Source organism: Coffea arabica, chromosome 8e (genome assembly GCF_036785885.1).
Source record: "Coffea arabica cultivar ET-39 chromosome 8e, Coffea Arabica ET-39 HiFi, whole genome shotgun sequence".
Taxonomy (NCBI): domain Eukaryota; kingdom Viridiplantae; phylum Streptophyta; class Magnoliopsida; order Gentianales; family Rubiaceae; genus Coffea; species Coffea arabica.
In genome coordinates, this window is record NC_092324.1 from 23,250,517 (window position 1) to 23,322,605 (window position 72,089).

General features: G+C 39.4%; 6 long non-coding RNA genes across 6 annotated transcripts; all 6 read right to left on the reverse strand.

The window, feature by feature from the left end:
* Positions 1 to 20,712: 20,712 nt before the first annotated feature.
* Positions 20,713 to 23,242, reverse strand: LOC140012877 (uncharacterized). Its single transcript, XR_011819846.1, has 2 exons — positions 23,072 to 23,242; positions 20,713 to 20,914 (listed from the first exon to the last, which is right to left on the reverse strand). It is a non-coding gene; the product is annotated as an uncharacterized lncRNA (long non-coding RNA).
* A 1,712-nt stretch (positions 23,243 to 24,954) lies between these two features.
* LOC140012890 (uncharacterized) lies at positions 24,955 to 27,484 on the reverse strand. The gene is made up of 2 exons (XR_011819862.1): positions 27,314 to 27,484; positions 24,955 to 25,156 (listed from the first exon to the last, which is right to left on the reverse strand). It is a non-coding gene; the product is annotated as an uncharacterized lncRNA (long non-coding RNA).
* A 1,712-nt stretch (positions 27,485 to 29,196) lies between these two features.
* LOC140012889 (uncharacterized) lies at positions 29,197 to 31,726 on the reverse strand. Its single transcript, XR_011819861.1, has 2 exons — positions 31,556 to 31,726; positions 29,197 to 29,398 (listed from the first exon to the last, which is right to left on the reverse strand). It is a non-coding gene; the product is annotated as an uncharacterized lncRNA (long non-coding RNA).
* A 1,712-nt stretch (positions 31,727 to 33,438) lies between these two features.
* Positions 33,439 to 35,968, reverse strand: LOC140012888 (uncharacterized). Its single transcript, XR_011819860.1, has 2 exons — positions 35,798 to 35,968; positions 33,439 to 33,640 (listed from the first exon to the last, which is right to left on the reverse strand). It is a non-coding gene; the product is annotated as an uncharacterized lncRNA (long non-coding RNA).
* Positions 35,969 to 37,680: 1,712 nt separating this feature from the next.
* Positions 37,681 to 40,210, reverse strand: LOC140012887 (uncharacterized). Its single transcript, XR_011819859.1, has 2 exons — positions 40,040 to 40,210; positions 37,681 to 37,882 (listed from the first exon to the last, which is right to left on the reverse strand). It is a non-coding gene; the product is annotated as an uncharacterized lncRNA (long non-coding RNA).
* Positions 40,211 to 41,922: 1,712 nt separating this feature from the next.
* LOC140012882 (uncharacterized) lies at positions 41,923 to 44,469 on the reverse strand. The gene is made up of 2 exons (XR_011819853.1): positions 44,282 to 44,469; positions 41,923 to 42,124 (listed from the first exon to the last, which is right to left on the reverse strand). It is a non-coding gene; the product is annotated as an uncharacterized lncRNA (long non-coding RNA).
* Positions 44,470 to 72,089: the final 27,620 nt, after the last annotated feature.

Here is a 72,089-nt window from a genome sequence, read left to right on the forward strand (position 1 = left end):
GATACATGGTGTGTATATGTGTATATGTCTGTGGTGTAATTGGTGTGCTAGAATTCGATTACTTTTGTCACTTTCCTGTATTTATTCGCTGAATTATATTTTTTGGGAGGGGAAAAAAAAAGAGGGGGAAAAACATATACATATGGAGGGAAGACGTAGTCGCGGACGTGGTAGTGGCCGTGGTACTAAGCGAGCCCAGGAACCAAGGGCAGAAAGGGAAACATCGGCGGAGCCAGTACAAGGACCAAGGGTTGAAGCCAGAGACCAAGTGGCGACGGCCATTCAACAAATGACCAATATTCTAGCACAGTTGGTGGACCAACAAGGTCAAATGCCCGTGCATCAACCCCAAAACCCTGAAATAGGAGAAGATCGGGCCCTTGAGAGGTTTCAAAAGTTTACACCTCCAAAATTCGCTGGAGGGCCTGATCCGGACATCGTTGAACAGTGGTTAGAGGCCATGGTGAATATATTCACAGCTTTGAACTACACTGAACAGAGACAAGTGAACTTTGTAGTGTTTCAATTTGAAGGACCGGCTCGGGCATGGTGGAACGTAATTAGAGCAAAGTGGGAAAGAGAACGGACTGTATGGACGTGGGCGAACTTTGTAAAAGAATTTAACGAGAAGTACCTCCCACCTCTAGACCAAGAAAGGAGGGATGACGAATTTATTGGACTACGCCAGGAGACCTTAAGTGTGGCTGAATACGAAACAAAATTTACCAAACTATCCAAGTTTGCTTCCGAATTAGTAGCCACGGAACCGAGAAGAGTAAGGCGGTTCATACAGGGATTGAACTTGGACATCCAGGAGGCGTTAGCGGCGGCGCAAGTGAATACCTTTACGGAGGCTCTGGAGAAAGCCCAACGAATTGAGAATGCCAAGGCACAGATAAAGGCCTCTCAAAATCGAAAAAGGGTACACCTGGTAGTGTGACTGGGGAATCAAGTGAATCGATAGTCCCTTCCAAAGTGCAGAAAGTGAACTTTTTGCCCCACCCACCATGGACAATAGGAGCGTTAGATGAACGATCTACAAAAGGAAGTCAAGTAGGCTCTTATCAAAAAAGCCAACAAGTGGCTTCTTCCTTGACTTGTGGCTACTGTGGAAAAGCCAATCACACTGAGAGTGATTGTTGGAGGAAAGGGCGGAAGTGTTTGATTTGTGGAAGTGGTGACCATCAGGTTAGCAGCTGCCCGAGGAAACAGTCACGTGAAAGTGGTCCTCAGCGACTAGAGGGCACTACATCAAAACAAGCGAATGAAAGAGGGAACCGAACAAAAGTACCGGCAAGGGTATATGCTTTAGACAACCAAAGAGCTCCTGAGCCATCTGAAGGTAAAATTTCGAGGACAAAATTTCCTTAAGGGGGAGAGAGTGTGAGAGCCCGTAGCTTTCTTAAGTACTAGGTTTTATTTTTCTTTTAATTGCACGCTTTTCCACATTTTATTTATTCGAAAATTGTGAAATAAATTTTATGAGTAAATATAGTCTTTAGATGATTTTTCTAGTGTCGGTTAGTTTCTGAGAAATTAAGAGCATATATTGGACGTAGGACCCGCTAGTGCGAAAAGTTCGGAAAAATTCGGTCAACTAGGTTAAGTTTTGGATACTGGAGTTAATTTACCGGGTGTTAAGAGATAAGTAAAGGATGCTAAGTGGATTGGTATAAGAGAGACAAAAGTTAGGCAAGTCATAAATGAGGTGACAAGTGTCACCATGAGAGAGGTTCTTACCTAAGACCACTATTCACCTTTTCTAATTGACCAAATAAATCACAAAATTAACCAAAAATTCACCATTTTTCTCTCCTCTTTGGCCGGCTCTCTCTCTCAAGAAAGGAAGAAAGAAAGCTCTCCAAGTTGCTTCAATCTTTGCTCCAATCTTCTAAATCAACCATTGGAATTTGTTTTTGCTCCATAGAAAACATTGAGTGTTAGTGAGGTGTTGTGTGGAGTTATTTGGAAAGCTAAGAGGACCAATTGCTCCCTCTCTCTTGTTTCTAAGGTGAGTTGAGAAGAACCACTTTCCTTCCTCTAATGATGCCTAATTTATGATTAGTGGTGGTAGAAGATGAAACTTTATGGATTACATCTTGAGTTTTGGTTGAATTGGTGAAGTTTTCTATTTATTGGTGATTTTTCTGTTTTCATATGAACATGATTGTGTGGCTATCTATGATGATTGGAAATGATGTGTAATGACTCTAGGAGGTGGAAAAAGTGATTAATTGCAACCAATTTCTGGTTTGGAAGAAATTTGAAAAAGTTAGGGTTTGTTGTTCTTCATTCTGCCTGAATTTGTAGCTCCTAGTTAGAGGCCGAATTGGCCTTAGCTTAAAACATTAAAGTTGTAGGGAATGACATTTTAGAGGTTCCTACAAAATATTAGGTCAATCGGAGTAGCGTAGAATGAAACAAGTCGAAATTACCCTTACTGTCCTGGTTTTACCCAAAATTGAGAATTGCTTCTGTAATTGGTTGCTTTGGTTAGGAATGCTTCCGAATTGGATGTTGAGGTCTTCTTATGAAATATATCCCTATTTCTTAGCTTTCATCTGGTTTTGGAATTTCTGGATTTGGACTTGGATAGCCTGATTTATGATGTTTCCGCTAGAATGCGTTATGTGAATCTGTTTTTGTGATTCTGGTGAAGTATCTTGCATTTTTGACCTGGTTACACTCGAAACTAGGTTGAGTGACCTTCTACAATATTGTAGCCCTATCTCTTAGCTTCGAAACGGTGGGTCTTGGACCCTTATCCGATAATCGTAGTGTCTTAGGTGCCATTACCGTAAAATGAGGTCAAAAACTATTTTTTTTTCAGGGCTAAAGCTAAATCTTTTCCGGATTTTTCTGGTTTCCTCTAATGCTTATGTATGCTTATGGAACCCTCTTTCAGTAGTATTTGGCATTGGTTTATGACTTGTAATCGAGTCTTATTGTGCTTATTGGAATATTTTAGGGCTTGACTTTCATTTCCGATCATTTTCCTAGCTAAATTCCGTACTTGAACTAAATTCCGTACTTGAATGATTTTCAGCCTAGTGAACGGCTTTTGGAAATGAGATTATTTTGTGTGAGATGTTGGGACTGATTTGAGGAAATAATGAAGCCATTAATGGTTGGAAAATAGGTAAACACAAGGGATTTGCTGCCGAAATTTTTCTTGAAGGCTAGTTGGATTCCGACTTGTCTTTGGTCCAAGTGCTTTTTGCCGCAAAATTTTATAACCCTTTTTAGTTTAGTTTTACGTTTGGTTTATGAAACCCTAGATATTTCCGACCATCAGTCCAAATGCCCCGTTTCGCTTTAAAGTCATTTTTATGCGTTTTACTCATCATTTATTGGGTTTCTTCGATTTCACCTAATTGGTTGTGCGATATTCTTTCTCGTTGAATCTTAGGTTTTCTCGGTGATTAAGGATACTATCCAGAAGGATATTTTGCATAGTTAGGTGAGTGTTCCTTTTTTGTTATGTTTCTTGATTATATGGCTTGTATATATGACTGATAACATGTTAAACGCTTTCAATGAGTAGCCAAAACGAGTTTTCTAGGCGAGTGTGTACTTTATCGCACTCAGCCTAAATGATTGTGAAATTTTCAATGAATGAACGATTGATATGTTACTTGTGCATGAATGTAAGCCTTTTGGCTGAACTGGCCACTGCCCTTGTTACCGATCGACTCGAGCCAGAAGCGGACTCGGTCGGGCGATATGGTGACCTGGGTGAACGTTTGGTATACTCGAGTATTACCTTGTAGGTTGGTGGAGCCTGGCCAATTTCCAGGAGGGGGTGAATGAAATGAACGAATGAACGAACGAACGAGGGTTTATTTATAGAAATGAAATTTTCAAATGATTGGAGGAATAAGGGGAAATGTCAGGAGAACGAATGAATGATCGAATGAATTGCTCCCTGTTAGCCGTATCCTTTTCATGAATGTTTTATCGCTTTCCATTGTAAATGTTTCGTGAAGTAGTGATATTCCATGTTAGTGTATTGGATTGATTGTTTTATTATGTGTTCAGAACCTCACTGAGCTTTTCGCTCATCCCTTTTATTTTGTTTTCCTTAACAGGGGAAGGCACGCAAGGATGAGAGCTTGGTATAGACTCGTTTTGTCTAGCTCTTTGTTTTGTAATGGTTCTCGCCCTAGTGCTTGGCACGGGCTGGTTGTATGGTGAAGTGAGAACCTTTGTACATTTGATGGTTGTACTTTTGAGATAGCAATGTATAAAATTTTGTTTTAAGTTTTGGATCCTTGTTTTGCTCTTTCTGGTGGTTGTATTTCTGATTTTCTTGAGTGAACGACTGAGTCCCGGCGAGAGCTGGGCAGGCGGTCCGCCGAACCCTTTGGTTCGCCTTAGGGGGAGGTGGGGCTGTCACAGGTGGTATCAAAGCCTGCTTCGCGTGGTCTCTACGCGGAGTGAGCCTGGACTGAGTGGTGAAGAGGTATAAATAGGTATAAAGGATTAAGTGCTCGTTCGAGCCTAAGCTCTGAATTGTGACTGTTATAGGCCTTAAATTTTCTTGTGGTATTTGAGGACCATAAATAGGTACGTCTGGTAGGAATTTCGATTGTAGATGGTTTACTCTTGGGACTGGCCAGCTCGAGAGGGGAATTGTCTTATTTCGGATTCTTGTGCCTGAGTACTCCAGAGTTGAGGCGGTGTTAAGTATGTGGGATTTGCATTTCGGGAACATGAACAAGTTTTGCTTGGCTAGAATAAGACAGGAGGTCAAGGGACAACTAGGTTGGTTGATAAGTGACGTGAGAGACCGGACGAGGTTATTTGACTGCGACCGGGATGATATCGCCTTTACTTTTGATTTGCTCTTATACCGTTATGAGATGACATTGGTTTGAGTAGTTGTGCATATGATTATTTGTTTAATTTGACATGTATTTGTGCATTTGATTGTCTACCATCTTGATACATGGTGTGTATATGTGTATATGTCTGTGGTGTAATTGGTGTGCTAGAATTCGATTACTTTTGTCACTTTCCTGTATTTATTCGCTGAATTATATTTTTTGGGAGGGGAAAAAAAAGAGGGGGAAAAACATATACATATGGAGGGAAGACGTAGTCGCGGACGTGGTAGTGGCCGTGGTACTAAGCGAGCCCAGGAACCAAGGGCAGAAAGGGAAACATCGGCGGAGCCAGTACAAGGACCAAGGGTTGAAGCCAGAGACCAAGTGGCGACGGCCATTCAACAAATGACCAATATTCTAGCACAGTTGGTGGACCAACAAGGTCAAATGCCCGTGCATCAACCCCAAAACCCTGAAATAGGAGAAGATCGGGCCCTTGAGAGGTTTCAAAAGTTTACACCTCCAAAATTCGCTGGAGGGCCTGATCCGGACATCGTTGAACAGTGGTTAGAGGCCATGGTGAATATATTCACAGCTTTGAACTACACTGAACAGAGACAAGTGAACTTTGTAGTGTTTCAATTTGAAGGACCGGCTCGGGCATGGTGGAACGTAATTAGAGCAAAGTGGGAAAGAGAACGGACTGTATGGACGTGGGCGAACTTTGTAAAAGAATTTAACGAGAAGTACCTCCCACCTCTAGACCAAGAAAGGAGGGATGACGAATTTATTGGACTACGCCAGGAGACCTTAAGTGTGGCTGAATACGAAACAAAATTTACCAAACTATCCAAGTTTGCTTCCGAATTAGTAGCCACGGAACCGAGAAGAGTAAGGCGGTTCATACAGGGATTGAACTTGGACATCCAGGAGGCGTTAGCGGCGGCGCAAGTGAATACCTTTACGGAGGCTCTGGAGAAAGCCCAACGAATTGAGAATGCCAAGGCACAGATAAAGGCCTCTCAAAATCGAAAAAGGGTACACCTGGTAGTGTGACTGGGGAATCAAGTGAATCGATAGTCCCTTCCAAAGTGCAGAAAGTGAACTTTTTGCCCCACCCACCATGGACAATAGGAGCGTTAGATGAACGATCTACAAAAGGAAGTCAAGTAGGCTCTTATCAAAAAAGCCAACAAGTGGCTTCTTCCTTGACTTGTGGCTACTGTGGAAAAGCCAATCACACTGAGAGTGATTGTTGGAGGAAAGGGCGGAAGTGTTTGATTTGTGGAAGTGGTGACCATCAGGTTAGCAGCTGCCCGAGGAAACAGTCACGTGAAAGTGGTCCTCAGCGACTAGAGGGCACTACATCAAAACAAGCGAATGAAAGAGGGAACCGAACAAAAGTACCGGCAAGGGTATATGCTTTAGACAACCAAAGAGCTCCTGAGCCATCTGAAGGTAAAATTTCGAGGACAAAATTTCCTTAAGGGGGAGAGAGTGTGAGAGCCCGTAGCTTTCTTAAGTACTAGGTTTTATTTTTCTTTTAATTGCACGCTTTTCCACATTTTATTTATTCGAAAATTGTGAAATAAATTTTATGAGTAAATATAGTCTTTAGATGATTTTTCTAGTGTCGGTCAGTTTCTGAGAAATTAAGAGCATATATTGGACGTAGGACCCGCTAGTGCGAAAAGTTCGGAAAAATTCGGTCAACTAGGTTAAGTTTTGGATACTGGAGTTAATTTACCGGGTGTTAAGAGATAAGTAAAGGATGCTAAGTGGATTGGTATAAGAGAGACAAAAGTTAGGCAAGTCATAAATGAGGTGACAAGTGTCACCATGAGAGAGGTTCTTACCTAAGACCACTATTCACCTTTTCTAATTGACCAAATAAATCACAAAATTAACCAGAAATTCACCATTTTTCTCTCCTCTTTGGCCGGCTCTCTCTCTCAAGAAAGGAAGAAAGAAAGCTCTCCAAGTTGCTTCAATCTTTGCTCCAATCTTCTAAATCAACCATTGGAATTTGTTTTTTCTCCAAAGAAAACATTAAGTGAGTGTTAGTGAGGTGTTGTGTGGAGTTATTTGGAAAGCTAAGAGGACCAATTGCTCCCTCTCTCTTGTTTCTAAGGTGAGTTGAGAAGAACCACTTTCCTTCCTCTAATGATGCCTAATTTATGATTAGTGGTGGTAGAAGATGAAACTTTATGGATTACATCTTGAGTTTTGGTTGAATTGGTGAAGTTTTCTATTTATTGGTGATTTTTCTGTTTTCATATGAACATGATTGTGTGGCTATCTATGATGATTGGAAATGATGTGTAATGACTCTAGGAGGTGGAAAAAGTGATTAATTGCAACCAATTTCTGGTTTGGAAGAAATTTGAAAAAGTTAGGGTTTGTTGTTCTTCATTCTGCCTGAATTTGTAGCTCCTAGTTAGAGGCCGAATTGGCCTTAGCTTAAAACATTAAAGTTGTAGGGAATGACATTTTAGAGGTTCCTACAAAATATTAGGTCAATCGGAGTAGCGTAGAATGAAACAAGTCGAAATTACCCTTACTGTCCTGGTTTTACCCAAAATTGAGAATTGCTTCTGTAATTGGTTGCTTTGGTTAGGAATGCTTCCGAATTGGATGTTGAGGTCTTCTTATGAAATATATCCCTATTTCTTAGCTTTCATCTGGTTTTGGAATTTCTGGATTTGGACTTGGATAGCCTGATTTATGATGTTTCCGCTAGAATGCGTTATGTGAATCTGTTTTTGTGATTCTGGTGAAGTATCTTGCATTTTTGACCTGGTTACACTCGAAACTAGGTTGAGTGACCTTCTACAATATTGTAGCCCTATCTCTTAGCTTCGAAACGGTGGGTCTTGGACCCTTATCCGATAATCGTAGTGTCTTAGGTGCCATTACCGTAAAATGAGGTCAAAAACTATTTTTTTTTCAGGGCTAAAGCTAAATCTTTTCCGGATTTTTCTGGTTTCCTCTAATGCTTATGTATGCTTATGGAACCCTCTTTCAGTAGTATTTGGCATTGGTTTATGACTTGTAATCGAGTCTTATTGTGCTTATTGGAATATTTTAGGGCTTGACTTTCATTTCCGATCATTTTCCTAGCTAAATTCCGTACTTGAACTAAATTCCGTACTTGAATGATTTTCAGCCTAGTGAACGGCTTTTGAAAATGAGATTATTTTGTGTGAGATGTTGGGACTGATTTGAGGAAATAATGAAGCCATTAATGGCTGGAAAATAGGTAAACACAAGGGATTTGCTGCCGAAATTTTTCTTGAAGGCTAGTTGGATCCCGACTTGTCTTTGGTCCAAGTGCTTTTTGCCGCAAAATTTTATAACCCTTTTTAGTTTAGTTTTGCGTTTGGTTTATGAAACCCTAGATATTTCCGACCATCAGTCCAAATGCCCCGTTTCGCTTTAAAGTCATTTTTATGCGTTTTACTCATCATTTATCGGGTTTCTTCGATTTCACCTAATTGGTTGTGGTATATTCTTTCTCGTTGAATCTTAGGTTTTCTCGGTGATTAAGGATACTATCCAGAAGGATATTTTGCATAGTTAGGTGAGTGTTCCTTGTTTGTTATGTTTCTTGATTATATGGCTTGTATATATGACTGATTGTGAGAACCCGTATTTTTCCCATTTTCTAGGTTTTATTATTTTCCGTGGCTTGTTTTCTGCATTTTCGTGATTAGGAAAAATTTCTAGATACTTTTAAGGAGCAGATATAATTTTTAGGTGATTTTTCTAGTATCAAATAGATTTTTAGAAATTAAGAGCATATACTGGACGTGGGACCCACTGGTGCGAAAAGTTCAGAAAAATTCGGCCAACTAGATTAAGTTTTGAATACTGGAATTAATTTACCGGGTGTTAAGAGATAAGTAGAGGGTGCTAAGTGGATTGATATAAGAGAGACAAGGTTGCTGAACATTTATGAAAAGGTGACAAGTGTCACCATTTGAGAGGTTGAACCTTAAGACCACTATTCATGGTCTTACCATTTGACTTAAATAAACCAAAAATGACCCAAAAATCATCAAAATATCCTCCATGGTGGCCGAGCTTCTTGAGCAACAAAAGAAAGAAAGCTCTTCAAGATTTTAGCTTCAATCTTGCTTCAATCATTAAAACCAACCATCCAACCTTGATTTTCCTCCATAAAACACCTTCAAGTAGTGTTTGTGAGTTGTTGTGTGAAGTTATTTGGAAACTTAAGGTGACCAATAGCTCTCTCTCTCTTGTGTTAAAGGTAAGTTGTGAAGAACCACCCTCCTCCCTTAATTGATGCTTAAATCATGCTTAGTGGTTGTATGAGATGCAAATTTATGGGTTATTTCTTGATTTGTGATTGAAATGATGAAGTTTTATTATTTTTGGGGATTTTTCTGTTTTAATATAAGCATGATTGTGTGGCTATCTATGATGATTATAAATGATATATAAGGCATCTAGAAGGTGGAAAAAGTGGAAGATTGCAAGTAATTTCTGTTTTGGAAGAAAATTGAAAAAACCTAGGGTTCATGAAGCTACATTCTGTCCGAATTTTTAGGTCCTAGATAGAGGCCGAATTGGCCTTGGCTTAAAACATGAAAGTTGTAGGGAATGACAGTTTAGAGGTTCCTACAAAATTTCAGGTCAATCGGAGTAGTGTAGAATGAGATAAGTTGAAATTACTATTGCTGTTCTGGTTTTACCCGAAATTGAGAAGTGCGTCTGTAATGGGTTGTTTTGGCTGGAATTGATTCCGAATTGGTTGTTGAGGCCTTTTGATGAAATTTACCCCTGTTTCTTAGCTTTCAGTTGGTTTTGGAATTTCTGGATTTGGACTTGTAGAACCTGAGTTATGATGTTTCCGCTAGAATGCGTTTTGGTGAATCTGTTTTACGTTTTTGATGTAGTATCTTGCATTTTTGACCTGTTTGCACTCAAAACTGGGTTGAGTGACCTTCTGTGATGTTGTAGCCCTGTATTTTAGATTCGAAATGGTGGATCTTTCACCCTAATCCTATAATCGTAGTGAAATTGGTGCCATTACCGCAAAATGAGGACAAAAACTGTTTTTTTTTCAGGGCCAAAGCTAATTGCATTTCCGAATTTTCTGGTTTCCTCTATTGTTTGTGTATGCTTAGGGAACCCTATTTTGGTAGTATGTAGAATTGGTTTATGACTTATAATCGAGTCTTATTGTATTTATTTGAATAGTTTAGGGCTTGACTTTCATATCCGGTCATTTCCTAGCTAAATTTTGTACTTGAATGCCATTAAGCCTAGTGCACGGCTTTTGGGAATGAGATTATTTTTGTACGAGATGTTGGGACTGATTTGAGGAAATAATGAAGCCATGATGGCTGGAAAATAGGTAAAAACAAGGGATATGCTGCCGAAATTTTTCTTGAAGGCTAGTTGGATTTACTTGTGATTTGAACGAAGGGCTTTTGGGTTGTTTGAGCTTAGGTCTTCATGTTACCTTTTCGTTACCAAAAACCATGTTTTGCACCCTTGCTTTAGTAATTATTTGGCAAGGCATACGACTGGTAGTCGAGCCTCACATGTGCATTCTGTATACTCAATTTTGAAAGTGGAACCTTCAATTGTTTTCCTTGGATTATTTTAGGGTTTCTTGGTGATTAAAGCTCTCTTTTGGGAGGTATCTGCACTGACCCTGGTGAGTGTACTACTCACTTGTGTGTTATGATATGGCTTTGATATGTGAACTTGAGATGTTGAATGTTAATTGATTGGAGTGAGAGTGTACTTTATCACTCTCACTTATTGTTTCGCATGTTATTGAAAAGTTATTGGAATGTTATATGAAATGTTATATGAAATGAAATACATGACTTAGTGTCGTTTGGACGAGTCTCCAACGACTACAAATGTTATCAATGAGCTCAACCCCATTGGTAGTTGATTGAATCGAGCCGGCGAGGGCTTGGTCGTGCCAATTAATGAACCTTGGGTAAAGTTATATGGAATCTTGTAGTATGCGAGACTCTCGATTCCGGTATACTCGAGTAATACCAAAGTGCAAGTGTTTGGAGTTCGGGCCCGGTAGGGGGATGTTAGGTGGAAGGAGTGGGAGTAAAGTGGAGTCTACGGTTGGTTACCTTTGAACATTGACGGAGGGTCAATGACGTCCGATCAAGAAATGCAAACGAGGAAAGGGCTCTTGAGAGCCATCTGTATCCTTTTATCACCATATTTGACGTGTGCCTTTGCTTATTTTACTATATTGAATGAAAGCTTGATGCTTATATGCACTTGCTTGCGTAAGTGATAGTATCTCACTGGGCAATTAGCTCACACCAATCCTTTTGTTTTCCTTACAGGAATATGACTCTTTTTGGAATGAATCTTGATAGATGGTTGCCGAATGAACTAGATGTATATCTCTTTTGTATTGTATATGAAGTGAAACCCTAAATGTATCTTTGGGGCCGTTTTCACTTTCAATTTGGCAAACCGTGTATATATTCATTTTTGACAACTTTTATATGTCACTTTGGATTGTATTTGCTAAAGTTCAAGATGTGAATGTTTGTTCGATATTTGGTTGCGTTCTGACGGGTCGGTTACTATTCATGACCGATTCCGGATTTCATTTTTTTTATTTTGGGTTATATTGCCCTTTTACCTTGTTTACGCGCGTTATACGTTCCGGAACGACATAGATTGCTCTAAACTGCACCGTTAGTCCTGGCGAGAGTTGGGCAGGCAGTCCGCTAACCCCTTTGGTTCGCCTTAGGGGAAAGGTGGGGCTGTCACACTGATAACATGTTAAACGCTTTCAATGAGTAGCCAAAACGAGTTTTCTAGGCGAGTGTGTACTTTATCGCACTCAACCTAAATGATTGTGAAATTTTCAATGAATGAACGATTGAAATGTTACTTGTGCATGAATGTAAGCCTTTTGGCTGAACTGGCCACTGCCCTTGTTACTGATCGACTCGAGCCAGAAGCGGACTCGGTCGGGCGATATGGTGACCTGGGTGAACGTTTGGTATACTCGAGTATTACCTTGTAGGTTGGTGGAGTCTGGCCAATTTCCAGGAGGGGGTGAATGAAATGAACGAATGAACGAACGAACGAGGGTTTATTTATAGAAATGAAATTTTCAAATGATTGGAGGAATAAGGGGAAATGTCAGGAGAACGAATGAATGATCGAATGAATTACTCCCTGTGAGCCGTATCCTTTTCATGAATGTTTTATCGCTTTCCATTGTAAATGTTTCGTGAAGTAGTGATATTCCATGTTAGTTTATTGGATTGATTGTTTTATTATGTGTTCGGAACCTCACTGAGCTTTTAGCTCATCTCTTTAATTTTGTTTTCCTTAACAGGGGAAGGCACACAAGGATGAGAGCTTGGTATAGACTCGTTTTGTCTAGCTCTTTGTTTTGTAATGGTTCTCGCCCTAGTGCTTGGCACGGGCTGGTTGTATGGTGAAGTGAGAACCTTTGTACATTTGATGGTTGTACTTTTGAGATAGCAATGTATAAAATTTTGTTTTAAGTTTTGGATCCTTGTTTTGCTCTTTCTGGTGGTTGTATTTCTGATTTTCTTGAGTGAACGTGTTATTCTTGGTTTTGATGATCACAAAAGTTCGTCTATACTGACCAAGATTGATCAGGCCTGATGGAACAAGGAAAGCATATGTTTGATTGACTCCAGTCTACGATGCTTTGGATGTGGCAAAAAAGATTGAAATAATATAAACGAATTTAGTCATTGTTTTGTTCCGATCAAAGATACTGTCTTTTAAGTATGTCTAGTTTGTCATTCTTGGTACTTTGAAATGTTTATCTAACCTCCTTCAAATACAAGTGTTTTTGTCTATCCAAGAATCAGGTTCAAATATGTCATGAAATGCAAGACAACCAAAATGAGAAGCAAAAACAGGACAATCAGGTCGGACGGCCGAAAGGAAACTGTCGGACGTCCGGAAGGATCGGACGCACACCTCGGACGCATATCAACCAGATCGGACGTCCGAAAAATTCCAAGATAACTTGCTAGCTCTCGGCCTACGATCGGACGCTGTGCTGTCGGACCACAAAAATCTCATCGGACGTCCGAACTTCAACTTGGCGGTTTTCGGACGTTTGGTTCGGACGATGATTTGATCGTCGGACGTCCGAAAGCCCCAACGGCTAGCTGACCCTTCATCTGCCTTCTATCCATTGGAAGCTTTAATGAAGCCCATTTTTGTTCCCCTTTAAAGGAAAACTGTTCTGAACGAAGGAAGAACTTTTGCACACTTTGTTTACAAGATCTCAAGAGATATTTTAGCTAGAAAATAGTCTCCAAAGCAAGATTTGTTTTAAAGTGGTGTGAATTTCTGGTGAGCATTTCTTTTGTGACTGAAAGGATCTTTAGTGTAGCTTTGTTGAGGGTTTTCTGAGTGATTGTAAAACTTCTTAGCTTGACTAAGTGAGGCTTAGGGCAAGGAGGAAGTGCTCCCTCCATTGTACATCTAGTTGATCTTCTTCCATCTAAGAGAAGTTGCTCTTCCTAGTGTGTGGTCTTCAAGTTTGAGGATAGCTTGGTAGACACTTGGTTTGATTCCCTAATTTACTTTTCTGTTTAATAAAATTCTCATTGTTTGTCTATACTTGTGTTTCTGATCAATATTGCTCTTGTCTTCTAATCTACTTGGTTGATCATTACTAGAAAAGAAGGTAAATTTTTATTAAAGAAAAAGTGCATAAATTTGGTTAAGATTTTAATCAACCCAATTCACCCCCCCTCTTGGTTGTCTTTGGGACTTACAATTGGTATCAGAGCTTGGTCTCCTTGAGATTAAGCTCTAACGGCTTGGAGTAAAGATGACAACCAGTCATGCTATGTTTGTTGAGGGGCAATCTGTTACTAGGCCTCCCATGTTCAGTGGCTCCAACTATGTTAGCTGGAAAGAACGGATGATTATCTTTTTGTAATCTATTGATATTGAACTGTGGTTTATTGTGAGTGAAGGACCGCATGAAGCTAACTTTCTTGATGCAGATACAGGGCTGCTTCGGCCAAAAATGAGAGCTGAAATGAATGCTCAAGATAGGACTAACCTCACATTGAATGCCAAGGCCATGAATGTTCTTTATAGTGCCTTAGATTCAAATGAATCAATTAGAGTGAAAGGCTGTAAATCAGCCAAAGAAATGTGGGATAAGTTAAGAGAAATCCATGAGGGTGGTGACAATGTGAGAGAACAGAGAAAGGCCATCTTGGTCACAAAGTATGAATCATTTAAGATTGAACCTCTTGAGGATATTGACAAAATGTTTTGCAGGTTCACTGACTTGATCAAAGATCTCGAGGTGTTGGGCAAAGAGTACACCTTGGGAGAGAAGAACAGAAAAATTCTCAATGCATTGGGCAAAGAATGGGAAAATAAAGTGACTGCAATAGAGGAGGCTAAGGATTTAAGTTCTGTGCCTATTGAATCTATCATTAACTCACTAACCTCTTATGAGTTAAAACTGAAATCTAAAGTGCAGGAGGAAGAGGATGCTAGAGCAAAAAGAAATATTGCTCTAAAGACTACTCAAAGTGAAGATGATCCAGCTCACTTGGATGATGAAGATTCGGATGGTGATGATAATGATCTTGCTCTCATCACAAGAGGTTTCAAAAGAATCTTGAATAAAAAGAAGTTCAGAAAGGGAGGACCTAGCAATCAATTCCAAAATTATTCATCAAATGCAAGGAACAAAGGAAAACAAGAATTCAACAAGAAGCAAGTGGACAAATGCTATGAATGTGGACAGCCTGGACACTATGCAAACGAATGCCCCATGAAGAAAATGAAAGATGGAAAAACTGATCGAAAGCCAAGATTCAACAACTTCCAGATTACTTGGAGTGAATGCAACTCTGAAGGGGAAGTTGAAGAAGAGGAAGAATCAGCTCAAATGGCCTTCATGGCTATTGGAGATAATGAGGAAAAAGGATCAAACAAGTCCAAATGGTTTATTGATAGCGGCTGCTCAAGGCATATGACCGGTGATCCCTCCTTGTTCATAAAGCTAAAATCAAAATCAAGTGGAAAGGTGACATTCGGTGATGATGTGAAAGCTAAGACAATTGGTATAGGAGATGTTGGTAAGGATGGTGAAACTTTTGTCCATAATGTGCTCTTAGTTGATAACTTAAGTTATAACTTGCTTAGTGTTAGTCAATTATGTGATAAAGACTTGAATGTGTTATTCAAAAAACATGAATGCATTGTGCTTGATTCCAAATATAATATTGTGTTCAAAGGTAAGAGGTTCAACGACATATATATTGTGGTTCTTGATAAAGTTGATTCATCTAGCTTGAAATGTCTTAAAGCCTCAAATGAAGATCCTTGGTTGTGGCATAGAAGACTTTGTCATTTTAACATGGATTTACTAAAGGAAATTTCGAAAAAGGAGTTGGTTAGAGGCTTGCCAAAAATCAGTTTTGATAAGGACAAAATATGTGATGCATGTCAATTTGGGAAGCAAACAAAAAATTCCTTTAAACCTAAGATGTGTGTATCTACTTCTAAACCTTTGGAACTCTTGCATCTTGATTTATTTGGTCCCACTCAAATTACTAGCTTGGGTGGTAAAAGATATTGTTTTGTAATTGTTGATGATTATTCTAGATACACTTGGGTGCTATTTCTTGCTCATAAAGATGATGCCTTCAAGAATTTTACTTCATTGTTTGCTAAAGTGCAAAATCTGCTTGGCTTAAAAATTGTTAGCATTAGAAGTGATAATGGAACGGAATTCAAATATTGTGGTTTTCCAGATTTCTGTGATCATAATGGCATTACACATGAGTTTTCAATTGCAAGAACTCCACAACAAAATGGTGTTGTAGAAAGGAAAAACAGGACACTACAAGAGGCTGCTAGAACTATGTTAAGTGAATGTAGTTTGCCTAAATACCTTTGGGCTGAAGCGGTAAACACTGCATGTTATGTGATGAATAGAATACTTTTGAGACCTATTTTAAAGAAAACTCCTTATGAGCTGATTTTTGATAAGAAACCTACGGTTGGTTATTTCAAAGTATTTGGTTGTAAATGCTTTATTTTGAATCTAAAGGAACATCTTGGTAAGTTTGATAAAAAATCTGATGAAGGAATATTTTTGGGGTATTGTGAGAATAAAAGAGGATATAGAGTTTTTAATAGAAGGACTCTTGTGATTGAAGAAGCTATACATATAACATTTGATGAAACAAATGATGATAATTCCAAAAGTTCGTGTGAGGATGATGATGTAGGTGTTCGAGAAGGAATGGAAAAGCTATCAATTGGAAATGAAGGAAGCTCTAAACCAGCAGCAACTGAAATGGAAAATGAAGTTCATAATGATCAAGAAGAAGAAGATGAAGACAAAAATGATGATCCACTCAAAGATCTTCCCAAGGCTTGGAAATTCAGCCAAAATCATCCAAAAGAGCTTATAATTGGTGATCCATCCGAGAAGGTAAACACTCGTTCCTCATCTAGAAAATTGATTGACAATTTTGCTTTAGTTTCTCTCTTTGAACCCAAAAATATCAATGATGCTTTAAAGGATGAAAACTGGATTTTCGCAATGCAAGAAGAACTAAATCAATTTGAGAGAAATGAAGTTTGGACACTTGTTAATAGACCTCAAAATCAACCTATCATTGGTACAAAGTGGATTTTTAGAAATAAGTTGGATGATAAAGGTGTTGTTGTAAGAAATAAAGCCAGATTAGTTGCCAAAGGATATGCACAAGAAGAAGGAATTGATTTTGATGAAACATTTGCTCCCGTAGCAATATTAGAATCTATTAGAATGCTTCTTGCTTTTGCATGCTTTAAAGGCTTCAAATTGTTTCAAATGGATGTTAAAAGTGCCTTTTTTAAATGGTTTTATTGATCAAGAAGTATATGTGGATCAACCCCCCGGTTTTGAAAATACAAAATTTCCAAGTCATGTGTTTAAACTATCTAAAGCTTTATATGGTCTAAAACAGGCTCCAAGAGCTTGGTATGAAAGACTAAGTGGTTTTTTGATTGAAAATGGTTTCAAAAGGGGTGTTGTGGACACCACACTTTTTACTAAGCAAGTGTTGAATGACCTTCTTATTGTGCAAATATATGTTGATGATATTATTTTTGGTGCTACTAATGAGTATCTATGCAAGGAGTTTTCCACCACTATGCAAAATGAATTTGAAATGAGTATGATGGGAGAATTAAATTTCTTCCTTGGACTTCAAATACATCAAGCGCTTGAGGGAATTTTTATAAATCAAGCAAAATATACCAAGGAATTGCTGAAAAGGTTTGGCATGGAGGACTCAAAGCAAGTTGGAACTCCAATGTGCACTTCTACAAAGCTTGACAAAGATGAAGAAGGTAATCATGTGGATGAAAAGCATTATAGAGGTATGATCGGAAGCCTACTCTATTTAACCGCAAGTAGACCTGATATTATGTTTGCTGTTTGCTTGTGTGCTAGATTTCAATCTTGTCCAAAAGAATCACATTTGAATGCTGTAAAAAGGATTTTTAGGTATTTGAAAGGTACATTAGACTATGGTCTTTGGTATGCTAGATCTAATGAGTTTGCACTATATGGTTATTCGGATGCTGATTTTGGAGGTTGTCGTGTGGATAGAAAGAGTACTAGTGGAACTTGTCATTTTCTTGGAAATTGTTTAGTCTCTTGGTTTAGCAAAAAGCAAAATGCAATATCTTTGTCTACAACCGAAGCGGAATATATTGCCGCTAGTGCATGTTGTGCTCAACTTTTATGGATGAAGCACACTTTGAATGATTTTGGATTGTTGTATGACTGCATGCCTGTATTCTGTGATAATACTAGTGCTATAAATTTGACCAAAAATCCTATTCATCATTCTAGGACAAAGCACATAGATATAAAGCATCACTTCATTCGTGATCTTGTTCAAAAAGGTGAAATATGTGTAAATTATGTTTGTTCTAAAGATCAATTTGCTGATATTTTTACCAAAGCTCTGCCATTAGATCAGTTCATTCATCTAAGATCAAAATTAGGAATAATCGAAAAATCATCCTAAAATTTCTCAAAGTCTTCGAACGTCCGAAAGAAGATGAACGGACGTCCGATGATGTTCTTCAGCCATTTTCCAGAATTGCGCCTGTTCGGACGCAACTGTCGGACGCACAACTTCGTTCGGCCGTCCGACAGTGCAACGGCTCATTTTTTAAAACAACTTTCTTCCTCATTTGCTTCAGACTCTTCCCATTTTATTTCCTCTCGGACGAAAACCCTCTTGTCTCTCACTCTCAAATTCATATCGTTCTGAAGCCCCCATTCCAAAATTGACTCAACCAAAACAGTTCCTGATCAATTGCGAGTCATTATTCCTGATCATTTCACAGAATCATCTATCACTTCGCACATTCCCAAATTTTCTTCAAAACCCTATCTTTTCATAACCGCTCTGTCAAATCTTCTACAAGGCTTTTTTGTTCCAAAATTTTTGTGCGATTCACTTTCCTACTACTGTGTGTATCATTTGCATCTATCATTCCATACATTTCGCACAATGGTGAATCTAAGGGGAGGAAAAGTTACTGCCGGACGCAAGCATCCACTCAGGGATGAGGATGAGAGTCTTCCCACTGTCAAACGGACATCCAAACGCTTCAAAAGAGGAGCTATCAAGGGTCAAATGTCACGGCCTACACCACAACCCTCCTCTCAGCCTGAATCTGGACAGGGGACATCTTCTCAACCGCCTCCAAAATCAGCCCCTCCTCCTACATTCTTTGATGATGCTGCGAAAGACAAATACTCCTGGATATCCCAGAAGGGTGTCATCCCTCAAAGAACTGTAAACCCCTCTGAATTTTGCTCCATAGGTTTAGAATCCATTCTGAGTCTATTTGCTTTCCAGAAATGGTCACATCTTATTTCTATGCCAAATGTCTACTATCCTGATATGTTGCATCAATTTTTTGCCAATCTTAGGAAATGTTCTGACCAAACTGAAATATTTTCCAGGGTTAATGGGGTAGACTTAATCTTTGACTCTGAAATTGTGAACTCCATTTTAAATACTACCATTGAACGTTTATGCAAAGATAAGATTGCTAATTTCTTTTCCTATGAAGAGCTCCCGACTGCGGCAAATCATTTTGATGGGACAAAAATGTTAACCTATTTCAAAAGAAGTTTTTCCTCACCTGCTGATGCTAAATTGAATGATCTGGCCCCTGTGAATTTAATTGCTTTTTCTATCATTTCAAACCTGCTTGTGCCTACTGATGGCCATAGAACTGATGCAAACAAAATGGAGTTGTACCTCTTTTATTGTTTTCAAGAAAAAATTCGTATTGATTTTGGTTTTGTCATGTGCAAGTTTTTACTTCGCTATGCCACTGATTCTCGCAGAAAATTATCTTATGGAAAGTTTCTTCAAAAGATTTTTGAGTTTTACAAAGTCCCTATTCTAGGTGTTTGTCCTAAAGAAGCATCTTCTTATGCCTTTACAAAAGGGTATTTTGAAAGGAAAAATCTTGTTTTTAAAGATAATCTGTGGGCTTATAAGGGTGTATCATCTAGTGAACTTAGGTCTAAGGCTGCACATGATCCTTCATCTATTCCACTCACTCCCATTCATCCTAGGAAATCTGCCTCTAAGGCATCTTCCTCTTCCAGTGATGAAGTAATTGAGCTCCTTCGTGAACTCAAACAGCATGTTCTTCTTCTAGAACATGGTCTAATGCTCACTATGTCCTCTGAGCAACAAACTGCCTTCCTAGACAAAAAGAACCTCCTGTTTCCCCCCCTGTTGTTGAGGAAGTTTCCCATGACAAAGAGTCACACCCCACTGATCCAAGTTCATCAATTCCGGATCCTGGTTCTTCAACCCCTGTGACTCCTCATGGCACCTCTACATCAGATAAAGGCAAGGCACCAGTTGAAGAGGCTGCTGAAAATGATGAAGAAACTGAAGAGGAGGATCTTGATCAATATCAGCTCTCTCGGAGGACACCTGGATCCACTTAGTTCATCATTTAGGACATTTGCATTTTGTTTGTCTCTTTTATGTTTTTGTGGTATTCAACAATGAATATGTAATGTAATGGATATTTTAAGTTTCTTTTTGGATGTCTAAGTACTGTTTTGATGGATGTCTGAATATGTTGATGAATGATTGTCTATTCTGCTTATGTGAATGTAATGAATTTGTGGATTGTCTATTCTGATTGATGGTCTAAGTTTTAATGTGTTGATGTGATTGGTTGCCCGTTTGTGATGACAAAAAGGGGGAGATGATTGGATTGAGTGATGATTGATGATTGGTGATGTTGGCATGATTGATGATTGGTGATGTTAGGATATGTTGGATTGATTGTTTAAATTTGGATTGGCTGATATGCTTAATTGTTTAACTCGGATGGGCAGCCTTGTGAGGGGGAGTTTTTCAAAATTTTCAAATTTTGTGATTCACTAAGACAGGGGGAGTTCTTGTCTATTTTGAAAGGGGGAGTTTTCATTGCAATCATAAAATTTCATTTCAAACTTTTGTTTTGTCATCATCAAAAAGGGGGAGAATGTTATTCTTGGTTTTGATGATCACAAAAGTTCGTTTATACTGACCAAGATTGATCAGGCCTGATGGAACAAGGAAAGCATATGTTTGATTGACTCCAGTCTACGATGCTTTGGATGTGGCAAACAAGATTGAAATAATATAAACGAATTTAGTCATTGTTTTGTTCCGATCAAAGATACTGTGTGACGACCCCACCTTTCCCTAAGGCGTACCAAAGGGTTCGGCAGACCGCCTGCCCAGCTCTCGCCAGGACTCACTCACTATCTCAATCGAGTCACGTACACACATCCATGAACCATAAATAACATTCCCAATTCAAGCTTATAATTTACATTAATAGAAATCGAAGTACAAAGTCTCAATACACCAAACTAGTTCAGAACGTATACAATCCAAGTACAACATGTTTCATTCGAGGAATAGCGCGAGTACAAGACCAAAAAGTCAAAAGTCAAACAAAAGGCTACGCTAGTCTTTTACAAGTCTCACGCATCACTCGTACCCCTGAAAGGAAAACAAATGGAGTGGAATGAGCTAAGAGCCCAGTGAGGTTCCAAATAGCAAATTGACCATTATTTATAAGTACGAGTTTTCGATATAGCAAAGTAATGAGCATAAAGTGTTCATAAAGTGTTCATAAATATGAACAGTAGCACGTCAAGTAGCAATCTTAAAATGAGCGCATGTAGAAAATTTTTCAAAAGAAACAATAATCCAATAAACAATAATCATTCCAAAGTATAAGGATACGGATGACTCTCAGGAGTCAAATTCCCATTGCATTACCAGAAGCTTGATCCCGTAGTAGTTGACACTCCGTCAACTTTCAAGTAAGTAACCAATCCAGTAGAACACCACTTAAACGACTCTCCGTCCACCGTTCAACCCCCAACTGGGCCCAAAATCCTCAAGAACACGGGTGGTAATACTCGAGTATACCGATTAGTCGAGGAGATATCACTCCACTCTACGATACAAGAGACCTAGGGTTCGTTACCCAATCGACCAAGCCCTTGCCGGCTCGACTAGAGTAACTCGCCACAGGATTTCTGGAATTCCAGGAAGTGCGCGCATCATAAACAAGTATATCAAGTCAATTGCAACAATAAACAAGTATATCACGTAAGGGCAAGTGCGATAAAGTACACTCTTGCCCTTACAATTCACGTATATAACATGTAATCAGATTGGTCACGTATCAAGTTCAAGTATCAAGTTCAATTCGGTATTTGAAAGCACTAACCCAAAAGATATAGTGCTACTGGTCACTTTCAGGTTATACTCCGAGTTCGGAGTCCAAATCTGCGATAAAACTCAATTTGAGAACTTTGAAACATGACTAGAGTTCGAAACTTAGACGTTTCGTTCAATAAGAATCAAGAAATTGAAATTCACTTGGAGAATACTCGTGAGATACTCGCTCACTTTTTAAATGATAAAACTTTGTAACATTTATACTTGAAATGGTCATGCGAGTCGAAAGTACAAGGGAAAACGTACTTTGAGCAATCATTATTTCATTTCCCAAGGGTACAAGTTCGGCCAAATCCTTACTTATATACCTCGAACAAGAAGACTCAAGTACCCTAGATGGTTCAAGTACTATTCATATCAACTCGACCCAAGTCGCAAGTGTATTTATATAGTCCTCGAGCGTAAATTTGGGCAGCATGCCCTTTGTGTTTACCTAATTTTCCAGCCATTTAGGATTCATTATTTTTCTTCAACAACAGCCCAACAACATACATATCAGCAATTTATGTCAAGAGCCGTTCCATAGGCTCACAATATCATAACAACAAGAACCGCATCAAGTACAAGTGCAGAAATTCAATGTGGCACAAGACAGATTTGACGTATACAAGCGGAAATAACTTGTCCGAGGCTACGCTTATTGGATTAAGGCGAAACCTATGCCGTTTCGAAGCTAAGACACAAAGCTACAACATTCATGAAGGTCACTTAGTCCATTTCCTAATGTAACTTAGTCAAAATCTCAGACTACTAAACCAGAAACCAATTCATCGGCTGTTTAAACGCATTATGCTGTAGCGGACCTAACTCAGTGTACACAAGTCCGAATCAGGTTTTCTTTGAGGCATTTTAAAGCTACTTCAGAACACTAAAACTTTTATGTTTTGGCCCAGAGCTAAATCAGAATGGATCCTGATCAAAAATCGTGATAAACTGGACTGAACTGAAGAAACGGACTGCTGGGAAATTCTTAAAACAGCAAGGGTATTTTGGACTTTTCACGACCTCCGTTGCTCCGATTGAGCTGAAATTTTACAGGCACCTATAAAATGCCATTCTATACAACTTTCCTTCTTTGACCAAAGGCCAATTCGGCCTCTAACATATAGGTACAATTTCGGACAGAATGCTTGGGAAATTTTCCAGAAATCTGGAATTTTTAGCTCTAAGTGTAATTTCCTCAAATTTCTGGTTCTAATCACCACTAAACAACCTTATATAACCTTAATTGCAACATTTACACATCATACATCACATTGAGCAGAAAATCAGAACCCCTAGTTCATCAAATAAATTGGGGAAAACCTCTAAATCATGCTAATCATCCATGATTCCACCACTATAATCAAACTACTAACTTAATTTAACAAAATCAAAAGCAAAACTTAGAGAGATGAGTTCTCTTACCTTGGTTAGAAGTCTCTAAAAGCAGCCCCAAGCTTTCCTTTTCCAAACTTTCACCACCAAACACTAACTAACCACTCAAAGACAAGATTAATCGGTTTCTTTTGTTTGATTTCTCACTTTGTTGGTGGATTGAAGAAGAAATGGAGAAGAGTTTTGTTTTTCCTCTCTTGTTCTTACTCTCTCTCTCTCTCGACTCTTAGCAGCAGAAAATGAAGAGAAATGAAGCTGATTTTTGTCTTATAAGGAGTAAGAAGGTTAGAGTTAATTAAGACCACAATTTGGCTAACACTTGGACAATTCTTAGCCACTAATTTTTCTCTTTCTTCCCCTTGCTTATAAGCCACAAATTTCGGTCCCCTTAGCTGTAATATAAGAAGATATTTTGGCTCAAATATCAATAAGCTTGTGGTGCAAGAAAGTGGTGGTCCAGTGGTGCGTTCAAACGGTAGTGCGCGGGACCCGCCGGTTCGCGCCGTTTTTCTTAAAAACTCACGTACTAGGGTTTTTACTTCCCATTCACTAACCTTATTTTACTGCTACTACTCACATATTATTTTTCACTTAAAAGTCACTTTTAATCTCCAAATTTAATCCTTACTCTGTACCGAAAATTCATCCGGCGAAAAATCGCGAAAACCCTAATTTTACTCCAAACTTGAAACCAAAGCGTAAAACCTTATTTTCTAGGTTTATTTACACTTATCATGGGATAATTGGATAGTAGGGCTTTAATAAATGATAATCTTCAAATAAAAAGAAATTTTTAAGAAAACGTGAGGAATTTTCCAATTCCAGTAATTAAAATTAGGGTTTCAATTAAAATATGAGAGATTTAGGAAAACCGGTTAGTCACAAGTAAACTAGGGTTTTTGGCTACAATATTAGGGTTTCTAGTCTTTTAAACCAAAATAAGGTTTTAAATCAACCCAAAGAAATACACTTTAATATTTTCTTCACAAACAACCTCCTAATATTCGGGATGTTACAATCTCCCCTCCTTAAAAGAATTTCGTCCTCGAAATTCATACATGCACTTCGAATAACATAGGGTATTTTCCTTATATATATCATCCAATTGTGCCATCTCACAGATTCACTGGAACTCAAGTGATAGCCTGTCAGGCAGATCAACAGATCAGGGTAAGTAACTAAACACAAGTAATAATCTAACCATATACCGGTTGGTTGAAAAATCGAATGAGACGGACGGGAGGGTAGAACATAATCGGGGCAATATCTTAAAATGACATCAAGGAAGCATAACCAAGGGAAGAAGAAAGAAATCGGTCTTTGGCGAGACTTTCTCGACATATACTACAACCTAATCATCCTCTATAGGAACCCTAGCCAAACTATTACTCGATTCGTCCATGAAAACACTCCTGGGTGTTCAGGTACAAGAATCCACAATAAGGTAATTCACAACTCGAGCCGGCCGGTCCCAAGAGTAAATTACCCATATTAGAGATTCCTACCCAGCATACATATCTAAGGTCCCCAACAATAGACAATTGTTCCACACTTAACAAGTCAATCCCCACAGTCCAAGAACCTTCTCCCGGCACGAGCTCGATAGGAGCTCTGATACCATCTGTAACAGTTCTCAGGGTCACATTACAGGGTACCTATCAGCTTGCCACCCGCACGCGGGCATCCCCTACGGAGAGTTTCGCTTCGTGACTCTTCATGAACGAGAGGCTCGGGGCTTTTCCAGACGAAGGACTTAAGGTCCCAACTGTCGGCATATGGCTCTGATACCATCTGTGACGACCCCACCTTTCCCTAAGGCGTACCAAAGGGTTCGGCAGACCGCCTGCCCAGCTCTCACCAGGACTCACTCACTATCTCAATCGAGTCACGTACACACATCCATGAACCATAAATAACATTCCCAATTCAAGCTTATAATTTACATTAATAGAAATCGAAGTACAAAGTCTCAATACACCAAACTAGTTCAGAACGTATACAATCCAAGTACAACATGTTTCATTCGAGGAATAGCGCGAGTACAAGACCAAAAAGTCAAAAGTCAAACAAAAGGCTACGCTAGTCTTTTACAAGTCTCACGCATCACTCGTACCCCTGAAAGGAAAACAAATGGAGTGGAATGAGCTAAGAGCCCAGTGAGGTTCCAAATAGCAAATTGACCATTATTTATAAGTACGAGTTTTCGATATAGCAAAGTAACGAGCATAAAGTGTTCATAAAGTGTTCATAAATGTGAACAGTAGCACGTCAAGTAGCAATCTTAAAATGAGCGCATGTAGAAAATTTTTCAAAAGAAACAATAATCCAATAAACAATAATCATTCCAAAGTATAAGGATACGGATGACTCTCAGGAGTCAAATTCCCATTGCATTACCAGAAGCTTGATCCCGTAGTAGTTGATACTCCGTCAACTTTCAAGTAAGTAACCAATCCAGTAGAACACCACTTAAACGACTCTCCGTCCACCGTTCAACCCCCAGCTGGGCCCAAAATCCTCAAGAACACGGGTGGTAATACTCGAGTATACCGATTAGTCAAGGAGATATCACTCCACTCGACGATACAAGAGACCCAGGGTTCGTTACCCAATCGACCAAGCCCTTGCCGGCTCGACTAGAGTAACTCGCCACAGGGTTTCTGGAATTCCAGGAAGTGCGCGCATCATAAACAAGTATATCAAGTCAATTGCAACAATAAACAAGTATATCACGTAAGGGCAAGTGCGATAAAGTACACTCTTGCCCTTACAATTCACGTATATAACATGTAATCAGATTGGTCACGTATCAAGTTCAAGTATCAAGTTCAATTCGGTATTTGAAAGCACTCACCCAAAAGATATAGTGCTACTGGTCACTTTCAGGTTATACTCCGAGTTCGGAGTCCAAATCTGCGATAAAACTCAATTTGAGAACTTTGAAACATGACTAGAGTTCGAAACTTAGACGTTTCGTTCAATAAGAATCAAGAAATTGAAATTCACTTGGAGAATACTCGTGAGATACTCGCTCACTTTTTAAATGATAAAACTTTGTAACATTTATACTTGAAATGGTCATGCGAGTCGAAAGTACAAGGGAAAACGTACTTTGAGCAATCATTATTTCATTTCCCAAGGGTACAAGTTCGGCCAAATCCTTACTTATATACCTCGAACAAGAAGACTCAAGTACCCTAGATGGTTCAAGTACTATTCATATCAACTCGACCCAAGTCGCAAGTGTATTTATATAGTCCTCGAGCGTAAATTTGGGCAGCATGCCCTTTGTGTTTACCTAATTTTCCAGCCATTTAGGCTTCATTATTTTTCTTCAACAACAGCCCAACAACATACATATCAGCAATTTATGTCAAGAGCCGTTCCATAGGCTCACAATATCATAACAACAAGAACCGCATCAAGTACAAGTGCAGAAATTCAATGTGGCACAAGACAGATTTGACGTATACAAGCGGAAATAACTTGTCCGAGGCTACGCTTATTGGATTAAGGCGAAACCTATGCCGTTTCGAAGCTAAGACACAAAGCTACAACATTCATGAAGGTCACTTAGTCCATTTCCTAATGTAACTTAGTCAAAATCTCAGACTACTAAACCAGAAACCAATTCATCGGCTGTTTAAACGCATTATGCTGTAGCGGACCTAACTCAGTGTACACAAGTCCGAATCAGGTTTTCTTTGAGGCATTTTAAAGCTACTTCAGAACACTAAAACTTTTATGTTTTGGCCCAGAGCTAAATCAGAATGGATCCTGATCAAAAATCGTGATAAACTGGACTGAACTGAAGAAACGGACTGCTGGGAAATTCTTAAAACAGCAAGGGTATTTTGGACTTTTCACGACCTCCGTTGCTCCGATTGAGCTGAAATTTTACAGGCACCTATAAAATGCCATTCTATACAACTTTCCTTCTTTGACCAAAGGCCAATTCGGCCTCTAACATATAGGTACAATTTCGGACAGAATGCTTGGGAAATTTTCCAGAAATCTGGAATTTTTAGCTCTAAGTGTAATTTCCTCAAATTTCTGGTTCTAATCACCACTAAACAACCTTATATAACCTTAATTGCAACATTTACACATCATACATCACATTGAGCAGAAAATCAGAACCCCTAGTTCATCAAATAAATTGGGGAAAACCTCTAAATCATGCTAATCATCCATGATTCCACCACTATAATCAAACTACTAACTTAATTTAACAAAATCAAAAGCAAAACTTAGAGAGATGAGTTCTCTTACCTTGGTTAGAAGTCTCTAAAAGCAGCCCCAAGCTTTCCTTTTCCAAACTTTCACCACCAAACACTAACTAACCACTCAAAGACAAGATTAATCGGTTTCTTTTGTTTGATTTCTCACTTTGTTGGTGGATTGAAGAAGAAATGGAGAAGAGTTTTGTTTTTCCTCTCTTGTTCTTACTCTCTCTCTCTCTCGACTCTTAGCAGCAGAAAATGAAGAGAAATGAAGCTGATTTTTGTCTTATAAGGAGTAAGAAGGTTAGAGTTAATTAAGACCACAATTTGGCTAACACTTGGACAATTCTTAGCCACTAATTTTTCTCTTTCTTCCCCTTGCTTATAAGCCACAAATTTCGGTCCCCTTAGCTGTAATATAAGAAGATATTTTGGCTCAAATATCAATAAGCTTGTGGTGCAAGAAAGTGGTGGTCCAGTGGTGCGTTCAAACGGTAGTGCGCGGGACCCGCCGGTTCGCGCCGTTTTTCTTAAAAACTCACGTACTAGGGTTTTTACTTCCCATTCACTAACCTTATTTTACTGCTACTACTCACATATTATTTTTCACTTAAAAGTCACTTTTAATCTCCAAATTTAATCCTTACTCTGTACCGAAAATTCATCCGGCGAAAAATCGCGAAAACCCTAATTTTACTCCAAACTTGAAACCAAAGCGTAAAACCTTATTTTCTAGGTTTATTTACACTTATCATGGGATAATTGGATAGTAGGGCTTTAATAAATGATAATCTTCAAATAAAAAGAAATTTTTAAGAAAACGTGAGGAATTTTCCAATTCCAGTAATTAAAATTAGGGTTTCAATTAAAATATGAGAGATTTAGGAAAACCGGTTAGTCACAAGTAAACTAGGGTTTTTGGCTACAATATTAGGGTTTCTAGTCTTTTAAACCAAAATAAGGTTTTAAATCAACCCAAAGAAATACACTTTAATATTTTCTTCACAAACAACCTCCTAATATTCGGGATGTTACAATCTCCCCTCCTTAAAAGAATTTCGTCCTCGAAATTCATACATGCACTTCGAATAACATAGGGTATTTTCCTTATATATATCATCCAATTGTGCCATCTCACAGATTCACTGGAACTCAAGTGATAGCCTGTCAGGCAGATCAACAGATCAGGGTAAGTAACTAAACACAAGTAATAATCTAACCATATACCGGTTGGTTGAAAAATCGAATGAGACGGACGGGAGGGTAGAACATAATCGGGGCAATATCTTAAAATGACATCAAGGAAGCATAACCAAGGGAAGAAGAAAGAAATCGGTCTTTGGCGAGACTTTCTCGACATATACTACAACCTAATCATCCTCTATAGGAACCCTAGCCAAACTATTACTCGATTCGTCCATGAAAACACTCCTGGGTGTTCAGGTACAAGAATCCACAATAAGGTAATTCACAACTCGAGCCGGCCGGTCCCAAGAGTAAATTACCCATATTAGAGATTCCTACCCAGCATACATATCTAAGGTCCCCAACAATAGACAATTGTTCCACACTTAACAAGTCAATCCCCACAGTCCAAGAACCTTCTCCCGGCACGAGCTCGATAGGAGCTCTGATACCATCTGTAACAGTTCTCAGGGTCACATTACAGGGTACCTATCAGCTTGCCACCCGCACGCGGGCATCCCCTACGGAGAGTTTCGCTTCGTGACTCTTCATGAACGAGAGGCTCGGGGCTTTTCCAGACGAAGGACTTAAGGTCCCAACTGTCGGCATATGGCTCTGATACCATCTGTGACGACCCCACCTTTCCCTAAGGCGTACCAAAGGGTTCGGCAGACCGCCTGCCCAGCTCTCACCAGGACTCACTCACTATCTCAATCGAGTCACGTACACACATCCATGAACCATAAATAACATTCCCAATTCAAGCTTATAATTTACATTAATAGAAATCGAAGTACAAAGTCTCAATACACCAAACTAGTTCAGAACGTATACAATCCAAGTACAACATGTTTCATTCGAGGAATAGCGCGAGTACAAGACCAAAAAGTCAAAAGTCAAACAAAAGGCTACGCTAGTCTTTTACAAGTCTCACGCATCACTCGTACCCCTGAAAGGAAAACAAATGGAGTGGAATGAGCTAAGAGCCCAGTGAGGTTCCAAATAGCAAATTGACCATTATTTATAAGTACGAGTTTTCGATATAGCAAAGTAACGAGCATAAAGTGTTCATAAAGTGTTCATAAATGTGAACAGTAGCACGTCAAGTAGCAATCTTAAAATGAGCGCATGTAGAAAATTTTTCAAAAGAAACAATAATCCAATAAACAATAATCATTCCAAAGTATAAGGATACGGATGACTCTCAGGAGTCAAATTCCCATTGCATTACCAGAAGCTTGATCCCGTAGTAGTTGATACTCCGTCAACTTTCAAGTAAGTAACCAATCCAGTAGAACACCACTTAAACGACTCTCCGTCCACCGTTCAACCCCCAGCTGGGCCCAAAATCCTCAAGAACACGGGTGGTAATACTCGAGTATACCGATTAGTCAAGGAGATATCACTCCACTCGACGATACAAGAGACCCAGGGTTCGTTACCCAATCGACCAAGCCCTTGCCGGCTCGACTAGAGTAACTCGCCACAGGGTTTCTGGAATTCCAGGAAGTGCGCGCATCATAAACAAGTATATCAAGTCAATTGCAACAATAAACAAGTATATCACGTAAGGGCAAGTGCGATAAAGTACACTCTTGCCCTTACAATTCACGTATATAACATGTAATCAGATTGGTCACGTATCAAGTTCAAGTATCAAGTTCAATTCGGTATTTGAAAGCACTCACCCAAAAGATATAGTGCTACTGGTCACTTTCAGGTTATACTCCGAGTTCGGAGTCCAAATCTGCGATAAAACTCAATTTGAGAACTTTGAAACATGACTAGAGTTCGAAACTTAGACGTTTCGTTCAATAAGAATCAAGAAATTGAAATTCACTTGGAGAATACTCGTGAGATACTCGCTCACTTTTTAAATGATAAAACTTTGTAACATTTATACTTGAAATGGTCATGCGAGTCGAAAGTACAAGGGAAAACGTACTTTGAGCAATCATTATTTCATTTCCCAAGGGTACAAGTTCGGCCAAATCCTTACTTATATACCTCGAACAAGAAGACTCAAGTACCCTAGATGGTTCAAGTACTATTCATATCAACTCGACCCAAGTCGCAAGTGTATTTATATAGTCCTCGAGCGTAAATTTGGGCAGCATGCCCTTTGTGTTTACCTAATTTTCCAGCCATTTAGGCTTCATTATTTTTCTTCAACAACAGCCCAACAACATACATATCAGCAATTTATGTCAAGAGCCGTTCCATAGGCTCACAATATCATAACAACAAGAACCGCATCAAGTACAAGTGCAGAAATTCAATGTGGCACAAGACAGATTTGACGTATACAAGCGGAAATAACTTGTCCGAGGCTACGCTTATTGGATTAAGGCGAAACCTATGCCGTTTCGAAGCTAAGACACAAAGCTACAACATTCATGAAGGTCACTTAGTCCATTTCCTAATGTAACTTAGTCAAAATCTCAGACTACTAAACCAGAAACCAATTCATCGGCTGTTTAAACGCATTATGCTGTAGCGGACCTAACTCAGTGTACACAAGTCCGAATCAGGTTTTCTTTGAGGCATTTTAAAGCTACTTCAGAACACTAAAACTTTTATGTTTTGGCCCAGAGCTAAATCAGAATGGATCCTGATCAAAAATCGTGATAAACTGGACTGAACTGAAGAAACGGACTGCTGGGAAATTCTTAAAACAGCAAGGGTATTTTGGACTTTTCACGACCTCCGTTGCTCCGATTGAGCTGAAATTTTACAGGCACCTATAAAATGCCATTCTATACAACTTTCCTTCTTTGACCAAAGGCCAATTCGGCCTCTAACATATAGGTACAATTTCGGACAGAATGCTTGGGAAATTTTCCAGAAATCTGGAATTTTTAGCTCTAAGTGTAATTTCCTCAAATTTCTGGTTCTAATCACCACTAAACAACCTTATATAACCTTAATTGCAACATTTACACATCATACATCACATTGAGCAGAAAATCAGAACCCCTAGTTCATCAAATAAATTGGGGAAAACCTCTAAATCATGCTAATCATCCATGATTCCACCACTATAATCAAACTACTAACTTAATTTAACAAAATCAAAAGCAAAACTTAGAGAGATGAGTTCTCTTACCTTGGTTAGAAGTCTCTAAAAGCAGCCCCAAGCTTTCCTTTTCCAAACTTTCACCACCAAACACTAACTAACCACTCAAAGACAAGATTAATCGGTTTCTTTTGTTTGATTTCTCACTTTGTTGGTGGATTGAAGAAGAAATGGAGAAGAGTTTTGTTTTTCCTCTCTTGTTCTTACTCTCTCTCTCTCTCGACTCTTAGCAGCAGAAAATGAAGAGAAATGAAGCTGATTTTTGTCTTATAAGGAGTAAGAAGGTTAGAGTTAATTAAGACCACAATTTGGCTAACACTTGGACAATTCTTAGCCACTAATTTTTCTCTTTCTTCCCCTTGCTTATAAGCCACAAATTTCGGTCCCCTTAGCTGTAATATAAGAAGATATTTTGGCTCAAATATCAATAAGCTTGTGGTGCAAGAAAGTGGTGGTCCAGTGGTGCGTTCAAACGGTAGTGCGCGGGACCCGCCGGTTCGCGCCGTTTTTCTTAAAAACTCACGTACTAGGGTTTTTACTTCCCATTCACTAACCTTATTTTACTGCTACTACTCACATATTATTTTTCACTTAAAAGTCACTTTTAATCTCCAAATTTAATCCTTACTCTGTACCGAAAATTCATCCGGCGAAAAATCGCGAAAACCCTAATTTTACTCCAAACTTGAAACCAAAGCGTAAAACCTTATTTTCTAGGTTTATTTACACTTATCATGGGATAATTGGATAGTAGGGCTTTAATAAATGATAATCTTCAAATAAAAAGAAATTTTTAAGAAAACGTGAGGAATTTTCCAATTCCAGTAATTAAAATTAGGGTTTCAATTAAAATATGAGAGATTTAGGAAAACCGGTTAGTCACAAGTAAACTAGGGTTTTTGGCTACAATATTAGGGTTTCTAGTCTTTTAAACCAAAATAAGGTTTTAAATCAACCCAAAGAAATACACTTTAATATTTTCTTCACAAACAACCTCCTAATATTCGGGATGTTACAATCTCCCCTCCTTAAAAGAATTTCGTCCTCGAAATTCATACATGCACTTCGAATAACATAGGGTATTTTCCTTATATATATCATCCAATTGTGCCATCTCACAGATTCACTGGAACTCAAGTGATAGCCTGTCAGGCAGATCAACAGATCAGGGTAAGTAACTAAACACAAGTAATAATCTAACCATATACCGGTTGGTTGAAAAATCGAATGAGACGGACGGGAGGGTAGAACATAATCGGGGCAATATCTTAAAATGACATCAAGGAAGCATAACCAAGGGAAGAAGAAAGAAATCGGTCTTTGGCGAGACTTTCTCGACATATACTACAACCTAATCATCCTCTATAGGAACCCTAGCCAAACTATTACTCGATTCGTCCATGAAAACACTCCTGGGTGTTCAGGTACAAGAATCCACAATAAGGTAATTCACAACTCGAGCCGGCCGGTCCCAAGAGTAAATTACCCATATTAGAGATTCCTACCCAGCATACATATCTAAGGTCCCCAACAATAGACAATTGTTCCACACTTAACAAGTCAATCCCCACAGTCCAAGAACCTTCTCCCGGCACGAGCTCGATAGGAGCTCTGATACCATCTGTAACAGTTCTCAGGGTCACATTACAGGGTACCTATCAGCTTGCCACCCGCACGCGGGCATCCCCTACGGAGAGTTTCGCTTCGTGACTCTTCATGAACGAGAGGCTCGGGGCTTTTCCAGACGAAGGACTTAAGGTCCCAACTGTCGGCATATGGCTCTGATACCATCTGTGACGACCCCACCTTTCCCTAAGGCGTACCAAAGGGTTCGGCAGACCGCCTGCCCAGCTCTCACCAGGACTCACTCACTATCTCAATCGAGTCACGTACACACATCCATGAACCATAAATAACATTCCCAATTCAAGCTTATAATTTACATTAATAGAAATCGAAGTACAAAGTCTCAATACACCAAACTAGTTCAGAACGTATACAATCCAAGTACAACATGTTTCATTCGAGGAATAGCGCGAGTACAAGACCAAAAAGTCAAAAGTCAAACAAAAGGCTACGCTAGTCTTTTACAAGTCTCACGCATCACTCGTACCCCTGAAAGGAAAACAAATGGAGTGGAATGAGCTAAGAGCCCAGTGAGGTTCCAAATAGCAAATTGACCATTATTTATAAGTACGAGTTTTCGATATAGCAAAGTAACGAGCATAAAGTGTTCATAAAGTGTTCATAAATGTGAACAGTAGCACGTCAAGTAGCAATCTTAAAATGAGCGCATGTAGAAAATTTTTCAAAAGAAACAATAATCCAATAAACAATAATCATTCCAAAGTATAAGGATACGGATGACTCTCAGGAGTCAAATTCCCATTGCATTACCAGAAGCTTGATCCCGTAGTAGTTGATACTCCGTCAACTTTCAAGTAAGTAACCAATCCAGTAGAACACCACTTAAACGACTCTCCGTCCACCGTTCAACCCCCAGCTGGGCCCAAAATCCTCAAGAACACGGGTGGTAATACTCGAGTATACCGATTAGTCAAGGAGATATCACTCCACTCGACGATACAAGAGACCCAGGGTTCGTTACCCAATCGACCAAGCCCTTGCCGGCTCGACTAGAGTAACTCGCCACAGGGTTTCTGGAATTCCAGGAAGTGCGCGCATCATAAACAAGTATATCAAGTCAATTGCAACAATAAACAAGTATATCACGTAAGGGCAAGTGCGATAAAGTACACTCTTGCCCTTACAATTCACGTATATAACATGTAATCAGATTGGTCACGTATCAAGTTCAAGTATCAAGTTCAATTCGGTATTTGAAAGCACTCACCCAAAAGATATAGTGCTACTGGTCACTTTCAGGTTATACTCCGAGTTCGGAGTCCAAATCTGCGATAAAACTCAATTTGAGAACTTTGAAACATGACTAGAGTTCGAAACTTAGACGTTTCGTTCAATAAGAATCAAGAAATTGAAATTCACTTGGAGAATACTCGTGAGATACTCGCTCACTTTTTAAATGATAAAACTTTGTAACATTTATACTTGAAATGGTCATGCGAGTCGAAAGTACAAGGGAAAACGTACTTTGAGCAATCATTATTTCATTTCCCAAGGGTACAAGTTCGGCCAAATCCTTACTTATATACCTCGAACAAGAAGACTCAAGTACCCTAGATGGTTCAAGTACTATTCATATCAACTCGACCCAAGTCGCAAGTGTATTTATATAGTCCTCGAGCGTAAATTTGGGCAGCATGCCCTTTGTGTTTACCTAATTTTCCAGCCATTTAGGCTTCATTATTTTTCTTCAACAACAGCCCAACAACATACATATCAGCAATTTATGTCAAGAGCCGTTCCATAGGCTCACAATATCATAACAACAAGAACCGCATCAAGTACAAGTGCAGAAATTCAATGTGGCACAAGACAGATTTGACGTATACAAGCGGAAATAACTTGTCCGAGGCTACGCTTATTGGATTAAGGCGAAACCTATGCCGTTTCGAAGCTAAGACACAAAGCTACAACATTCATGAAGGTCACTTAGTCCATTTCCTAATGTAACTTAGTCAAAATCTCAGACTACTAAACCAGAAACCAATTCATCGGCTGTTTAAACGCATTATGCTGTAGCGGACCTAACTCAGTGTACACAAGTCCGAATCAGGTTTTCTTTGAGGCATTTTAAAGCTACTTCAGAACACTAAAACTTTTATGTTTTGGCCCAGAGCTAAATCAGAATGGATCCTGATCAAAAATCGTGATAAACTGGACTGAACTGAAGAAACGGACTGCTGGGAAATTCTTAAAACAGCAAGGGTATTTTGGACTTTTCACGACCTCCGTTGCTCCGATTGAGCTGAAATTTTACAGGCACCTATAAAATGCCATTCTATACAACTTTCCTTCTTTGACCAAAGGCCAATTCGGCCTCTAACATATAGGTACAATTTCGGACAGAATGCTTGGGAAATTTTCCAGAAATCTGGAATTTTTAGCTCTAAGTGTAATTTCCTCAAATTTCTGGTTCTAATCACCACTAAACAACCTTATATAACCTTAATTGCAACATTTACACATCATACATCACATTGAGCAGAAAATCAGAACCCCTAGTTCATCAAATAAATTGGGGAAAACCTCTAAATCATGCTAATCATCCATGATTCCACCACTATAATCAAACTACTAACTTAATTTAACAAAATCAAAAGCAAAACTTAGAGAGATGAGTTCTCTTACCTTGGTTAGAAGTCTCTAAAAGCAGCCCCAAGCTTTCCTTTTCCAAACTTTCACCACCAAACACTAACTAACCACTCAAAGACAAGATTAATCGGTTTCTTTTGTTTGATTTCTCACTTTGTTGGTGGATTGAAGAAGAAATGGAGAAGAGTTTTGTTTTTCCTCTCTTGTTCTTACTCTCTCTCTCTCTCGACTCTTAGCAGCAGAAAATGAAGAGAAATGAAGCTGATTTTTGTCTTATAAGGAGTAAGAAGGTTAGAGTTAATTAAGACCACAATTTGGCTAACACTTGGACAATTCTTAGCCACTAATTTTTCTCTTTCTTCCCCTTGCTTATAAGCCACAAATTTCGGTCCCCTTAGCTGTAATATAAGAAGATATTTTGGCTCAAATATCAATAAGCTTGTGGTGCAAGAAAGTGGTGGTCCAGTGGTGCGTTCAAACGGTAGTGCGCGGGACCCGCCGGTTCGCGCCGTTTTTCTTAAAAACTCACGTACTAGGGTTTTTACTTCCCATTCACTAACCTTATTTTACTGCTACTACTCACATATTATTTTTCACTTAAAAGTCACTTTTAATCTCCAAATTTAATCCTTACTCTGTACCGAAAATTCATCCGGCGAAAAATCGCGAAAACCCTAATTTTACTCCAAACTTGAAACCAAAGCGTAAAACCTTATTTTCTAGGTTTATTTACACTTATCATGGGATAATTGGATAGTAGGGCTTTAATAAATGATAATCTTCAAATAAAAAGAAATTTTTAAGAAAACGTGAGGAATTTTCCAATTCCAGTAATTAAAATTAGGGTTTCAATTAAAATATGAGAGATTTAGGAAAACCGGTTAGTCACAAGTAAACTAGGGTTTTTGGCTACAATATTAGGGTTTCTAGTCTTTTAAACCAAAATAAGGTTTTAAATCAACCCAAAGAAATACACTTTAATATTTTCTTCACAAACAACCTCCTAATATTCGGGATGTTACAATCTCCCCTCCTTAAAAGAATTTCGTCCTCGAAATTCATACATGCACTTCGAATAACATAGGGTATTTTCCTTATATATATCATCCAATTGTGCCATCTCACAGATTCACTGGAACTCAAGTGATAGCCTGTCAGGCAGATCAACAGATCAGGGTAAGTAACTAAACACAAGTAATAATCTAACCATATACCGGTTGGTTGAAAAATCGAATGAGACGGACGGGAGGGTAGAACATAATCGGGGCAATATCTTAAAATGACATCAAGGAAGCATAACCAAGGGAAGAAGAAAGAAATCGGTCTTTGGCGAGACTTTCTCGACATATACTACAACCTAATCATCCTCTATAGGAACCCTAGCCAAACTATTACTCGATTCGTCCATGAAAACACTCCTGGGTGTTCAGGTACAAGAATCCACAATAAGGTAATTCACAACTCGAGCCGGCCGGTCCCAAGAGTAAATTACCCATATTAGAGATTCCTACCCAGCATACATATCTAAGGTCCCCAACAATAGACAATTGTTCCACACTTAACAAGTCAATCCCCACAGTCCAAGAACCTTCTCCCGGCACGAGCTCGATAGGAGCTCTGATACCATCTGTAACAGTTCTCAGGGTCACATTACAGGGTACCTATCAGCTTGCCACCCGCACGCGGGCATCCCCTACGGAGAGTTTCGCTTCGTGACTCTTCATGAACGAGAGGCTCGGGGCTTTTCCAGACGAAGGACTTAAGGTCCCAACTGTCGGCATATGGCTCTGATACCATCTGTGACGACCCCACCTTTCCCTAAGGCGTACCAAAGGGTTCGGCAGACCGCCTGCCCAGCTCTCACCAGGACTCACTCACTATCTCAATCGAGTCACGTACACACATCCATGAACCATAAATAACATTCCCAATTCAAGCTTATAATTTACATTAATAGAAATCGAAGTACAAAGTCTCAATACACCAAACTAGTTCAGAACGTATACAATCCAAGTACAACATGTTTCATTCGAGGAATAGCGCGAGTACAAGACCAAAAAGTCAAAAGTCAAACAAAAGGCTACGCTAGTCTTTTACAAGTCTCACGCATCACTCGTACCCCTGAAAGGAAAACAAATGGAGTGGAATGAGCTAAGAGCCCAGTGAGGTTCCAAATAGCAAATTGACCATTATTTATAAGTACGAGTTTTCGATATAGCAAAGTAACGAGCATAAAGTGTTCATAAAGTGTTCATAAATGTGAACAGTAGCACGTCAAGTAGCAATCTTAAAATGAGCGCATGTAGAAAATTTTTCAAAAGAAACAATAATCCAATAAACAATAATCATTCCAAAGTATAAGGATACGGATGACTCTCAGGAGTCAAATTCCCATTGCATTACCAGAAGCTTGATCCCGTAGTAGTTGATACTCCGTCAACTTTCAAGTAAGTAACCAATCCAGTAGAACACCACTTAAACGACTCTCCGTCCACCGTTCAACCCCCAGCTGGGCCCAAAATCCTCAAGAACACGGGTGGTAATACTCGAGTATACCGATTAGTCAAGGAGATATCACTCCACTCGACGATACAAGAGACCCAGGGTTCGTTACCCAATCGACCAAGCCCTTGCCGGCTCGACTAGAGTAACTCGCCACAGGGTTTCTGGAATTCCAGGAAGTGCGCGCATCATAAACAAGTATATCAAGTCAATTGCAACAATAAACAAGTATATCACGTAAGGGCAAGTGCGATAAAGTACACTCTTGCCCTTACAATTCACGTATATAACATGTAATCAGATTGGTCACGTATCAAGTTCAAGTATCAAGTTCAATTCGGTATTTGAAAGCACTCACCCAAAAGATATAGTGCTACTGGTCACTTTCAGGTTATACTCCGAGTTCGGAGTCCAAATCTGCGATAAAACTCAATTTGAGAACTTTGAAACATGACTAGAGTTCGAAACTTAGACGTTTCGTTCAATAAGAATCAAGAAATTGAAATTCACTTGGAGAATACTCGTGAGATACTCGCTCACTTTTTAAATGATAAAACTTTGTAACATTTATACTTGAAATGGTCATGCGAGTCGAAAGTACAAGGGAAAACGTACTTTGAGCAATCATTATTTCATTTCCCAAGGGTACAAGTTCGGCCAAATCCTTACTTATATACCTCGAACAAGAAGACTCAAGTACCCTAGATGGTTCAAGTACTATTCATATCAACTCGACCCAAGTCGCAAGTGTATTTATATAGTCCTCGAGCGTAAATTTGGGCAGCATGCCCTTTGTGTTTACCTAATTTTCCAGCCATTTAGGCTTCATTATTTTTCTTCAACAACAGCCCAACAACATACATATCAGCAATTTATGTCAAGAGCCGTTCCATAGGCTCACAATATCATAACAACAAGAACCGCATCAAGTACAAGTGCAGAAATTCAATGTGGCACAAGACAGATTTGACGTATACAAGCGGAAATAACTTGTCCGAGGCTACGCTTATTGGATTAAGGCGAAACCTATGCCGTTTCGAAGCTAAGACACAAAGCTACAACATTCATGAAGGTCACTTAGTCCATTTCCTAATGTAACTTAGTCAAAATCTCAGACTACTAAACCAGAAACCAATTCATCGGCTGTTTAAACGCATTATGCTGTAGCGGACCTAACTCAGTGTACACAAGTCCGAATCAGGTTTTCTTTGAGGCATTTTAAAGCTACTTCAGAACACTAAAACTTTTATGTTTTGGCCCAGAGCTAAATCAGAATGGATCCTGATCAAAAATCGTGATAAACTGGACTGAACTGAAGAAACGGACTGCTGGGAAATTCTTAAAACAGCAAGGGTATTTTGGACTTTTCACGACCTCCGTTGCTCCGATTGAGCTGAAATTTTACAGGCACCTATAAAATGCCATTCTATACAACTTTCCTTCTTTGACCAAAGGCCAATTCGGCCTCTAACATATAGGTACAATTTCGGACAGAATGCTTGGGAAATTTTCCAGAAATCTGGAATTTTTAGCTCTAAGTGTAATTTCCTCAAATTTCTGGTTCTAATCACCACTAAACAACCTTATATAACCTTAATTGCAACATTTACACATCATACATCACATTGAGCAGAAAATCAGAACCCCTAGTTCATCAAATAAATTGGGGAAAACCTCTAAATCATGCTAATCATCCATGATTCCACCACTATAATCAAACTACTAACTTAATTTAACAAAATCAAAAGCAAAACTTAGAGAGATGAGTTCTCTTACCTTGGTTAGAAGTCTCTAAAAGCAGCCCCAAGCTTTCCTTTTCCAAACTTTCACCACCAAACACTAACTAACCACTCAAAGACAAGATTAATCGGTTTCTTTTGTTTGATTTCTCACTTTGTTGGTGGATTGAAGAAGAAATGGAGAAGAGTTTTGTTTTTCCTCTCTTGTTCTTACTCTCTCTCTCTCTCGACTCTTAGCAGCAGAAAATGAAGAGAAATGAAGCTGATTTTTGTCTTATAAGGAGTAAGAAGGTTAGAGTTAATTAAGACCACAATTTGGCTAACACTTGGACAATTCTTAGCCACTAATTTTTCTCTTTCTTCCCCTTGCTTATAAGCCACAAATTTCGGTCCCCTTAGCTGTAATATAAGAAGATATTTTGGCTCAAATATCAATAAGCTTGTGGTGCAAGAAAGTGGTGGTCCAGTGGTGCGTTCAAACGGTAGTGCGCGGGACCCGCCGGTTCGCGCCGTTTTTCTTAAAAACTCACGTACTAGGGTTTTTACTTCCCATTCACTAACCTTATTTTACTGCTACTACTCACATATTATTTTTCACTTAAAAGTCACTTTTAATCTCCAAATTTAATCCTTACTCTGTACCGAAAATTCATCCGGCGAAAAATCGCGAAAACCCTAATTTTACTCCAAACTTGAAACCAAAGCGTAAAACCTTATTTTCTAGGTTTATTTACACTTATCATGGGATAATTGGATAGTAGGGCTTTAATAAATGATAATCTTCAAATAAAAAGAAATTTTTAAGAAAACGTGAGGAATTTTCCAATTCCAGTAATTAAAATTAGGGTTTCAATTAAAATATGAGAGATTTAGGAAAACCGGTTAGTCACAAGTAAACTAGGGTTTTTGGCTACAATATTAGGGTTTCTAGTCTTTTAAACCAAAATAAGGTTTTAAATCAACCCAAAGAAATACACTTTAATATTTTCTTCACAAACAACCTCCTAATATTCGGGATGTTACAATCTCCCCTCCTTAAAAGAATTTCGTCCTCGAAATTCATACATGCACTTCGAATAACATAGGGTATTTTCCTTATATATATCATCCAATTGTGCCATCTCACAGATTCACTGGAACTCAAGTGATAGCCTGTCAGGCAGATCAACAGATCAGGGTAAGTAACTAAACACAAGTAATAATCTAACCATATACCGGTTGGTTGAAAAATCGAATGAGACGGACGGGAGGGTAGAACATAATCGGGGCAATATCTTAAAATGACATCAAGGAAGCATAACCAAGGGAAGAAGAAAGAAATCGGTCTTTGGCGAGACTTTCTCGACATATACTACAACCTAATCATCCTCTATAGGAACCCTAGCCAAACTATTACTCGATTCGTCCATGAAAACACTCCTGGGTGTTCAGGTACAAGAATCCACAATAAGGTAATTCACAACTCGAGCCGGCCGGTCCCAAGAGTAAATTACCCATATTAGAGATTCCTACCCAGCATACATATCTAAGGTCCCCAACAATAGACAATTGTTCCACACTTAACAAGTCAATCCCCACAGTCCAAGAACCTTCTCCCGGCACGAGCTCGATAGGAGCTCTGATACCATCTGTAACAGTTCTCAGGGTCACATTACAGGGTACCTATCAGCTTGCCACCCGCACGCGGGCATCCCCTACGGAGAGTTTCGCTTCGTGACTCTTCATGAACGAGAGGCTCGGGGCTTTTCCAGACGAAGGACTTAAGGTCCCAACTGTCGGCATATGGCTCTGATACCATCTGTGACGACCCCACCTTTCCCTAAGGCGTACCAAAGGGTTCGGCAGACCGCCTGCCCAGCTCTCACCAGGACTCACTCACTATCTCAATCGAGTCACGTACACACATCCATGAACCATAAATAACATTCCCAATTCAAGCTTATAATTTACATTAATAGAAATCGAAGTACAAAGTCTCAATACACCAAACTAGTTCAGAACGTATACAATCCAAGTACAACATGTTTCATTCGAGGAATAGCGCGAGTACAAGACCAAAAAGTCAAAAGTCAAACAAAAGGCTACGCTAGTCTTTTACAAGTCTCACGCATCACTCGTACCCCTGAAAGGAAAACAAATGGAGTGGAATGAGCTAAGAGCCCAGTGAGGTTCCAAATAGCAAATTGACCATTATTTATAAGTACGAGTTTTCGATATAGCAAAGTAACGAGCATAAAGTGTTCATAAAGTGTTCATAAATGTGAACAGTAGCACGTCAAGTAGCAATCTTAAAATGAGCGCATGTAGAAAATTTTTCAAAAGAAACAATAATCCAATAAACAATAATCATTCCAAAGTATAAGGATACGGATGACTCTCAGGAGTCAAATTCCCATTGCATTACCAGAAGCTTGATCCCGTAGTAGTTGATACTCCGTCAACTTTCAAGTAAGTAACCAATCCAGCAGAACACCACTTAAACGACTCTCCGTCCACCGTTCAACCCCCAGCTGGGCCCAAAATCCTCAAGAACACGGGTGGTAATACTCGAGTATACCGATTAGTCAAGGAGATATCACTCCACTCGACGATACAAGAGACCCAGGGTTCGTTACCCAATCGACCAAGCCCTTGCCGGCTCGACTAGAGTAACTCGCCACAGGGTTTCTGGAATTCCAGGAAGTGCGCGCATCATAAACAAGTATATCAAGTCAATTGCAACAATAAACAAGTATATCACGTAAGGGCAAGTGCGATAAAGTACACTCTTGCCCTTACAATTCACGTATATAACATGTAATCAGATTGGTCACGTATCAAGTTCAAGTATCAAGTTCAATTCGGTATTTGAAAGCACTCACCCAAAAGATATAGTGCTACTGGTCACTTTCAGGTTATACTCCGAGTTCGGAGTCCAAATCTGCGATAAAACTCAATTTGAGAACTTTGAAACATGACTAGAGTTCGAAACTTAGACGTTTCGTTCAATAAGAATCAAGAAATTGAAATTCACTTGGAGAATACTCGTGAGATACTCTCTCACTTTTTAAATGATAAAACTTTGTAACATTTATACTTGAAATGGTCATGCGAGTCGAAAGTACAAGGGAAAACGTACTTTGAGCAATCATTATTTCATTTCCCAAGGGTACAAGTTCGGCCAAATCCTTACTTATATACCTCGAACAAGAAGACTCAAGTACCCTAGATGGTTCAAGTACTATTCATATCAACTCGACCCAAGTCGCAAGTGTATTTATATAGTCCTCGAGCGTAAATTTGGGCAGCATGCCCTTTGTGTTTACCTAATTTTCCAGCCATTTAGGCTTCATTATTTTTCTTCAACAACAGCCCAACAACATACATATCAGCAATTTATGTCAAGAGCCGTTCCATAGGCTCACAATATCATAACAACAAGAACCGCATCAAGTACAAGTGCAGAAATTCAATGTGGCACAAGACAGATTTGACGTATACAAGCGGAAATAACTTGTCCGAGGCTACGCTTATTGGATTAAGGCGAAACCTATGCCGTTTCGAAGCTAAGACACAAAGCTACAACATTCATGAAGGTCACTTAGTCCATTTCCTAATGTAACTTAGTCAAAATCTCAGACTACTAAACCAGAAACCAATTCATCGGCTGTTTAAACGCATTATGCTGTAGCGGACCTAACTCAGTGTACACAAGTCCGAATCAGGTTTTCTTTGAGGCATTTTAAAGCTACTTCAGAACACTAAAACTTTTATGTTTTGGCCCAGAGCTAAATCAGAATGGATCCTGATCAAAAATCGTGATAAACTGGACTGAACTGAAGAAACGGACTGCTGGGAAATTCTTAAAACAGCAAGGGTATTTTGGACTTTTCACGACCTCCGTTGCTCCGATTGAGCTGAAATTTTACAGGCACCTATAAAATGCCATTCTATACAACTTTCCTTCTTTGACCAAAGGCCAATTCGGCCTCTAACATATAGGTACAATTTCGGACAGAATGCTTGGGAAATTTTCCAGAAATCTGGAATTTTTAGCTCTAAGTGTAATTTCCTCAAATTTCTGGTTCTAATCACCACTAAACAACCTTATATAACCTTAATTGCAACATTTACACATCATACATCACATTGAGCAGAAAATCAGAACCCCTAGTTCATCAAATAAATTGGGGAAAACCTCTAAATCATGCTAATCATCCATGATTCCACCACTATAATCAAACTACTAACTTAATTTAACAAAATCAAAAGCAAAACTTAGAGAGATGAGTTCTCTTACCTTGGTTAGAAGTCTCTAAAAGCAGCCCCAAGCTTTCCTTTTCCAAACTTTCACCACCAAACACTAACTAACCACTCAAAGACAAGATTAATCGGTTTCTTTTGTTTGATTTCTCACTTTGTTGGTGGATTGAAGAAGAAATGGAGAAGAGTTTTGTTTTTCCTCTCTTGTTCTTACTCTCTCTCTCTCTCGGCTCTTAGCAGCAGAAAATGAAGAGAAATGAAGCTGATTTTTGTCTTATAAGGAGTAAGAAGGTTAGAGTTAATTAAGACCACAATTTGGCTAACACTTGGACAATTCTTAGCCACTAATTTTTCTCTTTCTTCCCCTTGCTTATAAGCCACAAATTTCGGTCCCCTTAGCTGTAATATAAGAAGATATTTTGGCTCAAATATCAATAAGCTTGTGGTGCAAGAAAGTGGTGGTCCAGTGGTGCGTTCAAACGGTAGTGCGCGGGACCCGCCGGTTCGCGCCGTTTTTCTTAAAAACTCACGTACTAGGGTTTTTACTTCCCATTCACTAACCTTATTTTACTGCTACTACTCACATATTATTTTTCACTTAAAAGTCACTTTTAATCTCCAAATTTAATCCTTACTCTGTACCGAAAATTCATCCGGCGAAAAATCGCGAAAACCCTAATTTTACTCCAAACTTGAAACCAAAGCGTAAAACCTTATTTTCTAGGTTTATTTACACTTATCATGGGATAATTGGATAGTAGGGCTTTAATAAATGATAATCTTCAAATAAAAAGAAATTTTTAAGAAAACGTGAGGAATTTTCCAATTCCAGTAATTAAAATTAGGGTTTCAATTAAAATATGAGAGATTTAGGAAAACCGGTTAGTCACAAGTAAACTAGGGTTTTTTGCTACAATATTAGGGTTTCTAGTCTTTTAAACCAAAATAAGGTTTTAAATCAACCCAAAGAAATACACTTTAATATTTTCTTCACAAACAACCTCCTAATATTTGTGCTGTCGGACGACAAAAATCTCATCGGACGTCCGAACTTCAACTTGGCGGTTTTCGGACGTTTGGTTCGGACGATGATTTGATCGTCGGACGTCCGAAAGCCCCAACGGCTAGCTGACCCTTCATCTGCCTTCTATCCGTTGGAAGCTTTAATGAAGCCCATTTTCTGTTCCCCTTTAAAAGAAAACTGTTCTGAACGAAGGAAGAACTTTTGCACACTTTGTTTACAAGATCTCAAGAGATATTTTAGCTAGAAAATAGTCTCCAAAGCAAGATTTGTTTTAAAGTGGTGTGAATTTCTGGTGAGCATTTCTTTTGTGACTGAAATGATCTTTAGTGTAGCTTTGTTGAGGGTTTTCTGAGTGATTGTAAAACTTCTTAGCTTGACTAAGTGAGGCTTAGGGCAAGGAGGAAGTGCTCCCTCCATTGTACATCTAGTTGATCTTCTTCCATCTAAGAGAAGTTGCTCTTCCTAGTGTGTGGTCTTCAAGTTTGAGGATAGCTTGGTAGACACTTGGTTTGATTCCCTAATTTACTTTTCTGCTTAATAAAATTCTCATTGCTTGTCTATACTTGTGTTTCTGATCAATATTGCTCTTGTCTTCTAATCTACTTGGTTGATCATTACTAGAAAAGAAGGTAAATTTTTATTAAAGAAAAAGTGCATAAATTTGGTTAAGATTTTAATCAACCCAATTCACCCCCCCTCTTGGTTGTCTTTGGGACTTACAGAACGATTGAGTCCCGGCGAGAGCTGGGCAGGCGGTCCGCCGAACCCTTTGGTTCGCCTTAGGGGGAGGTGGGGCTGTCACATAATTCAGTACGCAGCAGGGTGAACAGACACGGTTAGTGTTGTGAAATATCAAAATTGTCCATTGGACTAGACCTATGAGAGTCAGGTGTATTTTTGTCTTTTTACAGGCTACATTACTCCGATTGAGCTGAAATTTTGCAGGCTACTATAAAAAATCATTATCTACAACTTTCATGTTTTATGATAAGCCTAATTCGGCCTGTAACATGGTGAACTAGAACCGGACAGAACAGGGCACTAAGGATTTTCACTTCTGGAATTTTGCTACATTCAAGGTATAATTCACATTTATAGCTTAAAACCATCACTACCACCTCATATACAAACTTATATACATCATATACCATCCACCCAATAAGAAATAGGGCTGAACAATACAAAACCCTACCTTACTAATGCACCCAAAATCATCACAACTACTTGTATAGCTACCAATTTAATCAAAACATGAGTTGTATAGCAACTTAAGCCAAAAATAAAAGAACCAAAGATAAGGGACAACCAATATACCTCAATAACAAGCTTACAAAGGATATCCTCCACCACTCCTTGCAAAGTTTAGCTTCCAAGCTTCCCAAGCTCCCAAACTAGTGATTCATCGGTTTAGTTTTTCTTGTTTTCACTCAAAATGTTGGATTCAAGGTTGGAAATTGGAAAGCTCTCTTCACTCTTCTCCCTCTCTCTCTCACGGCTGCTAGGCAGAAAATGAAGGCTCAATGAAGCTTCAAGAAGGTTAAAAATGATAGAAATGAATTTGGGTCAAAGATGACAAGTGTCACACTTTGATTGGTAGTCAAATTTTGTTCTTTTCTCTCTTATTTTTGGTCCAATATTTTGGCTGCCTTGAAGATATTTTGGGGCTGATATTAATCACTTAATAGCAGGGAGATTAAGATAATAAAGTAGTGCTCAAGTGGTGCACTCACTCGGTAACAAACGGTACCCGTCGGTTCAACCCCTTTTTTCTTAAATCGCGTATACTAGGGTTTTATCTTATAATTCACTAACTTATTATCATCACTTCTAATCACACACTTAATATCATCTAAAACTCACTCTTAATCACCAAATTTAGTACACACTCCGTACCGGTTAATCACACTATGAAAAGACGTGAAAACCCTAATTCGCGCTAATTTAAAAACGGAAAGGGAAAACCTTTACTTTCATGTTCATTTGCACTTATTGTGGGGTGATTGGGTGGTAGGGCTATTATAAAATCATAAGTTCCAAATAAAAGGGGATTTTTAAGAAAAACGTGAGGGATTTTAAAATTCCATAAATTGAATTTAGGGTTTCGGTTGAAATATGAGAAATTTGAGAAAACGGTCAATCACAAGTGAAACTAGGGTTTTGATTAGACTTCAGGGTTTCTAGTCTGTAAAACAAAACAATAAGACAAAGAAACCGTAATATTCTCTTTGAAACTAAACAACAATAGTACCCTAAAAGTTGGGGTATCACAATCTCCCCTCCTTCAAAGAATTTCGTCCTCGAAATTCATACATTTATTCATAAATAAGCATAAGCAAAATAAAATAGTTATGAGATTCAATACAAGCATTTTCAAAACACAATGAAAATAACATACCATCGTTATATACATATCGTAGCAATTCACACATCCTATGGTACATTATGTGACAGCCCCACCTTCCCCTAAGGCGAACCAAAGAGGTTAGCGGACTGCCTGCCCAGCTCTCGCCAGGACTAACGGTGCAGTATAGAGCGATCTATTGCGTTCCGGAACTTATAACGCGCGTAAACAAGGCAAAAGGGCAAAATAACCCAAAATAAAAAAAAAATTCGGAGTCGGCCATGAATAGTAACCGACCCGTCAGAACGCAACCAAATATCGAACAAACATTCACATCTTGAACTTTAGCAAATACAATCCAAAGTGACGTACAAAAGTTGTCAAAAGTGAATATATACACGGTTTGCCAAATTGAAAGTGAAAACGGCCCTAAAGATACATTTAGGGTTTCACTTCATATACAATACAAAAAAAAAAATATACATCTAGTTCATTCGGCAACCATCTATCCAAAAAGAGTCATATTCCTGTAAGGAAAACAAAAGGAACGGTGTGAGCCAATTGCCCAGTGAGATACTATCACTTACGCAACCAAGTGCATATAAGCATCAAGCTTTCAATCAATATAATAAAAATAAGCAAGGCACACGTCAAATATGGTGATAAAAGGATACAGATGGCTCTCAAGAGCCCTTTTCCTCGTTTGCATTTCTTGATCGAACGTCATTGACTCTCCGTCAATGTTCAACAATAACCATCCGTAGACTCCACTTTACTTCCATTCCTTCCACCTAACATTCCCCAACCGGTCCCGAAATCCAAACACGTGCATTGTGGTATTACTCGAGTAAACCGGAATCGAGAGTCTATCATACTACAAGATTCCATATAACATTGCCCCAAGGCACATTAATTGGCACGACCAAGCCCTCGCCGGTTCGATTCAATCAATTACCAATAGGGTTGAGCTCATTGATAACATTTGTAGTCGTTGGAGACTCGTCCAAACGACACCAAGTCATGTATTTCATTTCATATAACATTTCATATAACATTCCAATAACTTTCCAATAACATGCGAAACAATAAGTGAGAGTGATAAAGTACACTCTCACTTCAATCAATTAACATTCAACATCTCAAGTTCAAATATCAAAGCCATATAATAGCACACAAGTGAGTAGTACACTCACCAAGCTAGCAAATGTGGTTTCATGCACTTCCGTCAAAAGAACGTTGTGCACCACGGTCACGTCCTAAAACATGCAAACAAATACAATGAGACTAGATAATGAGTCATAAACCAAGGCCAAACATGACCCCAATAGGGTTCCATAAGCATATACAAACATTAAAGGAAACCAGAAATTTCGGAAATGTAACTAGCTTTGGCCCTGAAAAAAACAGTTTTTGTCCTCATTTTGCGGTAATGGCACCAATTTCACTACGATTATCGGATGAGGGTGCAAGACCCACCATTTCGAAGCTAAAAGACAGGGCTACAACATCACAGAAGGTCACTCAACCCAGTTTTGAGTGTAAACAGGTAAAAAATGCAAGATACTACATCAAAAATGTAAAACAGATTCACCAAAACGCATTCTAGCGGAAACATCATACCTCAGGTTCTCCAAGTCCAAATCCAGAAATTCAAAAACCAACTGAAAGCTAAGAAACAGGGCTAAATTTCATCAGAAGGCCTCAACAACCAATTCGGAAGCAATTCCAGCCAAAACAACCAATTACAGGCGCAGTTCTTACATTAGGGTAAAACCAGAACAGCAATAGTAATTTTGACTTATCTCATTCTACACTACTCCGATTGACCTGAAATTTTGTAGGAACCTCTAAAATTTCATTCCCTACAACTTTCATGTTTTAATCCAAGGCCAATTCGGCCTCTAAATAGGACCTAAAAATTCGGGCAGAATGCTCCCTCAAGAACCCTAATTTTCTGAAATTTCTTCCAAACCAGAAATTGGTTGCAATTAATCACTTTTTCCACCTCCTAGAGTCATTATATACCATTTCTAATCATCATAGATAGCCACACAATCATGCTTATATTAAAACAGAAAAATCCCCAAAAATAATAAAACTTCATCATTTCAACCACAAATCAAGAAATAATCCATAAACTTGCATCTCATACTACCACTAAGCATGATTTAAGCATCAATTAAAGGAGGAGGGTGGTTCTTCACAACTTACCTTAAGAACAAGAGAGAGAGAGCTATTGGTCACCTTAACTTTCCAAAAAACTTCACACAACAACTCACCAACACTTCCTTAAGTGGTTTTATGGAACAAAATCAAGGTTGGATGGTTGGTTTTGATGATTTGGAACAAGATTGAAGTGTTTTCTTCCTTGTGCTTGGAGTAAGAGAGAGAGAAAGAGAGCAAGAGAGGGCCGGCCACCTTAGAGGATTTTTTGATGATTTTTGGCTCATTTTTGGTTTATTTAAGTCAAATGGTAAGACCATGAATAGTAGTCTTAAGGTTCAACCACTCAAATGGTGACACTTGTCACCTTTTATTAAATACCTACCTAACTTGTCTCTCTCATATCAATCCAAATTGCAACCTCTACTTATCTCTTAACACCCGATAAATTAATTCAAGTATTCAAAACTTAACCTAGTTGGCCGAATTTTTCCGAACTTTTCGCACTAATGGGTCCCACGTCCGGTATACGCTCTTAATTTCTCAAAACCTATTCGATACTAGAAAAATCATCTAAAAATTATATCTGCTCCTTAAATTCATCTAGCAATTTTTCTAATCACGAAAATGTAGAAAACAAGCCATGAAAAATACGAGAAACCTAGAAAATGAAAATTACGGGTTCTCACACTCTCTCCCCCTTAAAAGAATTTCGCCCTCGAAATTTCTCACCTTAACTCACGAAAAGGTTAGGGTATTTCGTTCGCATTTCTTCTTCCACTTCCCAGGTAGCTTCCTCTACCCCATGGTTTCTCCACAGTATCTTCACCAATGGAATCTGCTTGTTTCTTAGCTCTTTGACTTTCCGGTCAAGCACTTGGACAGGTTTTTCTTCGTAAGCAAGCGATTCGTCTACGTCGATCTCCTCTGGTTGTAAGACATGGGTTGGGTCGGGATAGTATTTCTTTAGCATCGAGACGTGGAAAACGTCGTGAATTCGAGAGAGACTGGACGGCAGCTCTAATCGATACGCTACCGCTCCTATTCTTTGGAGAATCTTGTAAGGTCCAACGAACCTCGGTTGGAGCTTCTTTCCTTTGCCTGCTGTGACACTCCGTAAAGGGGTGACTTTAAGAAATACATGGTCTCCAACCTCGAACTCCAAATCTTTTCTCCGGTTGTCGGCGTAGCTCTTTTGTCGGCTTTGAACTGTTTGGAGTCGTTGCCGTATCAACTTGACATTTTCTCGAGCTTCCTCCATCCAAGGAATAGTGGTTGGATCTATGGCCTTCCTCTCGCCAACTTCATCCCAATAAATTGGTGATCGGCATTTTTGTCCATATAGTGCTTCATATGGAGCCATTTGAATCGACGAATGGTAGCTATTGTTGTACGCAAACTCTACCAAGGTCATGTGTTGACCCCAGTTGCCTCCAAAATCCAGAATGCAAGTTCGTAGCATGTCCTCGAGAGTTTGAATGGTTCGTTCTGATTGTCCATCCGTCTGTGGGTGATAGGTCGTGCTCAAGTTGAGTTTCGTCCCTAGAGTCTCCTGGAACTTTTGTCAAAATCGAGATACGAAACGTGGATCTCGATCAGAGACGATGCTCACCGGAACACCGTACAGCTTTACAATCTCGTCCATGTACAGTTGAGCCAACTTATCCATGGAATACTTCATGTTCACCGGTAAGAAATGGGCCGACTTGGTTAATCGATCGACGATCACCCAAACGGCATCGTATCCTCGCTGCGTTCGCGGCAAACCTGAAACGAAGTCCATGGTGATGTTTTCCCACTTGCATTCAGGTATCTCAAGGGGTTGTAACAAGCCCGATGGTTTTTGATGCCCTGCTTTAACTTGTTGGCAAATGAGACATTTTTGCACGTACAGAGCAATTTCCTTCTTCATATTGTCCCACTAATAGGTTCCTTTCAGGTCTTGATACATCTTGCTACTACCCGGATGGATTGTATACTTAGATCGATGGGCTTCCTCCAGAATCTCTGTTTTCAACGATTCATCCTTCGGCACCACTATTCGATTTCGATATTTTAAAATACCCTCAGGACCAAAATTGAAATCAGTGGTTTCTCCTTTTTCCACTTTCTCTCCCCACTTCCGTACCATCTGATCCTCCTTTTGAGCTTCTTTAATTCTCTCCAAGAGAGTGGAAGTCACTTTAATATTGCCAAAAATCACCTTATGGCTCCCAGGGCAGGGTTTCCATTCACACACGGAGTCTAACAATTCCCACTCTTTGATCATTAGACTCGCGACCTGAGCTTTGCGACTTAGGGCATCAGTCACCACGTTCGCCTTTCCTGGATAGTAGTTGATGGTACAGTCGTAATCTTCCAGAAATTCCATCCACCGTCGCTGCCTCATGTTTAATTCCTTTTGTGAGAAAAGGTACCTCAGACTTTTGTGATCGGAGTAAACCTCGAAGGTTACCCCATATAGGTAGTGTCTCCACTTTTTAAGAGCGAAAACAACGGCAGCTAGCTCCAGATCGTGGGTCGGGTAATTTTGCTCGTGGGGTTTTAACTTCCTCGAGGCAAAAGAGATCACATTTCGGTTTTGCATTAGTACACAACCCAGACCTTCTCGTGATGCATCAGTATACACAGCATATTCGTCCACCCCGTTTGGTAAAACTAGCACTGGAGCCATGGTCAATCTTTTCTTTAATTCTTGAAAACTTGTCTCACTTCGGGCGTTCCATAAGAACCGACCATGTTTCTTCGTCAAATCGGTTAGAGGACCGGCTAGTTTGGAGAAGTCCTTGATAAAACGCCGGTAATATCCAGCCAGTCCTAGAAAGCAGCGGACCTCTGTGGGAGTTTCTGGCCTCTTCCAATTAGTCACAGCCTCTACTTTCGCCGGGTCAACTGAAATACCTTCTTGAGAAATTACGTGCCCCAGAAAAGCAATTTTCTCCAGCCAAAATTCGTACTTGCTGAACTTGGCATACAGTTGATGATCCCTTAGGGTTTGTAAGACAATCCTCAAGTGTTGCTCATGCTCTTTACGGGTCTTGGAATAGACCAAGATGTCATCGATGAAGACTACGACAAATCGATCCAGGTAGGGCTTAAAAACCCTATGCATTAGGTCCATGAAGGCTGCAGGAGCATTGGTTAGTCCAAAGGGCATCACTGCGAACTCGTAATGCCCATATCTCGAGTTGAAGGCGGTCTTCGGAATATCCTCCATCCTGATTAGTAACTGGTAGTACCCTTGGCGGAGGTCCAGTTTCGAGAAGACCACCACTCCTTGCAACTGATCAAATAGCTCATCGATATGGGGCAGTGGATACTTATTTTTAATTGTAATATTATTCAGGCCCCGATAATCAATACACATCCTCAAACCACCATCTTTTTTCTTCACAAACAGTACAGGAGCTCCCCAAGGAGACCCACTCTCTTGAATGAATCCCCGCTCCAGAAGGTCTTGTAATTGCAACTTTAGCTCCTTGAGCTCGGCAGGAGCCATTCGATATGGGTGAGGATCCCGGTAGCAGGTCTATTTTGAATTCAATTTCTCTTTCTGGAGGTAAGGCTACTAATTCATCAGGAAACACGTCCGGAAATTCCTTCACTATGGGCACATCCTCCACTTTCACTTTATCTGTAGGGGTATTGATCAAAAAGGCCAAAAATCCTTGCGCTCCTTTACTTAGCAATTTCCTAGCCCGAATGCCCGAAATCAAAGCAGATGAGGCTAACCTACCCCTTATATCCAACCTTATGGTTGCCTCACCAGGGATACGGAATTCCACCACTTTCGTTTTACAATCCAGTTGGGCATTATACTTGGCTAGCCAGTCCATGCCCAATATCACATCATACCCCTTAATGACCAGACTTATCAAATCCCCTAACAATCTTTTCTCTCCTACCCACACTTCACAATCCCTATAAACCATACTAGTAACCAACCGTTGATTCCCCGTAGGTGTACTAACTTCTAGGTCGTATGGTAAACTAGCAGGTTTTATATCGATGCCACACATGAAATCAGGGTTAACAAAGGAATGGGTGGCACCAGGATCAATTAAAACTTTGGCAAAATGGTGGAAAATAGGGATCGTACCTTCTACGACCTCTGAGGAATCTGGGACCTGTCGAGGTTCTAAGGAATAGACTCGAGCTGGCACCTTAGGTTTCGCCTCATTCCCCTTATTCGGTCCCGTATTGGTCTTTGACGTGGTTTGAGTTCCCCTTCCTTCTTGCGTTATGAGTGGGCAGGTAGCAAGCTGGTGGTCTGCGCTTCCGCAACGCAGACATTTGCCTCCCTTCTTCCAGCAATTGTCTTCAGAGTGATTCGTCTTTCCGCAGTACCCGCAAGGTCCACGAGACGCCGAACCTGAGCCCCTCTGGAAGTTTCCACCTTGGCCTCTCCCGGCTGGGCCGCCCCTAGACTGAGCCCCTCTGCCGGAACCTGACTGTCGTCCACCTCCAGCTCCGCGTCCGAACTTGGAGGGAGTATCTTTGTCCCCTTGTCCGGAGCTGCTTCCAGGAAAGCCCCGCTTTTTCGCCTGGAAGTTCCGGACCTGCAATCAAGCACTCTCTACTACGACCTCGCTAAAAGCATTGATTTGAGCCACTGCGAGGTCCTTTTGAATTTCGACGTTCAAACCCTGAATGAAACGCCTGATTCGCCGTTGCTCCGTCATGATCAGCTCAGGAGCAAATTTGGACAAACGGGTGAACTGGCTCTCGTATTCCGCCACCGATTGAGTTCCTTGGCGGAGTCTAATAAACTCATCTTCCTTCCTCTCCTGAACTAGAGGAGGGAAGAATTTCGCATTGAATTCCCGGATGAAATTCACCCAAGTCCTGGGCGTTTGTTCCCGTTCCCATTTTTGGCGTATCACGTTCCACCAGGAACGGGCCGCCCCTTCTAACTGGAATACGGCAAAAGTCACCTGCCGTTCATCGGTGTAGTGCAAAGCCGCAAAAATATCAACCATTTTCTCGAGCCATTGCTCAGCAACATCCGGATCAGGTTCCCCAATGAATTTGGGTGGAGCAAACTTTTGAAAACGTTCGAGAGCTCTGTCTTCGCTCTCGATGTGGTTACCAGGGTTTCTGGGGTTTCCAGGATTAGGGTTTGTATTCTGGCATTGTTGCTGCACCACTTGTGCTAGCAAGTTAGTCATTTGCTGCATGGCGGCAGCGATTTGCACATTGGGGTCAGGGTTAGGTCCAGTAGAGGTTTCCCCAGTACCCCTATCCGGTGTGGGTTGTCTATTTCCACGCCCACGCCCCCTTCCACTACGTGTTCCTTCATAACTCTTTACTTGGTCTAGGCAATGGTACTAAACCAATATAAAACAATGCATGTAAGTAAAACCAAAAGCTTTCCAAACACACATATATACATTCCAAACAAGGCAAACAACACACATATATACAATCAGTCAAGTCATGTTCAGTCAAGTCAAGTACAAGCATGGACAATCCCCAAGGGAATGGTCTTATCAAAAGAAATGTACACGTAGCTAATCTAGCCGTACAAAATGATTTGCTAAGGCCCTTCTCCCTATCCGCCCTATATACAAAGCCAAAACTATCCAAAACAACTCTAGGAGTCGTAACCTAGACCGATGACGAGCTATGAGACCCACTCGACGGAGTGGATCCAAACCCAGCTTCAGGACCCGCGCAAGAGTCCTCATCACTCACGCCCTCAACCACATCCGCGCAAAGGTTCAGGATCGAGGCAGCTCGAACCTTCACCTTGCGAGCTCGCTTACTCTCGTGCTCTTGGACCTCCTTCAGCTGAGCACAGAGGTCATCAACCCTATCCTCTACATCAAGCACGTCGTACTTCAGGCCCTCAACGCGCTCGGCCTGTCTCTCATTGGCCGCCCTAAGTTGGGTCACCTCGGCCTCAAGTCGAGCATTCTCTCCGGCCAACTCCTTACGCTCCTTGTCCAGAGCAAATACCAGAGCGTTAGGATAGGCATACTTATGTTTACACTCACAGCGTCGGAGACGGTTAGACGGGCTCCAGCGCACGACGGCCCCTCCTGGCCGTATCTGGTACGGAATCACTGGGAGTGCTCCGCGTGGTCTCTCGCCCGGAGGACTATCACTAGGTTCACCCTGTCCGGCCATCCTACACCAAAAGAGCAATTAACCATAAGTATAAGCTTAAAGGCCATAAACAAAGAACCCTCAAATCAAGCATTACTATAATACCCAGGCTAATTCAAACCTAGGCTCTGATACCACCTGTGACAGCCCCACCTTCCCCTAAGGCAAACCAAAGAGGTTAGCGGACTGCTTGCCCAGCTCTCGCCAGGACTAACGGTGTAGTATAGAGCGATCTATTGCGTTCTGGAACTTATAACGCGCGTAAACAAGGCAAAAGGGCAAAATAACCCAAAATTAAAAAAAATAAAATTCGGAATCGGCCACGAATAGTAACCGACCCGTCAGAACGCAACCAAATATCGAACAAACATTCACATCTTGAACTTTAGCAAATACAATCCAAAGTGACATACAAAAGTTGTCAAAAGTGAATAAATACACGGTTTGCCAAATTGAAAGTGAAAACGGCCCTAAAGATATATTTAGGGTTTCACTTCATATACAATACAAAAAAATATATATATACATCTAGTTCATTCGGCAACCATCTATCCAAAAAGAGTCATATTCCTGTAAGGAAAACAAAAGGAACGGTGTGAGCTAATTGCCCAGTGAGATACTATCACTTACGCAACCAAGTGCATATAAGCATCAAGCTTTCAATCAATATAATAAAAATAAGCAAGGCACACGTCAAATATGGTGATAAAAGGATACAGATGGCTCTCAAGAGCCCTTTTCCTCGTTTACATTTCTTGATCGAACGTCATTGACTCTCCGTCAATGTTCAACAATAACCATCCGTAGACTCCACTTTACTTCCATTCCTTCCACCTAACATTCCCCAACCGGGCCCGAAATCCAAACACGTGCATTGTGGTATTACTCGAGTAAACCGGAATCGAGAGTCTATCATACTACAAGATTCCATATAACATTGCCCCAAGGCACATTAATTGGCACGACCAAGCCCTCGCCGGCTCGATTCAATCAATTACCAATAGGGTTGAGCTCATTGATAACATTTGTAGTCGTTGGAGACTCGTCCAAACGACACCAAGTCATGTATTTCATTTCATATAACATTTCATATAACATTCCAATAACTTTCCAATAACATGCGAAACAATAAGTGAGAGTGATAAAGTACACTCTCACTTCAATCAATTAACATTCAACATCTCAAGTTCAAATATCAAAGCCATATAATAGCACACAAGTGAGTAGTACACTCACCAAGCTAGCAAATGTGGTTTCATGCACTTCCGTCAAAAGAACGTTGTGCACCACGGTCACATCCTAAAACATAAAAAACAAATACAATGAGACTTGATAACGAGTCATAAACCAAGGCCAAACATGACCCCAATAGGGTTCCATAAGCATATACAAACATTAAAGGAAACCAGAAATTTCGGAAATGTAACTAGCTTTGGCCCTGAAAAAAACAGTTTTTGTCCTCATTTTACGGTAATGGCACCAATTTCACTACGATTATCGGATGAGGGTACAAGACCCACCATTTCGAAGCTAAAAGACAGTGTTACAACATCACAGAAGGTCACTCAACCCATTTTTGAGTGCAAATAGGTCAAAAATGCAAGATACTACATAAAAAACGTAAAACAGATTCACCAAAATGCATTCTAGCGGAAACATCATAACTCAGGCTCTCCAGGTCCAAATCCAGAAATTCCAAAACCAGATGAAAGCTAAGAAACAGGGGTAAATTTCATCATAAGGCCTCAACAACCAATTCGGAAGCAATTCCAGCCAAAACAACCAATTACAGGCGCCGTTCTTACATTCGGGTAAAACCAGAACAGCAATAGTAATTTCGACTTATCTCATTCTACACTACTCAGATTGACCTGAAATTTTGTAGGTACCTCTAAAATGTCATTCCATACAACTTTCATGTTTTAATCCAAGGCCAATTCGGCATCTAACTAGGACCTAAAAATTCGGGCAGAATGCTCCCTCAAGAACCTAATTTTCTGAAATTTCTTCCAAACCAGAAATTGGTTGCAATTAATCACTTTTTCCACCTCCTAGAGTCATTATATACCATTTCTAATCATCATAGATAGCCACACAATCATGCTTATATTAAAACAGAAAAATCCCCAAAAATAATAAAACTTCATCATTTCAACCACAAATCAAGAAATAATCCATAAACTTGCATCTCATACTACCACTAAGCATGATTTAAGCATCAATTAAAGGAGGAGGGTGGTTCTTTACAACTTACCTTAAGAACAAGAGAGAGAGAGCTATTGGTCACCTTAACTTTCCAAAAAACTTCACACAACAACTCACCAACACTTCCTTAAGTGGTTTTATGGAACAAAATCAAGGTTGGATGGTTGGTTTTGATGATTTGGAACAAGATTGAAGTGTTTTCTTCCTTGTGCTTGGAGTAAGAGAGAGAGAAAGAGAGCAAGAGAGGGCCGGCCACCTTAGAGGATTTTCTGATGATTTTTGGGTCATTTTTGGTTTATTTAAGTCAAATGGTAAGACCATGAATAGTAGTCTTAAGGTTCAACCACTCAAATGGTGACACTTGTCACCTTTTATTAAATACCTACCTAACTTGTCTCTCTCATATCAATCCAAATTGCAACCTCTACTTATCTCTTAACACCCGATAAATTAATTCAAGTATTCAAAACTTAACCTAGTTGGCCGAATTTTTCCGAACTTTTCGCACTAATGGGTCCCACGTCCGGTATACGCTCTTAATTTCTCAAAACCTATTCGATACTAGAAAAATCATCTAAAAATTATATCTGCTCCTTAAATTCATCTAGCAATTTTTCTAATCACGAAAATGCAGAAAACAAGCCATGAAAAATACGAGAAACCTAGAAAATGAAAATTACGGGTTCTCACACATTAACCCTACATCCTATGGTACATTAACCCTAGGAACATTAACCGTTTTTTCTTAAATCGCGTATACTAGGGTTTTCGCGTATACTAGGGTTTTATCTTATAATTCACTAACTTATTATCATCACTTCTAATCACACACTTAATATCATCTAAAACTCACTCTTAATCACCAAATTTAGTACACACTCCGTACCGGTTAATCACACTATGAAAAGACGTGAAAACCCTAATTCGCGCTAATTTAAAAATGGAAAGGGAAAACCTTTACTTTCATGTTCATTTACACTTATTGTGGGGTGATTGGGTGGTAGGGCTATTATAAAATCATAAGTTCCAAATAAAAGGGGATTTTTAAGAAAAACGTGAGGGATTTTAGAATTCCATAAATTGAATTTAGGGTTTCGGTTGAAATATGAGAAATTTGAGAAAACGGTCAATCACAAGTGAAACTAGGGTTTTGATTAGACTTCAGGGTTTCTAGTCTGTAAAACAAAACAATAAGATAAAGAAACCGTAATATTCTCTTTGAAACCAAACAACAATAGTATCCTAAAAGTTGGGGTATCACAATCTCCCCTCCTTCAAAGAATTTCGTCCTCGAAATTCATACATTTATTCATAAATAAGTATAAGCAAAATAAAATAGTTTTGAGATTCAATACAAGCATTTTCAAAACACAATGAAAATAACATACCATCGTTATATACATATCATAGCAATTCACACATCCTATGGTACATTAACCCTAGGTATTGCTCAGGCACTATACTTAATCAAAACTTGATAAAGTACAACCAAGTACGTATGCGTGAATAACCAGGGTCCCCAATCTCACTCATATCTTCAATATATCTTAAATCCAGACTATTCATATTCCCCGTGCCTTGGTTTTCGCCATTCAAACTTACTCTCATATTACTCGAGATATCGACTTATCATAAAGGTATCACTCTTTGGTATTCGGGTACAAGAATCCGAAAATATGATCATTTCCCCACTCGAGTTAGCTACGCTCAAGAGAAAATCAACCACTTTTGAGATTCCTACCCAACATACATATCTAAGATCCCCAATAATAGAAATTTGTTCCACACTTAACAAGCCAATCCCCACAGTCCAAGAACCCTCTCCCGGCACGAGCTCGATAGGAGCTCTGATACCACCTGTGATGGCCCCACCTTACCCTAAGGCGAACCAAAGGGTTCGACGGACCGCCTGCCCAGCTCTCGCAGGGACTCAGTCATACCTCAATCAAATCCGAAATAAAACCACAAGATCAAACGAAATAACAATCCAAAACTTAAAGTGAAACTTATATACATTTCTCTCTCAAAATATCGAATACACAAAGGTTCTCAATTCGTCATACATCCAGCCCGTGCCAAGCACTAGTGTGATACCCCGACTTCTTTAAACCCTAAATTCTAATAAAAAAAAACTTAGTTTACTTGTGACTAACCGATTTTCTTAAATCACTCATATTTTAATTGAAACCATAATTTTAATCACTAGAATTGTAAAATTCCTCACGTTTTTCTTTAAAATGCCTTTTATTTGGAATTATTCATTTATTATGACCCTAATACCCAATCATTCCTCAATAGGTGCAAATGAACCTAGGAAGTAGGGTTTCACTTTTCGTTTCCAAGTTAAGAGCAAATTAGGGTTTCACGTTTTTCCGTAGTATGATTATTCGGTACGGAGTGAGGATCAAATTTGATAGGTAAAAGTGACTTTTGGATGAGGGAATACTATATGACTAGAAATGATAATAATAAGTTAGTGATTATAAGCTAAAAAATCCTAGTATACGCGATTTAAAAGAAATCGCGTCAAACCGACGCGTATCGATCACTACTGATTGAACCCACCACTTGACCACCACTTTCTTACCACCACATACCCTTGATATTTTTCCAAAATATCCCCCCTCATACCATCCGTATGGCCAAATTTTGTGGCCAGAAATGCAAGGGAAAGAAAGAGAAATTTGCATGGCTTTGGTGGTGACAAGTGTCACCACCCTATGGCTCTTTGATTAATTGTTTTTCCTTGTTCTTTTATCCTTCATTTCAGCTTATTTTCCTTCATTCTTTCTGTTTTTGCCCAAGCAAGAGAGAGAGAGAGCAAGAGAGAAAAACCTTCAATCCATCTTGAATCCAACCATTTGAGTGCAACCAAGGAAAACTAAACCGATTATTCACTAGGTGGAAACTTGGGAAGCTAAGGGAACCAAAAATTTCAAGAGGAGGTGAAGTATTACTCTTGCAAGCCCTTTTTTGAGGTATAAGGTCTGACCCATGGCTTTGGTTCTTTTATTTTTGTTTAAGTTGTTATATAACTCATGTTTTGGTTAGATTAGTAGCTATACAAGTTGTTGTGATGATTTTGGGGTGATGTATGTAAGCTAGGGTGTGACTGATTTCCTTCTTATACTTGTTGTAGGAGTGGTATATGATGTATATAGGCTTGTATAAGAGGTTGTGGTAGTGATTGAATCAAGAAAATGAAGAGATTGCCCTTGAAATCCCAAAATTCCAGATTTCTGGAATTGTATGCTTCAGTTCCCTATGCTAGAGGCCGAATTAGGCTTGGTACAAAACATAAAAGTTGTAGAGAATGATATTTTATAGATGCCTACCAAATTGTAACTCAATCAGAGCAACGTTACCTGTGAAAAGACCGAAATACCCCTGCTGCCCTGTTTCTATCCGAACATGCTAATCAGCTTTTGTAATTGGTTGTATTGACCAGGAATACTACTGATTTGGTTGTTAATGTCTTTTTAAGACTTATAGCCTTGTATCTTAGCTTTCAAATGGCTTTGGAATCACTTGAATTGGAGTTGTATGTGCTGAGATATGATTGAATGAATCAGGACTGCTAGTTGAACTGCAAACTGGAAAATCTGGGGTTGTTTTAGTAAATTTGACCTAGATACATTGCAAACTTGACTGAGTGACCTTCTTCAACATTGTATCCCTTTCTCTTAGCTTCGAAACGGTGTACATTACACCTCAATCCGACTAGTGTAGCTTCAGTTGTGTTAGTTCCGCTAAGCAACAGCAAATCTGCCTTTTGCTTTCCAACCTAAACGTCATTTCCGCACATGTCCTAGCTTGATTGGTAATCATATGACATTGAGCCTATTGAGTGGCTATTTATGTTGTGTGTAATGTTGGGATTGATTGAGAAAAATAATGAAGCCATAAATGGCTGGGAAATAGGTAAATACAAAGGGCGTGCTGCCCAAATTTTCGCTCGAGGGCTAAGTTTCTACTTGAACAAGTATATTTTCGTTTGGCACATACTATGACCGTTTTTCCATCTTAAAACATGATCCTTCTTCAATTGAAAACTCCAAATATTTACTTACTCTTACCCAAATAAAAAGGAGTGGTTTAGGGTTTTCTTGGGTATTTTGTCCTCCATTTTACATGAATTTCATTAAGATATTTAGTCTATAATATCTACTTGAATATGAGATGATTTTGAACCACATAAACAATACCGAAAACAATATTTCTTAGTCTATATAGTTGGATTCCGACATGTCTTTGGTTCAAGTGTTTTCCGTTGGAAATTTTATACCCCTTTTTGTTTGGTTTTGCGTTTAGTTTATGAAACCCTAGCTATTTCTGTCCACCGGTCCAAATGCCCTCGTTTCACTTTAAAGTCATTTCTATACGTTTTATTCATCAATTGTTGGGTTTCTTCGATTTCACCTAATTGTTTGTGCTAGATAGACTGTAATATTCTTTCTCATTTACTCTTAGGTTTTCTCGGTGACTGAGGTAATATTCGGAAGGATATTTGCACGTTGTTTTGCGTAAATAGGTAAGTGTTCCTTGTTTGCTATATTTTTCTTGACTTCATGACTTGTGTTCTTGTTTGATAATGTGTTAAGTGCTTTCAAGGATTTCCAAAACGAGTTTTCTGGGCGAGCGTGTACTTTACCGCGCTCGACCTAAATGAAACGTGAAATTTTCAATGATTTAATGATTGCTACATTAGTTGCGCATGATATAAGCCTTTTGGCTGAACTGGGCCCTGCCCTTCGTTACCGATCGACTCGAGCCAGAAGCGAACTCGATCGGGCGATATGGTGACCCTGGGTGAATTTGGTATACTCGAGTATTACCTTGTAGTCTGATGGATCCTGGCCAATTTCCAAGAAGGGGTTAACGAAACGAAAGAACGAACGAGGGTTTTATTTACCAAAAATGTATTTTATTTAATTGACCGGAGGAATAAGGGGAATGACAGGAGAACGAACGAACGAACGAATATATGGCTCCCTGTGAGCCCGTATCCTTTTAATGAATGTGTTTATCGCTTTATTTTGTATTTGTATCTTGAATTATTGGTTATATGTAATGAATGCATTGAACTTCTTGTTGCCTATGTGTTCGGAACCTCACTGAGCTTTTAGCTCATTCCTTTAGTTTTATTTTCCTTAACAGGGGACGGCGAGTAAGGACGAGAGCTCGGTAGAGTCTAGCCTAGACTGGTTTCTTTGGTTTTGTAATGGTTCTCGCCCTAGTGCTCGGCTTGAGCTGGATGTATGGTGAATTGAGAACCTTTGTATATTCGATGTTTGTACTCCCTTTTGAGATAGTGATGTACATAAGTTTTGCTTTAAGTTTTGGATTGTCGTTATATTTATTCTTGTGGGTTTATTCTGGTTTTGTTTGAGGATTGAAGTGCTCGACTGAGTCCCGACGAGAGCTGGGCAGGCGGTCCGCTGACCCCTTTGGTTCGCCTTAGGGGGAGGTGGGGCTGTCACAGTTGGTATCAGAGCTTGGTTCGCGTGGTCTCTGCGCGGAGTGCGTTTGGGCTAAGTGGTGAATAAGTATGAAGGACTAAGTGCTCGTTCGAGCGTAAGCTATGAACCCTGAAGTCTTATAGGTCTTAAATCTTTCTCATGGTATCTGAGGACCATAGATAGGTACATCAGGTAGGAATTTCGATTGTAGATAGTTTACTCTTGGGACTGGCCAGCTCGAGATGTGAATTATCTTATTTCGGATTCTTGTGCCTGAGTACTCTAGAGTTGAGGCGGTGTTAAGTATTTGAGATTTGGATTTTGGGAACTTGAATAGGCTTTGTTTGGCCAGAATGATTACAAGAGGTCAATGGACATCTAGTTTGGATAGTAAGTGACATGAGAGACCGGACGGGGTTATTTAACTGAGACCCCGGGACGATATCGCCTTTTCTTTTTATTTGCCCTTATATCGTTATGACATGAAATTAGTTGGTATATTTGTGTATATGATTATCTGCCATTTTATTTGCCATTTTATTAAATTTTGTTTTATGATTTGAAAATGCTTTTATTGAACCTTATAGCTATTTTATTTTGCTTATACTTATTTACGAATAATTATATGAATATATGAATAAATGAATGAATTTCGAGGACGAAATTCTTTTAAGGAGGGAAGATTGTGATACCCCGATTTCTTTAAACCCTAAATTCTAATAATAAAAAAACCTAGTTTTAAGGAGGGAAGATAAATTCCCTAAATTCTTTTAAGGAGGGGAGATTGTGACTAACCGGTTTTCTTAAATCACTCATATTTTAATTGAAACCCTAATTTTAATCACTGGAATTGTAAAATTCCTCACGTTTTGCTTAAAAAGCCTTTTATTTGGAATTATTCATTTATTATGGCCCTAATACCCAATCATTCCTCAATAGGTGCAAATGAACCTAGGAAGTAGGGTTTCACTTTTCGTTTCCAAGTTAAGAGCAAATTAGGGTTTCACGTTTTCTCATAGTATGATTATTCGGTACGGAGTGAGGATCAAATTTGATAGGTAAAAGTGACTTTTGGATGAGGGAATACTATATGACTAGAAGTGATAATAATAAGTTAGTGATTATAAGCTAAAAAATCCTAGTATACGCGATTTAAGAGAAATCGCGTCAAACCGACGGGTATCGATCACTACCGATTGAACCCACCACTTGACCACCACTTTCTTACCACCACATACCCTTGATATTTTTGTAAAATATCCCCCCTCATACTCCTCCATATGGCCAAAATTTGTGGCCAAAAATACAAGGGAAAGAAAGAGAAATTTGCATGGCTTTGGTGGTGACAAGTGTCACCACCCTATGGCTCTTTGATTAATTGTTTTTCCTTGTTCTTTTATCCTTCATTTCAGCTTATTTTCCTTCATTCTTTCTGTTTTTGGCCAAGCAAGGGAGAGGGAGAGAGCAAGAGAGAAAAACCTTCAATCCATCTTGAATCCAACCATTTGAGTGCAACCAAGGAAAACTAAACCGATTATTCACTAGGTGGAAACTTGGGAAGTTAAGGGAACCAAAAATTTCAAGAGGAGGTGAAGTATTACTCTTGCAAGCCCTTTTGTTAAGGTATAAGGTCTGACCCATGGCTTTGGTTCTTTTATTTTTGTTTAAGTTGTTATATTACTCATGTTTTGGTTAGATTAGTAGCTATACAAGTTGTTGTGATGATTTTGGGGTGATGTATGTAAGCTAGGGTGTGACTGATTTCCTTCTTATACTTGTTGTAGGAGTGGTATATGATGTATATAGGCTTGTATAAGAGGTTGTGGTAGTGATTGAATCAAGAAAATGAAGAGATTGCCCTTGAAATCCCAAAATTCCAGATTTCTGGAATTGTATGCTTCAGTTCCCTATGCTAGAGGCCGAATTAGGCTTGGTACAAAACATAAAAGTTGTAGAGAATGATATTTTATAGATGCCTACCAAATTGTAACTCAATCAGAGCAACGTTACCTGTGAAAAGACCGAAATACCCCTGCTGCCCTGTTTCTATCCGAACATGCTAATCAGCTTTTGTAATTGGTTGTATTGACCAGGAATACTACTGATTTGGTTGTCGATGTCTCTTTAAGACTTATAGCCTTGTATCTTAGCTTTCAAATGGCTTTGGAATCACTTGAATTGGAGTTGTATGTGCTGAGATATGATTGAATGAATCAGGACTGCTAGTTGAACTGCGAACTGGAAAATCTGGGGTTGTTTTAGTAAATTTGACCTAGATACATTGCAAACTAGACTGAGTGGCCTCTTCAAAATTGTATCCCTTTCTCTTAGCTTCGAAACGGTGTACATTGCATCTCAATCCGACTAGTGTAGCTTCAGTTGTGTTAGTTCCGCTAAGCAACAGCAAATCTGCCTTTTGTTTTCCAACCTAAACGTCATTTCCGCACATGTCCAAGCTTGATTGGTAATCATATGACATTGAGCCAATTGAGTGGCTATTTATGTTGCATGTAATGTTGGGATTGATTGAGGAAAATAATGAAGCCATAAATGGCTAGGAAATAGGTAAATACAAATGACGTGCTGCCCAAATTTTCGCTCGAGGGCTAAGTTTCTACTTGAACTTGTATATTTTCATTTGGCACATACTATGACCGTTTTTCCATCTAAAAACATGATCCTTCTTCAATTAAAAACTCCAAATGTTTACTTACTCTTACCCAAATAAAAAGGAGTGGTTTAGGGTTTTCTTGGGTATTTTGTCCTCCATTTTACATGAATTTCATTAATACATTTAGTCTATAATATCTACTTGAATATGAGATGATTTTGAACCACATAAACAATCCCAAAATTAATATTTCTTAGTCTATATAGTTGGATTCCGACATGTCTTTTGTAACAGCCCCACTTTCCCCTAAGGCGAACCAAAGGGGTTAGCGGACTGCCTGCCCAGCTCTCGCCAGGACTACGGATCAGATTAGAGCTATCCGCCTCAATCCGGAACTTACAAACTCGCGTAAACAAATCAAAATAACATACAAAAGCTTTCAAAAGATATTACATATACACGGTTTGCCAAATCAAAAGAGAAACGCCCCAAAAGTACACTTAGGGTTTTAATACATGAGCTATACAAAAGATATGTTCAACTAGCTCAAGTCGGCAACCGATTATCAAATCCAGTCCAAAAGTATTTATTTTTCCTGTAAGGAAAACAAAAGGAACAGAACGGGGTGAGCTTGCGCTCAATGAGGTACCAAACATATAGCAATAAAATCATGGCATTTCACGTTTAGCAAATCCAATCAAGTACACATGCCAGATATAAAGCAAAAGAACCAATGATTCAAATCAGAAGGATACGGGTGGCTCTCAGGAGCCAAATTTCCAGTGCAGTGCTTGATCTAAACCGGTTGACTCTCCGTCAACGCATATAGAACCAACGCGTCCGTAGACCCCTCTTTACACCGAATTCCGTCCACCAAACACCCCTTTACCGGGCCCGCTCACCTCAACCGAACAGAAATGGTAATACTCGAGTATACCGGAATCAAGGGTCTCAATACCCAAAATCCCCGAACAGACTACCGTGGTTCGTTATCTAATCGTCCAGGCCCTTGCCGGCCCGACTCGAATAACTTAGCTACAGGATTGAGCTCATAGGTCATAGAAATCCGAACAGATGCAGACACAGATAACAGATTCAGATACAGATACAGAATAGCAGATTCAGATAGCAGATTCAGACGGCAGATTCAGATAGGCACTCAAAATTGGCATATGGACAGACAAGAGAACGAGTGTGATAAAGTACACCCTCGTCTCAAACAAATTAAACAAATTGCAGAGCAGAAATCAAGTTAAACAGCAATGGAGGGGAGTGGTACACTCACCGGCTCAACTTCAAAAGTTTTCACTTCAGATTGGCCTTAATCGCCAAGAAACCCTAAAATAACCAAAATAAACCAATTGAAGGTTTTACTTCCAGAATCGAGTAAACAGAATGCACATGTGAGGCTCGACTACACGTCGTACGCCTTGCCAAATAAATACTAGTGCAAGAATGCAAAAACACGATTCCCTTGGAAACGAAAAGGTAGCATGAAGACCTAGGCGCAAACAACCCAAAAGCCCTTTCATTTCTACCAAAAGGCAAATCCAACTTAAAAGAACCAAACGGCCTAGAAAATCGGGCAGCACTTCCCCTAAATTTCTTACTTTTCCAGCCATTAAGGCTTCATTATTTCCTCAAATCAGCCCCAACATTTCACACCAAAGGTCATCTCATTTCCCAAAAGCCGTACAGGGCTCAAAGTGGTACAAGTACAAAAGTTAGCTAGGAAACAACCAAAATGAAAGCAAGCCCTAAGAGAGACTCGACGACGAGTCATAAAACAATGCTGAACACAACCCCAATAGGGTCTCATATGCATAAATAAGCATGATAGCAAACCAGAAATTAGAAATAGCATTAGTCTTGGCCCCAAATAGAAAAACTGTTTTGCCCTTATTTTGCGGTAATGGCGTCAAATTCACTACGATTATCGGATGGGGGTGTAAGACCCACCGTTTCGAAGCCAAGAAACAGAACTACAACAATGTAGAAGGTCACTCAATCCAGTTCCTAACACAACTAGGTCAAATATGCAAAATACTATACCAGAATTCCCAAAACAGGTTTGCAAATCACACAAAACTGTAATTACTATAACTCAGTCTATACAAGTCCAAATGCCGAAATTCCAAATTCATATGATAGCTAAGACATCCAGTAACATTTCATCAGAAGACACCAACTTCAAAATCCAAACCAAATCCAGTCAAAATAGGCAATTACTATCGCAGTTCCGCACATTCTGTTCACCAAAAACAGCAACAGTAAAAACGGCATAACTCTCTCTATACTACTCCAAATGCCCTGAAATTTTGTAGGAACTTTATACTCACCAATACCTACAACTTTCATGTTTTGAGCAAAGTCCAATTCGGCCGCTAGCTATGACCTAAAATTTCGGACAGAATAGGGGTTCATGAACCCTAACTTTTCACAATTCACTTCAAATCCAAAATTGGTTGCATTTATCAACAATTCACACCCACTAGAGTCAAAGCACCTTATTACCAACCATCAAAAACAACCATACCATCAAAATCATATGAAACCAGAAAATTCATCATAAAATGGAAAACTTCACTAAATCAAGCCAAACCAAGAAATAAATCATATATTCCAACACTCAAGCCACTTCTAAGCATACTATAACCATCATTAGGTGTAGTAGAGGTTCAAGCATCACTTACCAAGTATCAAGAGATGTAGAGTGTGACGACCCCACTTCTCCCAAGGGCGAACCCAAGGGTATCGGCAGGCCGCCTGCCTAGCTCGCGCCAGGACTCAAAACTTAAAGTAAAAAAAAACTAGATAAATCGAAAGAGCACTATATACAATATATATACAATCCCAAAAGTTATATTTACATCTTCAAAAGTCTCGAGTCAAACCACTCTAATACACTATAACCACAACCAGCAGAAGATAGACCCTAAGAAGGGTCCTTATACAAACCACCAAAACAAAAAACAACCATCCTAACTGTTCAACTATTACAAGCCAATCTAACTATACTAGTATACGAGCCAAAAGTCCCCGCGTCGGCCCCTGCTAAGGAAAACAAATGGAAAGGGGTAAGCTATATGCTTAGTAAGTAAACAGGGGCGAAAGCATAAATTTCACGTAACAGTTACACAGTAAGAGTAAAGCAAAAGCAGAAAAGTAACATCACATAATAAGGATACAGGTGGCTCCAAAGCCAATTCATATGCCATACGTGATCTCCTGCCGACACTCCGTCGACCACACTCAATGGTCCGTAGACTTCACTTGTACACCCACCGACACCTTATCACCCTCACTGGCCAGTCACCTCACAAACTTGCCCGGGCGAACGAAATCACAAACTTGAGCTTGAGTCACAAGCTCGGGTCACAAACTTGGTCACCTTCTCGGTGAACCGGATTCACAAAATTGGTTCATAACATGAACCTACAAACTTGGTGACCTCAGACTAAGTTGGACTGACTTCGACCAAGCCCTAACCGGCTCGAATAGTCCAAACAGGTCTTAGATCGGGCCCACGAACTCACAAACTTCACAAAATTCACAAACTTTACTCGAAAGTCGCCCCGAGCCACAAGCTCAAGGGTTTTGGTTCCAAAAGGTTCATATACATATGCCAAGTACAATTATACATTCAAATTAGGGTTTAGGTCGAGTGCGATAAAGTACACCCTCGCCTAAGTACCCTTTTCACATATCTCAAACACATAGCAAAGAAAACACATCAAACTGGCCTGAATACTTACTCAGAAACTGAAATAGCAAAAATACGAAGTCGGATCGAAATGAACAGCTAGTAGTGGGCCCCACCAGATCCGCCCAGCTCACCACCGTCTGAAATAGGAGATTTTATCACATAATATCACAAACGACTACTAACAGATCCAAAACAAGCAAAACGGTAAAATGACACGCGCGCACGTAAATATGACGGACGGAAACGGAAACGGCAGATTTGATACTCATTTCTAGTTTACCCATAAGTTGAGCTTCGAATATCGGATTAAGGCGTATGAGATGCCAAATCGAAGCTTAAAGGATGAACAACAACTGTTATGAAGACATCCAGAACTGAAACTGGAGGCTTCAGTCCCAAATGAACCAAACACAATCACTTACGAAATCTGGCCAATGCACAAATGGTCAGTTTTGAGTGCGAACTGTTTTCTATGCTACACATGGTCAAAAGAGCTGAAAATTGGCAGTTAGATAGTTCATTCCAAATGGAACAACTTTCATGAAGGTCGACAATCCAAATTCGGAACGGAAATTGGTCATCAAGACCAAAACAGATCTGACCAGAAAATGGTCATCTTCACGGCCAGGCCTTATTTGCTCGGCTATATCTCAGGTTTTATAAATCCGATTCATGAAATTCCAAGGGCGTTAGAAAGCTCTGATATAGGGATATAAGTTTGGTGTTTTGGTCGCAAGCCCAAACAGCTTGTAACTCAGTCAAATGTGCAGCCAAAGTTCCAGTCGTAAACTTTCCAAAAACGTAACAGAATTTGCTGGTCAAAACAGGTCTGAGTATTTCGTTTATAGCTCAGGATATACTAATCCGTTTAACCTGAAAATTTACAGGGATATCCAAGACTTAAGGGGCTACAATGTTGAAGAAGGAAACTTTGTCCAATTTTGAATGTAACAAGGTCAAAAATGCAAGACACTATACCAGAATTGCAAAACAGGATCACAAACCGTATTTGACCTTAATATGCGGTAATGGCACCAAATTCATTACGGTTATCGGATGGGGGTGTAAGACCCACCGTTTCGAAACTAAGAAACAGGGCTACAATACTGTAGAAGGTCACTCAGTCAAAATCCTAACACAACTAGGTCAAATATGCAAAATACTAAACCAGAATTACCAAAACAGGTTTGCAAAACACACAAAACTGTAATCGGTATAACTCAGTCTATACAAGTCCAAATGCCGAAATTCCAAAGGCATATGTTAGCTAAGACATCCAGTTACATTTCATCAGAAGACACCAACTTCAAAAAACCAAACCAATTCCAGTCAAAACAGCCAAATACCAACGCAGTTTTCGCATTCTGATCAAAGCAGAACAGCTACAGTAATTTCGTCATAACTCACTCTACACTAATCCAAACGCCCTGAAATTTTACAGGCACCTTATACACATCAATACCTACAACTTTCATGTTTTGAGCAAAGTCCAATTCGGACTCTAACCCTATGATCCAAAACCGGACAGAATTGGGATTTTATAAACCCTAACTTTCCATTTTTCCATCCAAATCCATAATTGATTGCATTTATCAACAATTCACACCTACTAGAGTTATTATAGTCCATTGCCAATCATCATACAAGGCCACAACATCCCATTCATTTTAAACCAGAAAATTCATCATAAAATGGAAAACTTCACCAAAACTCTTCAAATCAAGAAATAAATCATATATTCTAACACTTATGCTACCATTAAGCACAAAATAACCATCATTAAGTATAAGGAAGTAGTAAAACATCACTTACCTAAGAACAAGAGATGTAGAGAGGTGTTGGACACTTAGCTCTTCAAACAAACTTCACTACAACCCTTACTAGCACTAGAAGATAGGATTTTATGGAGTGAAATCTAGTCTAAGCTTTTGTTTATGGAAGATTGAAGCTTATGGAAGCTTGAAAGTTGGTGGAATTTCCTTCTTCTTTGCAAGGAGAGAGCCGGCCACAAGGAAGAGAAAAATGGTGAATTTTGGGCATTTTTTTGATATTTAATCCTTTGGTCAAAAAAGTCAAGAAAGTAAATAGTAATTCTTAAAGTCCAACCAATAGGAAAGTGACACTTGTCACCTCCATTAATGCCTTCTTATCTTTCTTTTCTCTCTCACATCAATCACTTCACACACACTACTTATCTCTTAACACCCGATAAATTTTACACAGTATCG